Source organism: Pinus tabuliformis, chromosome 2_1 (assembly GCF_031772625.1).
Source record: "Pinus tabuliformis cultivar Carrire ecotype Pingquan chromosome 2_1, CPIR1, whole genome shotgun sequence".
In the NCBI taxonomy this organism is placed as follows: domain Eukaryota; kingdom Viridiplantae; phylum Streptophyta; class Pinopsida; order Pinales; family Pinaceae; genus Pinus; species Pinus tabuliformis.
This window is the reverse complement of record NC_142299.1, coordinates 531,683,242-531,755,330: the sequence shown is the minus strand read 5'-3', so window position 1 is coordinate 531,755,330 and position 72,089 is coordinate 531,683,242.

Sequence of the window (72,089 nt, the reverse complement as noted above, 5' to 3'; positions counted from 1 at the left end):
CACCCTCCATGAATCTTAGATCATGATAAAAATTTATTCATGCATATTTTTTTTGTGAGATTCTAATCTGATTTGTAGTTAGAAATAAGGTTTAGCTACAACAATATTGATTTACAATAGCATGGATGTTGGGATCTTAGATGGAGTGGATGTATTACCCTCTCGAAATGTAAATTTAGGCACTTTATCAAATCGAATAATTACACATAACCAACTGTGCATCCAATCAAAATATTTATGTAGCTTAACATTATGAGATTGTTGAAGCATGCAAGGGGATAATAAGTGTAGACGGGTCATTCAAGGACCTCAAGGGACCACTTTCTTAAAGGATACAAAGAAGTGTGATGTGGTGATTGTTGAAGACTCCCATTATCATGAGACCATTGAGTCAAGGAAGAGTTGCCTTCTTCCCCACCTTCACTTACATCCTTCAATGATAATCTTACTGCTCCAAGCCTTTGATCAAGATCATTGCTTTTAGATTAAGCAAAATACAACTCTCACATTGATCAAATAGCCTACACATGGGGTATTTTTTTCGATCTCGTTAACACGAGTTCTCTTCATTGCATTTTTTGAGTAGATGTTTTCTTGATACCCAAGGATTTTTCATCTCATTGGAGCTTTCATATAGCCTAAACACAGCCATTTTCATGCTAGCAATTCGTTCCTTAACATCACAACCATTTAACTCAACGATAGTTTCCTCATACATTACAACTTTCATCCCCTTTGCCTAACATCATTTCAAAATCAAGAGGAAAGTGAGGATGCTTTTTGCTTAAACTAGGATGAATTATGAGGATCAAAGACATCCCTCGCTAGCACAATACCCAAGGAGGGCTTAGTCAACACATCCAACCGAGAAAGCTAGTCAACAAGCCAACAAGCCTAGATATTAAGGGGCATGGTTCCCTTCAAGATGAAGCCCACTAACCAACTTAATTAAGAAACACAACATTTAAGGAAAACCCAATGTTTGAGTTGTGCTAACCCCTTGGGGGGCAACCTTCTAGGGACACCTACATTATTTTATTATTTAATAGTGTGAGTTACATAGCAATACATCTCTTTCTATCCTAGAGTTCTTGCATGTCCATTTTATATTGTTTTGTAACATTGAGTGACATACATATGCTAGGGTTTTTGAATTAGAGAATTTGTAAGCCTATAAGAAGGCCTCTTAGATTCATTAATAAACTGAGGGAGTTGTTTTTATCTTCTCCATATATTATCTACTTTTTTTTATCAAATTCGTCTTCATCTTGTGATTTTTTTGTCCCTTGGATCAAATATAGTCATATCTTGTGGACTATTTCTCTAGCTCTTGTTTGCAGGTATCTATTTCTAATCAATTGAAGTCATTGATTACTGCCCATGGGAAGGTTTCTTCAATTTTAATGGTCTAGAGACATTAATCTATCCATTCTTTTATATTTTACACATGATCTCTTTAAGGGATTCGCATAAAGTATTGAAGGTTGTTGAATGGTCCTTAGGAAAATGCAATTTAAACTTACCATGGAACCTTAGTAGACAAAGGAATGGAAGGAGCAAGCTAACTCTAAACTTGATGGCATTGTTAAGAAGCAAGAACACATTTACCTGAACATTGTTTTTTTGGTTAAGTTGTCTGTGATCCTCCAAGCTTAACATGTGGCATGAGAAACTGCGACCCAGGGGAATCTACGCTATCAAAATCACTCACGGATCGCACCTAGTCTGGGCCACACTTGCCCTAAGCTCACTTGATCTTAGTGTGTCACCTCCTCCTAGCACATGCACAACAAGCTCCATGAGGTTTGATCTTGGGCCGCCTTGCTAACGAGGCCCATCCTCAATCAATTGTGCTAGTGAGGCTTGACATTTACCTGAACATTGTTAAACATACTTTAGCTCCCAAAATGTTAGGAAAATGAGGTTGAGGACACCCTTTTTTATATTTTTGATACATAAGACCTTCTTGTTTGTCTAGTTAACTTTATATCTCTCTCCTAAGGTGCTTGCAAGAATTTCTTTCAACCATTATTCTATTGAAGGCTCTCAAGGAAAATTAATCATCACCAATGTTGAAGATGTAAAATATAAGTTAATTGAATTTACTATTTGATTAATAAACTATTTAATTTTATTACTTTTTATTTGGTCAATTTATAGAACTATATCTCTACAAATTTGTGAGAAAGATGATTCAATCTATTTTGATAATAGGGAATTACATGTTAGTCAAATTAAACTTTCTACTTTTAGTATGTTGAAGAAATGTATTTTAATTTGATAAATAAAGTTATAAATCAATTTATACATCAATATAAATATATTTTATTGTTAGATAACTAAAAAAAGATAAAAATAGTTATTACACATGATTTATTTATTTAAATGACGTGTCAGATATATTGTGATTTGTGTAAGATAATAAAAGTGAAATACAAAATGAATTATTTATTTAAATGATGTGTGGAATATGTCGTAATTTTTGTAAGATAATAGAAGCCACATAGAACAAAAGTTTCTCCCTAAATTAATGATAATTTACAAGAAAAAATTCATTGTAAAGGTTTATATTTCATTTCCATAATCATAATAATTTTATTTTCAATTCTACATTCAAAGATTCCAAATCTCAAATCATTTTTGTAAGATAATAGAAGCCACATAGAACAAGAGTTTCTCCCTAAATTAATGATAATTTACAAGAAAAAATTCATTGTAAAGGTTTATATTTCATTTCCATAATCATAATAATTTTATTTTCAATTCTACATTCAATGATTCCAAATCTCAAATCACGCATACACTAGAGCAAATAAGTAATATGATAATTCTCTTTTTTTCATGAAAAGCACAAGAACAAACTCCTTTTTTCATGAAAAGCACAAGAACAAATAGGGATATGATCCAACTTTTTGCTCCACTTTTTTTTTTTTTTTTTTAATAAGTTGTTTCAATTCCTTAATTGTTTCCATGTTCATATTTTTTTAATATTGTCACATTTGTCTACATTAGTATTAAAGGTTTATGATTTGGAAAAAAAATAATATTCTCAACTAAAGCCAATTATTTTTTATATTTTTTGAAAATAAATATTATATTAAAGAATTATTTATTTAAATTTTGAAAAAAAAATATAACTAAGAATTAATCATATAAACAAATTGTTTTGATAGATATACTTAAAAATTTCCTTTATTATTATTATTATTATTTTTTAAATTAATAATAGTATCCTAAACATGAGTGGCAAATATCTTAAATCCGACCTACATAAAAAAATCCCACCTACATTTAAAAAAAATCCCCCTACATTAAAAAAATAGTGTTTTGATAGTAGTAGTAAAAATAACTATTTTTATTATATTTTAAAAAATTAATAATAATAAATTAAAAATTATGGTTGGCCAATTTCTAGACCCTATAGAGATGCATAAATAAATTAAAGTATATGATAAACATTAAATTTTATAATATTATGAAATACAAATTTTAATTAGAAGTCATTAAAAAAAATCTACAATTATTAAATAAAATAAAATAAAATCAGCTGAGCCTCGCATGAATATATATAATAAATAATATATATCCACTCCATTTCTAAGCACAAAATATAATATGTTGCATATATGTTCACGAACCAATTTAATATCTTAACTTCAAAATATTTTAATATTTTATATATTTAAATCCATACGATAAAAACGTGGGAAAAGGTGAAAATTCATATATATTTGTCTGGATAATTATGGGGGAGTGGATATTCCATAACGGAAAAAGCAACCACACATTCAAAGTGATTCGTTGGTTACGACCTTTTCCAACCTATTCTATTCTTTTGGTTTGATAATCGGTGACGAGGTGTTTCAAGTGGTTTGTTTATTGATTGGTTAACTGGTATTTATGCAGAGCAAAGGTATATTTTTATAAAATTATTTAAATATTTAGAAATGAAAATTTTATTTATAATTTTGTAATTTATTATTATAATTTTATAAAAAAAAATGTTTTTTAAATAAAAACATGTTTAATTAAATTGTGATTTTAAAATTATATTATTATTATTATAATTATAAGTTTCAGATGTTATATGAATACACTTTGTTGGAAGAGTATAACTTTATTTATGTAGGATTTTTTTGTTTTTCAAATAATGTTAAAATAATAATAATAATAATAATAGTAATTATTATAATAATAATAATAATAATAATAATAATAAGTGATTATAAGTTAATTATTATTATTATTATCATATCTATTTTAAAGTTGACTCAAATCATTTACTCTAATTAATTATCAGGATATATATGGATAGCTAAACCAGAGAACTAATAAATAGTATTGATGCAATGGATTAATCACAACAATGAAAAAATTAAAAAATCATTATAATAAAAATGAACATTAGAAAGAAATAATAAAATCAAAACTAGAAGATAAAAATAATGAAAAAAAAACTAAAAACTAAAAAAGAAAATTCAAAATAAAAATAGGAAATAAAATAATAATAATAATAATAATAATAATAATAATAATAATAATTATTATTATTATTATTATTATTATTATTATTGAGTATAAGTTAATTATTATTATTATCATCATAGTCTAATTTATACATGAAATGACCTTTTTCACTTTTCTCGTTAATTTTAATCAAAATATGACAATTATTTTTAAAAATTTGAATTTAAGTTGTTTAATATATAGAAAAATATTACAGTGATTTTTAAAAACTTGAGTTTAAGTTGTTTAATCTGTAGAATTATATAGTCAGTGGAAAAGATGATTTCATCTATAAGTTAGACTAAGTCATGAAAAAAAAAATTATAATAATTATAAAACTTCTAATATTTAATAAAAATGAGTAGTCTGACTTATGGACAAAATAACTTTTTCATCGTAATTCACCAAAATCCAGCAATACAATTTCAAGATTTTTTGTCGTTTAAAATGCATTTTTGAATGCATAAATGGATTCAACACCATGAAAAGCATGTGGGGCACTCTAATTATGCATATTAAACAATTTAAATGCAAGTTTTTAAAAATCACATTGTTTGAAAAAACAATGTTTGTGTGGACCCCACAAAGGTTGCGCAAATTGTGAATAGGGATCCACCAGCCAATGTGAAGCAGTTGCGATCGACGTTGGGCCACATAGGGTATTATCATCGATTCATCCGCAACTATGCTTCCATAACCGCTCCCATGGAGAAGCTGCTTAGGAACACAAAGACATTCAACTGGATGGAGATGTGTCAAGCGACATTGAACATCCTCAAGGAAAAGTTGGTAAGTGCACCGATCTTAGTATACCCAGACTGGAACAAGAAATTCCACGTAAATATTCATGCATCATACATTGCATTAGGGGCAGTGTTGGCGTAACCAGGGGAAGGGAACTTGGATCATCCAATCTACTTTACAAGTAGGAAGATGTCAATGGCAGAAAAGAAATATACCACGACTGAGAGAGAAGCACTAGCCATGGTATACTCCTTGCAGAAGTTTTGACACTATTTACTTGAGCTCCATTCAAATTATTTACAAATCACTCAACATTAAAATGCTTGGTCCAAAAGCCAGACTTAGAGGGAAGAATCTGCAGGTGGCTACTGTTGTTCCAGGAGTCCACATTCGAGGTTATCATTAAACCAAGCAAGCTGAATGTGAGACTGGATCATCTCTCTAGATTGGAATCAGGGGAAAGTGGGGGCTTCCTAGATGATCAACTACCGGATGCTGATTTATTCCACATACAAGCAATTCCTGACTACTTGGAGGAAATCACAACTTTTCTAGCCACAAGACAATGTCTAGAGGGACATACGGTGACACATAAGAGATATATGGTGGTGCAAGGAGCTGAATATCAACTAATCATAGGAAATTTATATAAGTTGGGCCTATATCAAGTCTTGCAGCGATGTCTCCTCCATCATGAATGACAAAATGTCCTATGGGAGTGCTACTTTGGTGTTTCGGGAGGGCATGTCGGGGAAAAGCAACAATGAGGAAGGTCTTGCAAGCAGAGTTATGGTGGCCTACACTCTATAAGGATTCCAAAGAATATGCGAAAGGTTGTGATGTGTGTCAGAGAGTGGGAAAACCATCACATCAATATGAATAATCACTACAGCCAATACGTACAATGCAAATATTTTTACCCGAGATACAGACCTCAGTAATGAAATTCACATGACTTGCCTTTCTATCTAGCCATGCATTATAGAGCATACTTATGTTCTTGTTCCTCAAAGATTTCAACAGATGGACTTCTGCATAGATCCTCTGTATGGAAACATCATCTAGGTTTTGCAGAGGCACTTTGTTCCAAGCAACCTCAATACCCTCTTCTTGATCAAAAGCTCGGTATACCTTCTTCATAGCACCACGGCCCAGCAAATCTTCATAGCGACCATACCTACCAGTGGGATCCAGTTCCACAAAGGGCTCCCTGTACTTATCATAGGTGTCATATTTTACACTAGGCATTTCTCCACCTCCTCTAAAGGAATGGAAACCCTAACCCTGCAATTCCAAATTAGGTTCCTCTTCTAATTTGAATTTAATAAGCATAAACCCTTGGAAGGCTATAGGAAGACACAAAAATTGAGATTTTCCCTAAATTTGGAAGGCGAACAGACAACAAAGACAAAAGACTTTGCCTCCTTTGGGATTACTATAGACACTAACAACATTTTCGCTCTAGAGATACTGAAAAAAATAGAGCCGCCACATTCAAAAATCCACCCAATAAATTTAACTGTAAAAATTTAAATTTAAATAAAAAAATCACTATTTATTCATTCATTCCAAAACATAATTTAAATAAAAAATCACTGTGAAAAAATAATTTCATCTATTAGTTACACATCGTCTTTATCTAGAAAAAAATGTGTAATTATTTTAAATTATTTAAACTTTTACTAAATTGAAAATATTTATTTACACTTTTATAGATTTTAGTAGTCAAATTGTTGTGTGGAGAGGGGTCCATTCTCCCAGAAATAAAAGAGTTTCATACATCAATTTTGTGCGTGACTTGGTTGTGATTTGAAAAGAATGTTAGAATTTTCTAGACATTATATGAATACGATTTATTGGAAAAAAACAAGAAATATTAGAAGAACAGATAATTGATGTTGATGTGCAACAACTACCTTTTTGAAAAAAAAGCTAGTTATCATATTTTCATAGTTAATTTGTATATTACCCTTATGTAGGTGTACATTTAGATATATAATGTTTTTTAAGATAAGGTGTGATATAACTTGGATATGAATAAGTCATCTAATCTTGTAACAAATTTCTTTTAATTATTGAAATATAATGATATAGAAAGTGAGATTTCACATATATTTATGACCTTGATCAAATTTTTCATGATCTAGGTTGATTTGGAATTGGGTAAAATCCTTAAGGATATATTTCCACCCTCCATGAATCTTAGATCATGATAAAACTCTATTCGTGCATAATAGTTTTTTGAGATTCTTATCTGATTTGTAGTTAGAAAGAAGGTTTGGCTACACCAATATTAGTTTACAATAGCATGGATGTCAGGATCTTGGATGCAATGGATGTATTACCCTCTCCAAATCTAAATTTAGGCACTTTATCAAATCAAATACAAACACATAACCAACTTTGCATCCAATCAAAATATTTATGTAGCTTGACATTATGAGATTGTTGGAGCATGCAAGGGGATAATAAGTGTAGACGGATCATTCAAGGACCTCAAGGAAATTAGAAAATAAAATTCACTTGGGGATTAGGCTATACAAGTAATAATGAGGTTGAAGTTCTAGCAATATATCTAGGGATCACTTTCTTAAAGGATATAGAGCAGTGTGATGTGGTGATTGTTGCAGACTCCCATTATCATAAGACCATTGAGTCAAGGAAGAGCTCCCTTCTTCCTCACCTTCACTTGCATCTTACTCCTCCAAGCCTTTGATCAAGCTCGATGCTTTTAGATTAAGAAAAATACAACTCTCACATTGATCAAATAGCCTACACATAAGGTATTTTTTTCTATCTCGCTAACACAAGTTCTCTTCATTGCATTTTTTGAGTAGATGTTTTCTTGATACCCAAGGATTTTTAATCTCATTGGAGCTTTCATAGCCTAAACGCATCCATTTTCATACTAGCAATTCATTCCTTAACATCACAACCACTCAACTCAACATAGTTTCCTTATACTTTAAGACTTTCATCCACTTTTCCTAACATCATTTCAAAATCAACAGGAAAGTGAGGATGCTTTCCACTTAAACTAGGATGAGTTATGAGGATCAAAGGCATCCCAAATAGCATAGTACCTAAGGAGGGCTTAGTCAACACATCCAACCTAGAAAGTTAGTCAACAAGCCAACAAGCCTAGATATTAAGGGGCATGGTTCCCTTCAAGTTGAAGCCCACTAACCAACTTAACTAGGCAACACAACATTTAAGGGATGCTACCCCTGTACGGGGGCAACCTTCAACTAACCAACCAACTCAACTAGGCAAACCCAATGTTTGAGTTGTGCTAAACCCTTGGGGTGCCAACCTTCTAGGGGCACCTACATTATTTTATTATTTAATAGTGTGACTTACATAGCAATAAATCTCTTTCTATCCTGGAGTTTTTACATATCCATTTTATATCGTTTTGTAACTTTGAGTAACATATATACGCAGATTAGGGTTTTTGAATTAGAGAATTTGTAAGCCTGTAAGAAGGCCTCTTGGATTCATTAATGAATCGAGGAAGTTGTTTTTATCTTCTCCATATATTATCTACTATTTGGATCAACTTCAACTTCATCTTGTGATTTCTTTATCTCTTGGATCAAATATAGTCATGTCTTGTGGACTATTTCTCTAGCTCTTGTTTGCAGGTATCTATTTCTAATCAATTGAAGTTGTTGATTATTGCCCATGTGAAATTTTCTTCCATTTTAATGGCCTAGAGACATTAATCTATCCATTCTTTTATATTTTACATATGATCTCTTTAAGGGATTCACATCATGTATTGAAGGTTGCTTTATGGTCCTTAGGGAAATTCAATTCAAACTTACCATGGAAACTTAGTAGAAAAAGGAATGGAAGGAGCAAGCTAACTTTAAACTTGATGGTGTTGTCAAGAAGCAAGAACACATTTACCTTAACATTGTTTTTCTTTTGTTAAGTTATCTATGATCCTCCAGGCTTGACTTGTGGCTTGAGAAACTACGACCGAGGGGCATCTAAGATATCAAAGTCACTCGGGGATCACACCTGGCCTGGGCCACACTAGTCCTAAGCTCACTAGATTTTAGTGTGTCACCTCCTCCTAGCACGGACACAACAAGCTCCACGAGGTTTGATCCTGGGTTGCTTTGCTAATGAGGCCCATCCTCAATCAACTGTGCTAGTGAGACTTGACATTTACCTGAACATTGTTAAACATACTTTAGCTCCCAAAAGATTAAGAAAATGAGTCTAAGGACACCCATTTTGATATTTTTGATACATAAGACCTTCTTGTTTGTCTAGATGACTCTATATATCTATCTCCTAAGGTGCTTGTTAGAAGTGCTTTCAACCATTATACTGTGGAAGGCCCTCAAGGAAAACTAATCATCACCAATGTTGAAGATGTAAAATATAAGTTAATTTAATTTACTATTTAATTAATAAACTATTAAATTTTATTACTTTTTATTTGGTCAATTTATAGAACTATATCTCTACAAATTTGTGAGAAATATAACTCAATCTATTTTGATAATAGGGAATTACATGTTAGTCAAATTAAACCTTCTACTTTTAGTATGTTTGAGAATGTGTTTTGATTTGATAAATAAAGTTATAAATCAATTTATACGTCAATATAAATATATTATATTGTTAAATAACTATAAAAAAATATAAAAATACTTATTACACATGAATTATTTATTTAAATGATGTGTGAAATATATAGTAATTTTTGTAATATAATAGAGGCCACACACAACAAAAGTTTTTCCCTAGATTAATGATAATTTACAAGAAAAAAATCATTGTAAAAATTTATATTTCATTTCCGTAATCATAATATTTTTATTTTCAATTCTATATCCATGGATTCCAAATCTCAAATCACACATACACAGGAGAAAATAAGTAAGATGATAATTCTCCCTTTTTTCATGAAAAGCACAAGAACAAATAAGGATATGACCCAACTTTTTGCTCCACTTTTTTTTTTTTAATTTTAAGTTGTTTCAATTCCCTAATTGTTTCCATGTTCATATTCTTTTAATATTCGGGTCACATTTTCTTGCATTGGTATTAAAGGTTTATGATTTGGAAAAAAAATTGATATTCTCAACTAAATCTAACTATTTTTATATGTTTTGAAAATAAATATTATATTAAAAAGTTATTTTTATAAATTTTGAAAAAAATAAATAAATATAATTAATAATTAATCATATAAACAAATTGTTTTAATAGTTATACTCAAACTTTTTTTTATTATATTACTTAATTTTTTAAAGAAAAAATTAATCATAATATCCTAAACATGAGTGGCAAATATCTAAACCCCACCTCCATTAAAAATATGGTGTTTTGATAGTGGTAGTAAAAATAACTATTATTATATTTTAAAAAAAAAAATATATTAAGAATTACGAAAGGCGAATTTTTAAATCCTATATAAATGCATATGCATAAATAAATTAAAGTATATGATTAACATTAAATTTTATAATAATTTAATATTATGAAATAGAAATTTTAATTAAAAATCATTAAAAAAATCCGCAATTTATTATATAAAATAAAATAAAATCAACTGAGCATCGTATGAATGTATATAATAAATAATATATATCCACTCCATATCTAAACATAAAATATAATATGTTGCATATATGTTCACGAACCAATTTAATATCTTAACTTCAAAATATTTTAATATTTTATATATTTAAATCCATACTATAAAAACGTGGGAAAAGGTGCAAATTCATATATATCTGTATGGATAATTATGGGGGAATGGATATTCCATAACGGAAAAAGCAACCACACATTCAAAGTGATTCGTTGGTTACGACCTTTTCCAACCTATTCTATTGTTTTGGTTTGATAATCGGTGACGAGGTGTTTCAAGTGGTTTGTTTATTGATTGGTTAATTGGTATTTACGCAGAGGAAAGGTATATTTTTATAAAATTATTTAAATATTTAAAAAATAAATGATTTATTTATATTTTTGTAATTTTTTATTATATTTTTATAAAAAATTATTTTTAAATAAAAATATGTTTAACTGAATCGTGATCTCAAAATTATAATAATATTATTATTATTATTATTATTATTATTATTATTATTATAAGTTTTAAAATGTTATAAGAATATAATTTGTTGGAGGCAAAGGCGGATATTGCAGGGGAAGCGAGCTGAACTAAGGTTTGCAACAGGGTATCAATGCTGGTAACCATGGAGGGGCGAGGAGGGGGGAGTTCCACTCCCTCCTACAGTGATGCAGTTTCGAACCGCTTCAAGAAACCAATGGACGAAGAAACTGAGAGTATCAACATAGAAAAACAAAAAAACATCAGATCACATGAACACGAAGAGAATCATGAGGAAGTTAGAAGAGAGAAAAGAACAAGAGGAGGCAGTCAGAGAGCTTAGCACAAGAATATGACAGGACTCTATAAACCTAGGTCAACCATCACACCCCGGGTTGTATTAAGTGATCCAGCGCTACAGGTGCATAGGTATCACATGGCGACTTATGCGGTAATATGCAAATTTATGGGGATATGGCCAATAGAGAAGGTTTTACATGCATGGATAAAGAACCACTAGAAACCTAAGGGAGAAATAAATCTCACCTTGGGTCCAGGAGTTTTTTCACAGTAGTGTTCACAAACTTAGAGGACAAAGACAAAGTGTTCGAAGGAGGATCATATTTTTATGCTGCTACAAGCCTCTACATGCGACCATGGGAGATGAATTTTGTCTCGGAACGAGAGACATTCACATCAGTGCCGATATGGATAAGACTCTACTCTTTACCTTTAGATTAAATATCAGATGCGACTCTGTGAAGAAAATACACCTCCTTTGTCCAAATATGCGTAGAAATGGACCTATCTGGAGCAATTCCGGACGAAATCATTAAAAAAGTATATGACGAAGAATGGGTGCACGCGTTTGACTATGACCATGTACCATTTATATGTCGCAAATTTCATGAAAACGGGCATCTCTTCAGACACTGCCCATTAAACAAACTGCAGAACAATATTAAAACCAACATAGGCAAAGATACTGAAGGATTTACCAAGGTGGGAGGCAGAGGGAAAGGAGGGAAAGAGAACCAAAAGAAAATCAATGAGGAGAAGCAACCAAGTCATAACAACTTCAAGATTTTTGAAGAAGAAGATGGGAATAATGGGATGAACCAGGTACTGGAGGATAGTCCTGCAGGGAAGGAAAATGATGACAGCATGAAGGATATACCTGAAATCAACAAACTAAAGGAGGATCTGCCAAGCACTATGAAACTTGACAGGGATCATGAGATGACCCCAAGCGAGGTTGGAACAGAGGAACATGATCTGCAGGAAATTGTTGAAAGGGAGAATCTCGATCTAGAAAAGTTCTTGGAGCAGGGAACCACCAAAGGGGTTGATTCTCTACCACAAGAGGAGTTTGACATAGTACAACAACTCTTCCTTTGGATATCTCAAGTAAAGGGTTCTGGATTCAAAAGAAACCATGATAGCTAGGAAACCGGAGGGGTAAAAACGATGGAGGTAACATCGGGACACACGTCCAAGAACCCAGACAAGAAAAGAGGAAGAAAAAGACAGAATGAGCTGCTGACAAAGTGTAGGAAACTCATGATAAACTCAAGTAAGATTAAAGTTCTTACTAGTTACTCATTTACAAACCTTTCTTAATGAAGCTTACAACTTGAAATATTAGGGGTCTAGGAAGTAAAAGGAAACAAAGAAATCTTAGCAATAGAATAAAAGAAGAAAAACCAGATATGGTGTTTATCCAAGAAACAAAATGTTCAATAGATAAAATAAGAGAGATAAATAGAAAATGGCTCATCAAGTATGAATATCTAGAAGTTAAAGCAGACAACACAACAGGAGGGATTCTCACACTTTGGAACCCCTAGAAACTTGGAATTGTAGATGCTGAAGCATCCAGGAACTATCTATCAATGGTGATCCAACCTTTGGGTGATAAGGAAGTCTATTTGATCACAAATGTCTATGGTCATAAAAAACGCGAAGACAAACTTAGGCTTCTTATCTCTCTGGAGGAACTAAGAGAAAGATATCCTGTTATGCCCTAGATTCTGGGATGGGAATTTAATATGACCAGATCTCTTACAGAAAAAAAGGTGGGACCAGAACACTAGGTAGCGACTCCATAGCCTTTCAGAACTTCCTAAACAACATGAGGCTAGTGGATACAGAGACAAAAAATTGTACCTTCACCTAGAATAATAAGCAGGGAGGGGCTTCTCAAGTTGCCTCTAAACTAGATAGATTCATAATCTCTAAGGACCTCATTCTCACAGGCCTTGACTTGCCTGATTTAATCCTCCCTTTTGGAGGCTCGGATCACTGGCCTATCCAACTTGAAGCTTCTTTTATAGGCACTTTGAGAAACAAACCTTTTAGGGTTGAAAATATTTGGCTCACCCACCCTGACTTCATCAGCAATATCGAAAAATGGTGGGCAGAAGATATGCCCGTTCAGGGAACTAATATGTTCCTTCTGCAAACTTAGGCTTAAAGATTAGAAAAAAATGAGTTTGGCAATATCTTCAAAGCCAAAAAAGAAGTTGAACAGAAACTACAGGGAATTAACTAGGTCCTCATCGCAGATGGCTTTATCGAGGAAAGGAAAATACAAGCTGACTCTTTTCAGTAGGACCGGGAAGAAAAAAGCAAGCAAGAGGAGATCTTCTGGAGACAGAAATCGAGAGTGCAATGGATAAAATAAGGAGAAAGAAACACAAAGTTTTTTCACAAGTCAAACATGGATCACAGGTTTCATAACAGGATTTCAAAATTCAGAGATACTCAAGGAAAATAGCTCAACACCCACAAAGAAATAGAATTTGCTCTGGTACAACATTTCCAAAGCATAGGAGAGGAGCCTCTCATAGATAGATCACAATTTATCAATAACTTCACAAAGCACATTCCTAAGCTTGTTACTAAAGAAGACAATTACAATATTAACAGGCCAGTGACTGAAGAGGAGGTCAGCAAAGTCAACAAAGAGATGCAAAATGGGAAAGCTCTAGGCCCAGATGGGTTCAATGTAGACTTCTTCAAAGCATGATGGGAAATAGTCAAACAAGATATCCTTGATGTGGTGGAGGACTCGAGGAAACACAAAAATGTTTTGAGGGCGCTTAATGCTTCTTTCATAACTTTGATTCCAAAGCAGGAAAAACCTATGACACCAGATAGATTTAGATCCATAGCTTTATGCAATGTGGTGTACAAAATTATATCCAAAGTAATTGAAAACAAGCTCAAGCCCCTTCTTCCAACTCTTGTGTCTGAGGAGCAAACTGGATATGTGGAAGGAAGGCAAATTCTAAATAACATCATTCAAGCTCATGACGTGGTACATTCTCTCAAGAGTAATAAGCAAGCAGGGATGAACATACAACTTAACCTAGTGAAAGCTTATGATAAGCTAAGCCGGGCATACATTAGGGAAGTACTAAAAGCGTATGGCTTTGACCACAACTGGATAAGATGGGTAATGGCCCTTGTCACCATAGCTAGGTTTTCAATCCTGCTTAATGACTCACCATCCAGAACCTTTAGGCCTTCGAGAGGCCTCAGACAAGGAGATCTGCTCTCCCCCTTCCTCTTATTATCATGATGGAAGGTTTAGGCAATGCGATCAAATCAACCAATCTAGAAGGAAATATCTAGGGTCTCAAACTCACCCTGAATGGGGATGCTTTGACTCATCAACAATTTGTGGATGACACTATGCTGCAGGGTACACCCACGGTCAAGGAGGCTAGAGCTTTCAAGAAAATCCTGAACGACTTTGCTATGGCTGTTGGTACAGAGGTAAGCCTTACCAAATCAAATATTTTCTTTTTTAATACTGACATTTCTATTCAGAGAAATCTCACTAGAATTCTCAGCTTTCAAAGAGAACAAATACCCTCCAAATATCTGGGAATAACTCTAATGGACAAACCTCTGAGCAAGGAAGTTTGGGAGCTATTAACAGTTAATAAACTCCAGGACAAATTCCAGAAATGGACAAGCAGGTCTTTGAATTTAGTACGATGGATAGTGCTAACAAACGTTGTCCTACAAACTATTCCCATCTTCATGTTTTCAGCCCTTCCTACTCCTAAAGGAGCTATGCAACACATCAAAAATATCCAAAGAGACTTTCATTCGGGCAAAGGGGAAGAGAAAAAGAAATGGGCTTTGGTAGCATGGGATAAGATCTATAAACCTAAGAACCATGGAGGTTTGGGACTTCATGACCCTGAAACCCTAAGCAAAGTTTTGGGGGAAGACTATGGTGGAGATCGCTAAAGGAATTGGTAACGCCTTGGGCCAAGGTCTAGAAACAGAAGTATGCAAATAATTGGCAAGAAAGGGATCATGTTTGAATGTCTGGGCTCATCAAGGGCTCCCACATTTGGAACAAAGCATGGGATAATAGAGCCATTGTTTAGAAACATAGTTTCTGGGAGATTAGAGATGGAAACCTAGCTTGGTTTTTGGAGGACAACTGGCAACAGGAACCTAACCTGTTAAGAGAAGAACTAGCCAATCTCAAGAATGACAATGACAATAAAGGTTTACTTAGGGTAAGTGACTTCTGGGATCAGGCTAGAAACAAGGGAAAATGTAGAATATGGAAGAACCTGGTATATAGTGAAGAGACCCCTTTGAAGGCCCAGACAGAAGCTCTTGCAGTGATCTTGGAACAGAGAAAGATTTTGACATCAACATCGTCAGAGCAACTAAGATGGGGAAGAAACAGTGAAGGCAACTTCAACCTCAAAGAAGCCAAGAGAATGGCCCTAGGGCTTGACTTTCCAAACCCTGATAAGGTATGGAAGGACCTATGGCAGAACCCACACTGGATGAAAATCAAACTATTCATGTGTTTGGGGCAACATAAAAAGGTTATGGCTTGGGAAAACCTTCAGAAAAGAGGTGTAGTCAGTCCATCTAGATGCCAGTTATGTGAATTACAAGAATAAACAATGGAACACCTAATCAACCTCTGCCCATTCACCTCTACCTTGTGGAATTGGGTGGCTTCAATATTCAGACAAACAGATAGGGACAATTTAAGCATCACTAGTACTTTGAAGAATTGGAGAAGAAACTTCTCTGAAAATGAAATAATCAACAAAGCTTGGACTCTGGTTCCAGGCTCTCTAATCTGGGATGTCTGGAAAGAATGCAACAATAGGATTTTCAGGAACAAAATTGACTCATCCCAGAGAGTCATAACTCAGATCATTAGACAACTCAAAGAGACTGTAGGCACCCTTCTAAACAAACCCTTTGAGAACCCACCTCAAGACCAGGATGCACAAATACTATTGCATTTGGGTCTATAGGTGCCTTTCCCCCAAGGCATAAGCAAGATTGTAAGTCATATAACAAAAGATAAGGACTTCTGGCAACCTCCTCGTCGTGGTTTTTTGAAATTTAATATAGATGGAGCCTCTAAAGGAATCCATGGGGTGGCTGGTTATGGTGGAGTGATAAGAGATGAGCAGAGATACATAAAAGTCATCTTTCATAGTCATTTATGGAAGGCCACTAATAATATGGCAGAACTCACGGCCCTAGAGAAATGCCTAGAAATCTTGATTGAATCAGATTTACATAATTCCATCATTAAAGTTGAGTCTGAATTGATAATTAATTCGGTCAAGCAGATATGCAATGGCACAACACCATAAAGAGTGTCGAAACACTGGCGGTTATTGCAGGTCTATCAACGTATACAATCCCACCTGAGAGCCCTAAGAACCATCAATTTTGTTCATGCGCCCAGAACACCTAACGGGTTAGTGGGTCGTTGGTGAATGAAGGAGTACTTTGTTCAAAAAGCAATAGAAGATATGACTAGATGTCAACTCCCCCCAGGGAAATTGCGCGAAGAATATCACAAAGAGGCTACCAAAGACAGGGATTACTTTCAAAGTATGAGAAATAAGCAGAGAGAACACTAATGGAAATAGAAGAAAGTGGACCAATCACAAGGAAGTAGCAAGTGGTAAACAGTGGGCAGTTTGGTAGGCGCCTAACTAAATATTTCCCTGATCTGCATCATCCTATGGATTTTGGGCTGGAAAATGCACGTAGGTTAATTTCAAAAAAGGACCCAAAAAATATAGAATGGTGGCCTATTTACTCTTCGGGTCCATAAGAAAAGATAAAGTGTGGGCAAGTTGCCGAGATCAGTTTGGAACTCCTTCATCCTATGGATTTCAGGTGGAAAACTGCATGATAGTTAATTCTTCAATTGGACTCAAAAAACTATAGTGCGGTGGCTTATTTATTCTTCAGATTTGTAAGGGAAGTTAAAGAGTGCGCAAGTTTCTGAGACCTCTTTTGATCTCCTTCATCCTATGGATTTCGGGTAGAAAAACTGCATGATTGTTATTTCTTCAATCGGATCTGAATTTTTTTAAAGAGGTGGCCTATGCTTCTCTTCGGGTCCGTAAGAAGAGATAAAGTGTGGGCAAGGTGTCGGCCCGAAATCAGCTCATGACCATTGGATCATTGAAGGTTGGATCGCACAGTCATCGGGTTAACAAGATAACCGAAGGTTAAATATGGTCATTTGATGTAGTTTTTTGGGCCTTTGGATGGTCACATGTTGCAGTTTTCTGGGCCTTCGGATTTGTGGGCCCTCATCATCAAAGGCTTTTAGGTTATTTGATGCACGGCAGTTCAGATTCCAAGTTTCATGTTCGCTGGTTGTTCAGAGCGACACCTTGAGGGCAGACTGTTCATGGGTGTTTTTTGGATTCTCTGCACTTTAGGTTGGGCGGATGTTTTGTTAACATCTCTTTTGTAGTCTTGTTTGAGATTTTCACAGTTTTTAGAGTTAGGTTCGGGATTTTGCCAGCCCAGCTGTCTGTTGAATTTCACAGAGCTGCTACTACCAGTTTTGACTCAGTTAAAAAAGTGCACATTATGTATTTTTTCTAGATTAATAGAAGGTTCCACTCTTACTTCATCAAAAAAAAATACAATTTGTTGGAAGAGCACAATTTTATTTATTTAAGTTGTTTTTTGTTTTTCAAATAAATGGTGTTAAAATAATAATAATAATAATGTGTTTATAAGTTAATTATTATTATTAATTATTATTATTATCAATATTATTCATTGGAGAAAATCACATATCTATTTTAAAGTTGACATAAACCATTTACCGTGTTCATCATCAGGGTCAATGAATAATAAATAAAGGCATAGTCTAACTTATACATGAAATGACCTTTTTCACTTTTCTTGGTTAATTTTAATCAAAATATGACAAAGATTTTTAAAAAATTGAGTTTAAGTTGTTTAATCTATGGAAAAATATGACCGTGATTTTTAAAAACTTGAGTTTAAGTTGTTTAATCTATAGATTTGTATAGCTAGATTTCTATGGAAAAGACTATTTCATCTATACGTTAAACTAAGTCATGAAAAAACAAATTATAATAAAAATAAACTTCTAATATTTAATAAAAATAAGTAATCTAATTTATAGACGAAATAATGTTTTCACCCGAATTCACCAAAATCCGACAATACAATTTCAAGATTTTTTGTTGTTTAAAATGCATTTTTGAATGCATAAATGGATTCAACACCATGAAAAACATGTGGCCCAATCTAATTATGCATATTAAACAATTTAAACTCAAGTTTTTAAAAATCACTGTAGGATTTTGATCAAAATTAAAGAGAAAGTGGTTTATAATAATTTCTTCTATAAGTTAGACTACCCTTAATAAAAAATACTAATTCAAAAAAAAAGTCAATAAAAAAAGAAAGTAAATAATAAAAGAGGGAAATTCACATAGGAAAAAAAAAAACTTAGGAGTAAAGAGATGGAATTCAACAACAACCATCATCCCTATTTAGTGTCTTAGACCTTTTCTCAATCTCAATGGTCTTGTTAAATTTACCACGATGGAAGTGATCGATCTTGGCAATTACCTGGAATCCTCAATACTAATGTGGTGCTTAGTCTTCCCAACATGCTCAACAAGAGCAATCATGCTTTATGTGATTAATGGAAGTGATCGATCTTGGCAATTACCTGGAATCCTCAATACTAATGTGGTGCTTAGTCTTCTCAGCATGCTTAATAGGAGCAATCATGCTTTATGTGATTAATGGAATGACCAATTTCTCCAATGTAGGGAGGCCCACAAAAACATAAGATCAAATACACACCTTTCATGTCTTTGGGATTCACTTAGTCTTTTACTTTTTTAATGATTCCTTTATATTTATTTATTATTCATTGAATTTTAGTTCATTTCTTTTATTCCTTCCGTTTTTATTTTATTTTTTAATTAAAATAAATAAATAAATGTAATAATAACAATAAATAATAAATAAAATTTAAAATTTTCCTAATTTTATTTTTAGTCTTTAGTGTGTGTGTGTGTATATATATATATATATATATATATATATATATATATATATATATCTATATATATATATATATATATATATATATATATATATATATATATATATATATATATATATATATATATATATGATGATGATGATGATGATGATGGTTGTTAACGTCCACTGAGACCAAATAATGATTTATCGGACCTAAAAAGACAAATTATTTATTTTGATTTAAGATGTTATTCCGATGCTCAAAAAGCTTGGAGAGAAGCCTCCCGAGCTCACTATAATTTTGGCATTGTAAAAGGCTAGAAAGGTCAGTATTGTAACAAAGGTTGTGAAATTGAGATCTAATGTGGTTGTATGCAGGGCACTCTAAGAGGAAGTGGTTTTCATCCTCGATGCTCTTATTCTCACAAATATGGCAGATCCTTTCCATCCATGGCGTTTTAGGAACTACCCAGCGGCCAGTCTCACTATGGAGCTCATGAGAATTCGTTCTAATCTTTGCTATATTAATTTTCTTTTTTGAGCTATTTAGAATAGAGAGATACTTTTGATCTTCAAGGGTGGGGTTGATGACCTTCTTATAATAACTTAATTTTCTTTTAGACGCTAAATCTTTCTCACACCACAATTTTTCTTTGAACTTAGAAGTAACAATATCTTTAATGTTATTTATGTTTTGCAAAGCATCATTCTCATTGATCTCCCAATAGTTTAACCAGGCCCTTGTGTCCTTATGCCATCCTCGGTTAAGCCTTAGGTGATTTTTATCTACTAGTTTTTACTTTATTATTTCTTTCTAACTTTCATTTTTATTATAATGATATTTTAATTTTTTCTTGGGATTAATCTATTGCATATCTACTATTTATTAGGTTGATGGTTGAGTTATCCATATATAAGTGGTTGGAAACATGTCCACTTTAAAATTGATATTTGATTTCGTTTAGAAAAAAATTGATATAAATCATGAATCACAAAAGCCTTATTATTATTATTATTATTATTATTATTATTTAAATGTTATATGAATACAATTTGTTGGAAGAGTACAACTTTGAATTAGAAAATCCAAGGAATATTGAAAGAAAAGATCATTAATGTTGATGTGAAACAACTTTGCTTATTTTTTATAGATTGATATCAAACTAGTTATCATATTTTTTTTTTTTTTTTGTTTTTTTTTTATAGTTAATTTTTATTTTACAATTATGTTAGTGTAGATTCTAACATACAATGTTTGTTACGATAGGTATGGTATAATTTTGATGTATTGATGGGTATAGATAGGTCATTTAATCTTGCAACATATTTTTTTTTAATTATTGAAATACATTTTTATCAATTTTGACACGATCTAAGTCAATTTGGAATTAGGTGAAACACCGTTCATGAATATTAAATCATGATAGAACTCATGCACTCAATTTTTGTGAGATCTTTATTCGATATCTTGGATGGAGTGGATGTATTACACTCTCCAAATCTAAATCCGAACACTTAATCAAATCGAATACAAACACATAACTAATTTTTCATGTAGTCAAAATATGTGACGTAACTTAACCTTATAAGATTTTGAGGAATGCATGGGGATAATGAGTGTAGAGGGATTGTTGGTGTCCAAGTGTGAATGATGTGATTCAACCCTTTACCACATTAATATGTCAATTCAGGTGCGTACAATTTTCAAGGTAACACGCAAGATATATGCAGGGGCAAGGTTACAATCTTACATTGACCAATGGTTCGTGACTAAGAAATTAAAACATTGTTGTAACAATAATGGAAATTAAATTGCAGAAAGAAAAGCATTCACAACAATATATGGAAATATGTAACAACAATAAAGAAAATACAACCAGTAAAAGAAATATACATAAAAAGGACACATGCACAACACCTGATCAGAAGAGTGGGCCCAACTCCCTGGTCAGGGATGTGCTTAACTCACATATTGAGAAAAAATTCAAAAGGCTAGAAATTTCATTAACAAGGGTTCCACTGTTACAAGGCTCAATTCTTATATTATCTAGCTCCACTTTCTCTCTGAATTGTGTCTTTTAAATATACAAACATCCAAAGGAAACTTACAACAAACTAATCTCAATATTCAAGATGAGATATGAGAGATCTAGCCATCATGATTCAGGTGGAACAAGTCGAATTTGGTTATTACAATTGGGTAATTCTGGAAAATGGTCGCAACAACAAATTTGTCAATATGTCCTTCGATGAACCTTGCTTTTCTCCCAATAAAAACTGAATTTTCTAAAATTTCTCATTGGGAAACTGATTGGGTTTATTGTGAACAAAACTCATGTCTCAGATTTTCCAGATTCGCTTTCATTTGCCCAAAACGTCCAACGCAAAACTGTCACTTCTTATGCCAACAAATTCCTGAGTTGGAATATCTAATTTTCTATTGAAGATCAAATCTGCAATCTAGAAGAGATCTTGGAGGATAAAATCATGAATGAGGTTATAACGAATGAATAAACCAAAATTATGCATAATAATCATTAATTATTAAAAATAAATGAGATCAGATATTATTTATCCACAAGAGCATAAATGATTATGAAATGGAATAATATAATAAATTATGGTAAATAATGTAATAAAAGAATAGTGTAAATATATGAAATGAATGTTAAGAAGTGGTAATAATAATGACAAATTAAGAGCCCGACATTCCCCCAAACTAAATATGTTGCATTCCCACATGCAACGCAATGCATCTGTATAAAGTACAGGAAATAATGGTTTGAAAAAATATGAGCGAATAATGCTTAGTGGTTTTTTTTTTTTAACATTCTCCTAAACTTTTAATAAATCAAACACTCATGTTATTTCACCTCAATTGTTACTTTCAACAAAATAAAGTGGAATGACATCTATGGATTAACATTTTTTGAAGCTAATGTAGGTTGAGCTTGTGTAAGTGATGTGGAAGGTGGAAGCCATGCAAGCTCAAAGAAAGTAATCAAAAAGTGTAGCAGGATTTCCTTCCCCCAAACTCATTAGTTTCCTTGTCATCAAGATTTCTATAACACATCTCATGAGTATCCTCAATCAGTAATTCATCAGGATTCAAAATCAGAATTAAGCCTCTTCATCCTTCCCCAAAATAATAGTAGTGTTGTTAAGCTAGGATTAAATAGAGATTGATTAGGTAAAGCAACTATCTTTGGTTAAAGATACGAAACTTGTAGAATAAAGGAATTATAGATTAGATGATACAAAATGTCAAATATCAAATATCCTAAAAATTTCATCCCTAACATGTAAAGTAAATATTAATAACTCAATAATAGATATAAACCATAACCACCATTATCTAAGAACTGATTAAATATTACCCCATGAACCATGAGTTCTAGCAAACCTTATATATGCAATAGTGGCATTATAAGCAGTTAGTTTCTAGAAAACAAGGTAACCAAGTAGATCATAGTGTTGAATTAACTTCTGTACCATAGGCATCGCCACTACTGCCAGCGGGCGTCCACAGCTTCGAAAGGGATGCCTTTTTAACCCATTGAGATGACAGTGCCCCATCTATTAGAAATAAGTACATAGTTACAGAAGCATTTCAATTTACTTAGATTTCTATTGAAGATCATTGTTCTAGCTTGGTAACCAGTTAATAACAATGCCATTCACGGGAAGAAACAAAAGTGAACAAGTCGGCTCGTGATGAGACCTCTTGTCCTTCAATTTTATGACTGAAATCCATTACCCTGGCTTGGTGACCAATAGTGGTAATGTCACACTATTAGGACCTATGATCATGGTAGGTCGGCTCGTGATGAGACCTCCTATCCTCCAATTGAATATTTATGTTTAAAATTTAACTATGGTTATTGTTAATCAACAAAAGATAACCTAATAGATGGGGTGGCAAGCCAGCTCCTTAAGAGTTAGAGATGGCGTAAAACGTTTTATAGTAACTATTTTCAACTCGGGTAATTTTTCTTCTCAAATACTAATAACCTTCAAATGACTGTTGATAAATATATTTTGCTTTGTTAAGATTGGGGTTTGAGGAATAATTCATTAGATAGTGATGGAAAGATTTAAGTACAATTTTGTGGTCATTATCATAAATTTTACAAGATCAGGGACTTGACAAATTAGGAAAGTTGAAATTTTCCATGATGAAATCATCTTTTCATAATTATTCCTTAAAAAATAAAACTATGTTTGTAGATAAACAAAGACAAATTGACTACCCAATCATTATTTCAAAGACGACCTAGACAATTAAATGTATTTCCCCAGTCACCAAGTTAATGTCATTGTGCATGATTCAAGTTCCAATGTGTGTGGATAAGTGGGGGTTATGGATTGTTATGGATTATGGTGGTAATAATCATGAGATGTATGAGTTGACGTGAAATTTTAATAACAATGATGACATGACATCATTGATATTAAATATAATACATTTTCTATCAAATGCAACACCTCCCCCCAACTAAGATATGACCATCCTCGGTCATAATTGAAACATCAATAAAATACATGGAGTTGATTAGGGATGTACCTGAAGACTTATCTTGACAGAGTATCAACATGTGGAGAGTAACAGCACTCGGTACTTAGAAAAAATTTCACCATGGAGTAGCAACACTAGAGGAGTAACATCACTAAAAGAGTAACAACACCAACAGAGTAACAGCAGTGGCAGAGTAACAACACTGCTTGAGTAACAACACCGGCGGAGTAATAGCGCTAGCTGAGTAATAGCACCGACAGAGTAACAACACTAGATGAGTAACAACAATGACGGAGTAACAGCAGTGACGGAGTAACAGCATCGACGGAGTAACAGCACTGGCAGAGTAACAACACTGGCGGAGTAACAGCACCGGCGGAGTAACAACACAGGCGGAGTAACAACAATGACAGAGTAACACCACCGACGGAGTAATAGCACCAGTGGAGTAATGGCACTAGCGGAGTAACAACATCGGCGGAATAACAACATTGACAGAGTAACAACACCGGTGAAGTAAAAACAATGATGGAGTAACAATATCGACGAAGTAACAGCAGTGATGGAGTAACAACACTGGTGGAGTAACAGCACCAGTGGAGTAACAACACCGGTGGAGTAACAACACTGATGGCGTAACAACACTGACAAAGAAACAACACTGGTGGAGTAATAGCACTAGTGGAGTAATAGCAATGGCAGAGTAACAACACCAGCGGAGTAAGAGTAGTCATGGAGTAACAACACCGACAAAGTAACAGCACTAGCGGAGTAACAGCACCAGCAAAGTAACAATACTGGAGGAGTAACAACACTGGCAGAGTAACAACATCCAAGGAGTAACAGCATCCGACACTTAGAAAAATTTCGGGAGTAATAGCACCCGAGTAATAGCATTGGCAGAGTAACAGCATCCAAGGAGTAACAACATTTGACACTTAGAAAATTTTCGGGAGTAACAATAAAGATGAAGTAACAACACCCAAGGAGTAACATCATTCGAAACTTAGTAAATTTTCGGGAGTAACAGCAGTGGCAGAGTAACAACACCCAATGGATCTGAGAAAACCATATACTGATAAGACTGAAGAACAAATGGATAAATATGGAGCAACATCATGAATCTTGACAACTTCCTTTTATTTTGATGAAGGAACAAAATTTGTGACTTTGAACACATGAAAAAAACATAATATGAATGAGAAAAGAAACAACAATTTTATTGAAAAACAATAAATAAATAAATAACTTAAGTTGCAATGACTATGATTTTGACTGCAGCAATGTTGTTTCCTAAGGGAATATCAATCTGTTTCCAGAAACAACAATCTGTCAATGGTAAATGAATGGAAAATTGTTTTGGCAAAAATGACTTGGATCTTAAATGGAAATCAATTCTCCATTTCTCTTGTTATAAATCCATTAGGTAATGAAAAAGTCTTCATGTTGTTGGTGAGAAATAATAGGAATAAATTGTAAAAAACTCTTATGATCAATTTCCATGGCACCTTGAAAGAATTAAAATTATATGATATTAGATTTCTTAATAGATGTTGGGATAAAAATCTATTATTTCATTATCATTGCCTTCAATAATCACTTGTTCAAAAACAAATTGACCTCCTTTATTCTCCGTGGACTTGCAAAAATGAGTGTCTACTTGCAATAAAACATGTAATCATGGAAGAAGAGAGGTGACTGGGCTCTCTAAATCCAATATATATGAAAAAAATTAACATATAGTTACTCTGTAAAACAAATCCATGGAAAACAAATAACAAAGTACAGTTAATTTATTATCTGCGGGACAACGGTGGTCAACCATACTAACCAACATTATTTTAATCATAAATTCTTTGTTTTTCATTTGATTAGTGTGATTCGAAAGCCAAATGAAAGTAAATTAATAGGGATATCTCCAATTGAAACAGTTTTTAAAAATTCCGTGATATGATATGTCAAATTTACTTAGAACAACCTGCATAACAGAGTCATTTTCAATTTCCGAACTTAGACCAAATGTTGATATTTTAAGCATAACTTTTTCATTTGATGACGGATTTAACCGATTCAAGATAGAGATTAAAATAGATTCATGTAAATATATCCAATAGAAACATTTTTTGAAATAATGAAGATTGATGGGCCAAATGTGCGAAGGAACAGTTGGAAAAACAGAGTTTTAAAGGTGTTGATTTGCGATAGACAGTCAGTATTTTGGTCATAAATTTCTCATACGATATAGAAATTGGGCGATTCAAATTGAATTGTAAACTAGATTAATAGGGTTATATACCCTAGAAATGGGTTTAAAAAATATAGTCATTTAGACCCCCAAAAATGGACTGTCTCAACTCTATTCCTGAGTTTCCTACTCGACATTCTGTCAATGTTTTGGTCATAACTTTTTCATTTCAAATTCAAATTGAGTGATTCAAATTAGATTATAAGTAGTAATAAAGGGATACTTAGGAGAGAAACAGGTTTTTAAAATATGCCTATTTTACTTCTCAAAACATGACTGTACCGACTGTGATTTTAGTGGTTTTATCAAGCCCACATGCCCTAAGATATGATAATTTTTTTTTTTTTTCAAAATGATGATGAGTGTTTGTAGAAATCTATTTTTCAATATAATACATCTACATACACAATTAAATTCAAATATTTACCATTGATATTGATATACTCAGCAAGTTTCAGCAAACACAACTCATTCTACATATAACAAAAAATATTTATATACTTATTTATTCTATTTTCTACACTAACCTATTCTACCTTGAAAAGTAAAGCATACTTACGTATACGAGTACTTCCAATGGATCCATTTTAGAAATAAGGCATCAAGTGTATACACATCCGAATTTGAGAAATGCCTATTAATAAATACTAGGGTATGAGAGAACAACTTCCCTTGAAAATATGGTGTCAAAAATTGCTGAAGTATGGAGTGATGTTGTGAACAATTGATGGAGTGGAACCAATCTTCAATATATCCTTTAGTTTCTTGATTTCCCATAGTTGTCATATCATGAAGTTCTTGAGTTTCTAAAACAACTTGTTGATGTAGACTAGAAGAAACCTAATTTTCTTCCATAACTTTTACAATTTTTGGATTTGGAACATTTCCAATCTCGGTATAAGTTTTCTGCAATTGTGTATGCGAGATAGGTTGGGTGTGAAGGGTAGTTAAATTTTACAATTCAACACTGTAAGCATGATGTACTGGTCTATTATGGTGAGGGTGTGGAATGATTTGAGCATGATATTGTGTAGGGCATGGAGGGTTTTGATGATGTAGTTGATTGGGATGTGTGGATGATTTTGATATGAAAGCAAGGTGTTCTTGAAAAGATGGAAAATAATATGGATGATATTTTTGTGCTACAAGATGAGGGAGAGTAGTCATGTAATCATAGGATGAAGAATTCAAAACTTGTGGATAAGATTGATGGGGGTTATATTGAGATTGGCATGGCTGCCCTAACACATGAGTATTCCATAATAGATCATGCAAGTAAGACAATGGAGAGGAATTGTTCTGAAACATACGTGTAGGCCAAGTTTTCCATGGTTGTGAAATTGTTGTAGATTCTCCATCTCTTGGAAATGTTGTTTTCATCCCAGGTAAGAAAGAGAAACTATCCATGGGATGCTCCTTCTGGCATTGAGGAAAAATCACTTCTTCAAATTCTGCTTGATTTTTCTTAAGGTGCAAAACATGCAATTGTGAATTTAGAGAGCTAATAAAATCAACTTTAAAATGTTCAAATAAATCATTGATTTCATCTCTTATATCTCATGTTCTTGTAGCACATTTGGAAAGGAAAGAAGAAAATTCTCTAGAATTCTTACCAGCCTTGGATATTCCTCTTGAATACCTTATGCATAAATCACATACATCGTCATATGATAGCTAAAAAAAATTACATTTTATTATCAGATTTAAGATTTCTAAAATTTCATCTTTGATTCCTTTAAGAATAAGTGTTTTTAAGGTCTCTTTTTCCAAATGCTTATGCTTTGATTTTTGAAGGTTGTATTTAAGTTGCTACAAATAGTCCTCCAAGCTTTCATCTTCCCCTTGTCTCATACTGAAAATATCTTCATTGGCCTTGCAATAGTCTTGGTACTTCTCCAAGAATACATTCTTCATGTCCTCCCATGTTTTGATGCAGTTTCCACTAAGGCTCATGAACCATCGGAGAGTTGCTCCTTTTAGAGTAATAGGAAACACTTTCAACCTTTGATCATTAGTACAATAATCATATCCTCTACAAAGTACTTCAAACTCAAATAAGAATGTATCTAGGTCCTCATTATCCAAACCATGAAAATTTGGTAAATAAGACAGAGGAATTATGTGCATTTATGTCACTCCTCCTAGATCGCTGATAGGGAATTCAAAAGTAACAATGTGAGCCATTTCTTACCATAATAGAAGATGTTCTTCATATGCTGCTTTGAGGTTCCTCCTTCATATATTCTTGTCAATTTGTTAGTGGAATGGGTGGTGCTTACATCACCACTTGAGTGAAATGATAAGATTTTTCAAATTTCTACCTTTTTCTTCCTAGTCATTCAAAAAAACAATTTGAAAGGAAATCTAATGCTCAAGACTTAGAGCAAGGCATTAAAGGACCATTCCCTCCCCAAGACAAGAGATTAGTTTTTCCAAAATCAAAACAAAAAAGAAATGCAGGAAAAATTCTAAGCTCAAGACTTGGAGCAGGGTGAGAGAACTCTTTCCCTCCCCAGGATGAGAGAGTGGATCATATAAAATAAAAACAAGAAAAAATTCAGGAAAAATAACTACACTTAAGACTTGGAGCAGGGTGTCAAAGGATGATTTCCTCCCCAAGATGAGAGAATGACCCTCTAGTTGATAGAGATTGTGTCTTACACCTTGTTAGCCTTCCTCGACAACGACGCCAAAAGGTTGGTGTCCAAGTGTGAATGTTGTGATTCAACCCTTTACCACATTAATATGTCAATCCGGGTGCGCACACTTTTCAAGGTAACACGTAAGGTATATGCATGAGCAAGGTTACAATCTTACATTTACCAAGGGTTCATGACTAATAAATTAAAACATCGTTGTAACAATAATGGAAATTAAATTGCAGAAAGAAAAGCACTCACAACAATCTATGGAAATCTGTAACAACAAGAAATAAAATGCAAGTAGTAAAAGAAATATACATAAAAAGGACACACACACAACACCTAATCAGAAGAGTGGGCCCAACTCCCTAGTCAGGGCTATGCTTAACTCACATATTGAGAAAAATATTAGAAGGCTGGAAATTTCATTAACAAGAGTTCCACTGTTACAAGGCTCAATTCTTATATCAGCTAGCTCCTCTTTTTCTCTAAATTGTGTCTTTTAAATATACAAACATCCAAATGAAACTTACAACAAACTGATCTCAATATTCAAGATGAGATATGAGAGATCTATCCATCATGATTCAGTTGGGACAAGTCGAATTTGGTTATTACAATTGGGTAATTCTGGAAAACGGTCGCAACAACAAATCTGCAAATATTTCCTTCGAAGAACCTTGCTTTTCTTCCAACACAAACCGAATTTTTGAAAACTTCTCAATTGGAAACTGATTTGGTCCGTTATAAACAAAACCCATGTCTTGGATTTTCTAGATTCGCTTTCATTTGCCCAAAACTTCCAATGCAAAGCTGCCACTTCTTATGATAGCAAATTCCTGAGTTGGAATATCTAATTTTCTGTTGAAGACCAAATCTACAATATGGAAGAGATCTTGGAGGATAGAATCATCAATGAGGTTATAACGAATGAATAAACCAAAATTATGCATAATAATCATTAATTATTAAAAATAAATGAGATCAGATATTATTTATCCACAAGGGCATAAATGATTATGAAATGGAATTATATAATAAATTATGGTAAATAATGTGATAAAAGAATACTGGAAATAGATTAAATGAATGTTAAGAAGTGTTAATAATAATGAAAAACTAAGAGCCCAATAGGGATCATTCAAGGACTCAAGGAAATCATAAAATAAAAATTTCTTGAGGATTAAGCCATGAGATTAATAATGAGTTCGAACTTTTAGGAATTTATCTAGAGATCACTTTCCTTCAGGATATAGAGCAATGTGATGTGGTGATTGTTGGAGACTACCAAAATCATAAGACCATTGAACCAAGGAAGAGCTCCCTTCTTCCCGCCTTCACTCAGAACTTTCAAAGATGATCTTACTCCTCTAATCCTTTGATCAAGCTCATTTCTTTCAGATTATACATAGTTATGACATTTGGACTTACAAATGCACTTGAAACATTTCAAAGCTTGATGAATTCTATTTTTAAACCCTTGGAAATTTTGTGTGTGTATTTTTTGATGACATACTAATATATATCAAATCTTGGGGAAAGCATATACACCATGTTGACAATGTCTTAACACTATGGGAAGAGAAAAAATTGTATGCAAATCCTTCCAAGTGAACCTTTGGGGTTCAAGAAGTGGAATATATCAGTGATATCATATCTCATGAAGGTGTTAAAGGGGACCCTAACAAAATCAAATCCATGTGGATATTTGTGGCCACCTGCCTATTTCACTTGGACACGCAACATTGTCTCTTTCAATTTTTTAGTTTCCTTAATTGTACCACAGTTTACTATTTTTGGCAGTTTTTTGGGTCCTAAACTTTCGGGTTTGTTTTGAGGCCCTAAACAACGTTTTTATGGAAAACAGAGAGATTGAAATCGTTTCAAATTAGTTGGCCAATTTGTTTTTGGCCTTCTCTTCAAGTTCTTCGAAATGAGGTATTATGATAGCCAAACGAAGATCGTATGATAAAGTTATGACCCCACGAAGTTGATGTGCCAATTTAACCAAACGGGGCCCACAGTTTTGGCGCTTCATCTCCTAGGGTTAGGGTTTTTGATGTTTAGGGTTTTCCATTGTTTCTCAAAAATAAATAGGCCTTTGAGCCTCATTATAACATAGTTCTGAGGCATGTAGCCGTCACATCTCTTCTCAGAGATAAGCTACCATCGCCCAAGCTAGTCTTATTTCCATTCTGTTTGTAAGCACATTTCAGTATTTGATATTAATGAAATGAAGTGTTACTCCATCTTTGTATTTATGGTTATATTTGTAAATTTTTGCGTTCCTATTTAAATCCGGATCAGTGGTATCAGAGCGGTCTGTTTTTCTTTGTATGTCCTCAACGAGGTCAGGGTATAAGGAGTTAGGGCTTGAACTGGTCAAACCTTTGCACGACCAACCTTGCAAATCCTAACGACCTCCCATGGCAGATGAAAATAAAGATGAGGGGGCATGAGATCCTATCAAAATCTTTCTCGAGGAAGCCATTGGGTGACAAAGGAACGCAATGATGGAAAACTTTGTCTAGATCCTTCAGCAGCTACCCAAGGGTGACGCATCTACTTCCGGCAGCTACTCTGAAAGTGCCACACCCTTTAAGGTAACTTTGGCATTTCCAAATTTGAGTGTCAAATATATGCAGACGCAGTAGATAAATGGTTAAATCTTCTAGAAGGATATTTTTTCGTTTGTGATTTTTCTAGTCGGGAAAAGACCACTTTTGCACTTCTCAAAGAAGCCCCCCATGTCAAGGACTGGTGGGAAACCTACTGTGAGCAGAAGGATGAAAGTATGAACTCATTGTTTTCAGCCGCACCCACTTGGAACTTGTTCCAAGATGCCATCAAGGAGCAGTACTACCCTATCGGGAGCTATGAGGATAAATACATAAAGTGGACAATGCTGCAATAGGGAAGGGACCAAGATGTACCGGAGTTTACCAATGTTTTTCATACCCTTTGCACGAAGTTGGGTATCAAGGATTCTGAGAACCATTTGGTTCTCAAGTACCGCGACTGCCTACATAGGTACATCCAGGACGAGATGGAGTTTTGAACATCTCCTCGCTCGGCACGACATACCAATATGCCATCAAGATCGAGAAAAAGTTTAAAAAGAAGAAGTGAGACTTTGGATTTACGAATCTAAAGCAAGGGAAAGGTACCCCCAAGCCGCAGAACAAAGGAAAAAGCCAAGGCGGGGCAACCCAGGAGAACTCGCCAAAGCCACAAGCAAAGAACAACACTGTGAAGCCGAAGAAGGACATAGGAAAGTGGTGTGAGCTCTATAAGAGCTCCACTCACAGTACAAGTGAGTGTGAGGCCAAGCAGTCACTAGTGGCCGAGCTAAAGGCTTCAAAATCAGATGCATGTTCCGACTCTGAGTCAGAACCCTATAAGGGGAATGACAAAGGGAAGAAGATTATCGATGCATAGCCCAATGCCACTGTTACCACCACGAAGATCTAGAAGGAGGAACTCGAAGATCCAGAGGAGGAGGAGCGCCTCTTCCACTCCCAGATGTGGGCAAATGGTTCCCCACTACAGTTCATTGTAGACAGTGGGAGCCAAAAGAATCTCATTTCAGCAGAGGTCATGAAGTGGCTGGGCTTACTGACCACAACACATCCACAACCGTACACTATCAGGTGGCTTCACCAAGGACGGGATCTTCGCGTGAGCTAGAAGTGCTGCCTTCCATACAGCATCAAGCCCTTCACGGATGAGGTATTATGTGACATTGCTCCACTTGATGTTTTTGATGTATTATTAGGCCAACCATACTTATGGAAGCAGCATGTTTTGTATGAGTCAAGACCTCGTGCTGTTATTTTTACTTTGGGAAATAAGTTGTACAGGATACCGGAGGTAGCATCGCCTACCACCATCTCTTTGGTTACTACAAAGCAATGCAGTAAGCTCATTTCCAAAACTGGGAAATTTGTTTTTGTGATGATACACCCTCAAGGAAAGAAGAAGATAGTGGCCATGACCTCCATATAGGGCCCCCTCCGCATGATAACTACAGATGGACAATGTTGTGGAGGAGTTTGAGGACATATTCACCTCCCCCATAGGGGCTCCTCTACACTGTCAGGTCAAGCACTCCATCGATCTGACCCCAGGTGCGCCACTACTCAATGGACCAATATATCGGCACTCTGTTTTGAGAATGACGAAATCAAGAGGCAGATTCAGGAGCTGTTGTAGAAAGATCACATCCGGCTGAGTTCATTGCCATGTGGGAACCTGATCATGCTGGTACAGAAGAAGGATGGGACTTGGAGTCTCTATATTGACTATCAGGCACTGAACAAGATCAATGTCTAGAATAGTTACCCGATCCCATGGATTGATGATCTTCTAGACCAACTGAAGGGGGAAAAATATTTCAACATGATCGACTTGAAGTTAGGATATCACCAAGTACCAATCGAACCCTCCAATGTGTGGAAGACTACCTTCAAAGCCAAGGAGGGCCTTTTCGAATGGTTATTTATGCCTTTCGGGTTGACGAATGCTCCTAAAAAATTCATGAGGTTGATGGATGACATCTTGTAGCCCTTCACCAACTCATTTGTAGTGGTATACTTGGATGACATCCTGATCTTTAGCCAGAGTTGGGAAGATCACCTCCACCACATCCGATAGGTTCTCCAAACACTACGACAACACAAGCTATGTGCCAATTTGGAGAAATGCACTTTTGGCATGACCCAGGTTCAGTATCTGGGATACATTATTGATGAACGGGAGTGCATGTGGATCTAACCAAGATCCAAGTCATCCAGGATTCACCAGCTCCAACCACTATGACAGAGCTCCTCAGCTTTCTGGGTCTTGACAATTTCTACTATAGGTTCGTGTTGGGATTATCTCATATCACCTGGCCCTTCATTCAAGTCACCAATGGAGGAGCGAAATCAAAATTCTTTTGGTCTGAATCTCAATAGAAGGCATTCATAGAGTTGAAACATCGCCTCTGCTCTACACTAGTGCTCACATTACCAGACTTGCAACAACCATTTGAGATCGAGACATATTCCTATAACTATGCTATTTGGGTAGTCCTTACTCAACAGGGGCATCTAGTGGCATCAGTGAGACACTTTCAGACACAATCCAGAAGTATCCCACTTATGACAAAGATATGTATTCCATTATGCGGGCCTGCCGACAATGGAAGCATTACATTTTGGGGAAGGAAACGGTCATCCACATTGACCACCGGTCCTTGCAATTCATATAGATGCAAGGGAAGTTGTAGAATGATCGCCATCAGAAGTGGTCCACATACTTGCAACAATTCCATTTGAATATCAAGTATAGGAAGGGCAGCACCAATAATGTTGCATATTGCCTCAGTCAAACACTGATCATGGCGTTAACCACTGTGCTCAACTCTTATGGGCACGAGGCTTCTGATTGGCCACTTCTCTACAAAAGCGACCCAGAATTCGACCACACATACTAGACACTCTTGGGGTGTCAGCAAGTTCCAGATTTTCACCTCCAAGATGCCCTAGTATGTCACCGGGGAAATGTTTGTGTTCCTTCAAGAGAGAATGCAAAGATGATTTTGGAATCACACTACAATCGGGCCATTGGGCATTTCGTGGTCAAGAAAACAATGGCAGTACTGCAGAAGCATTTCTATTGGTCAAATCTTTGACAGGATGTTGGGAAGTACATCAGATCATACACTTCCTACACCATTGCCAAACTAATCATCAAGAAGCAAGGCATCTATACTTTGTTGCCTACCCCTAGTCGACCTTGGGAATCCATCTCCATGGATTACATGTCAGACCTTCCTTCTACTAAGCATGGCAACGACTGTGTTTTTGTAGTCGTCGACAGATTCTCGAAGATGGCCATTATGGAAGCCTGCAAGAAGAATATCACAGTGGGAGCCACTACTAAACTCTTGTTTGAACGAGTGTGGGTACACTTTGGGATCCCACAATCTATCATCTCAGATTGGGACAACAGGTTCCTTAGTACATTTTGGTCCAGTCTTTGGTCGATGCTAGACACCAAGCTCACTATATTCAGAACTTTCCATCCCCAAACTGACGGGCAGATAGAGGTCATCAACAGGATTATCATAGAAATTCTACACATGTACAACTCAAAGCATCCACACACATGGGATGAGAGCTTCCCCTATGTCTAGCACAACTATAACCAGGTTCTCCATAGCTCGACTGGCCATAAACCTTTTTAGGTGGCCTTGGGATTCCAGCCACTATGTCCCAATGATGTGGGCATGCCATTTGCAACTACTCATGTAGATTCGACTCATGTCTAGTCCGAAACCGATAAGGCAAACAACTTCATTAAGCACATCCAACATATCACCAGTAGGTCCATGACATTCTAGAGAAATCAAATGCCAAGTACAAGTAGTGACATGATCAACATCGAGTGCCACACAAGCTTCAGGTGGGCAATAAAGTCTAGTTTCATTTGCAAAAGGAATGCCTTACCAGAGCCTATCGAAAACTTAAACCACTCTGATATGGTCCTTACACCATTACCAAGGCGGTGGGAGACAATGCATTTAAGCTCAGCATTCCCCTATTCCTTGGCTTGCACCCAATGTTCAATGTGGACCACCTTCGACCATACTTCCTACCATTGCTAGACACATCAGCCATTGTAGAACACCTCACACCTATAGAGTTAAATCTAGATTGCATGGAACAAGTCACAACTGATTAGATCATGGACACGCAAATCAATAACACCTGAAAGTAAAGGAACCAACTACATCGAGTTGTCAAAGTAGGCCAACTCCTTCACCAGGGCAAGTGGCTCACTAGGGACCAAGTTCGGCAGAAGTTTCCTCATCTCATGGAGGAACTCAACGCAATGGGGACCATTGCTTCCTAAGGAGGGAGGAATGATCCAGGTGGATATTGGTGGCCACCTGCCTATTCCACTTGGACCCCCAACACTGTCTCTTTTAGTTTTTCGATTTCCTTAATTGTAGCACAATTTACTATTTTTGGCAGTTTTTCGGGTCCTGAACTTCTGGAGCCGTTTTGAGGCCCTAAACGGCGTTTTTAGGGAAAACGGAGAGACTAACAGCATCCCAAATTGCCTTGCCTACTTTATTATTGGCCTCCTCTTCGAGATCTTCCAAACAAGGTATTATGATAGCCAAATGGAGATTGTATGGCAAAGTTACGAACCCGGGAAGTTGATGTACCAATTTACCCAAATGGGGCCCACAGTTTTGCCACTTCATCTCCTAGGATTAGGTTTTTGGATGTTTATGGTTTTCCATTGTTTCTCAATAATAAATAGGACTTTGCACCTCATTGTAACATAGTTCTGAGGCATGTAGCCACCACATCTCTTCTTAGAGATAGGCTACCATCGCCCGAGCTATTATTTCCATTTTGTTTGAAAACATATTTAAGTATTTAATATTAATGAAATGAAGTGTTATTTATACTCCATATTTGTATTTATGGTTATATCTGTAATTTGTTGCATTCCTATTTAAATTTGGATCAAAATCAAAGCCATGAGAATTCCCAATTTCGAAGACCTTAAAGAAACTCAAAGGATTCATAGGATTGATATGGTATTACTACAAGCTTGTTAAGAATTATGGTCGAATAGTAGCATCTCAATCTTATGGTATATCTTCAGAAGAGCAACAAAAATGGGTTACAAAGATGATGGGTTATGAATCTGAAATTATCTACAAAGAGGAAAAACATAGTATTGTGGCAAATACATTCTCAAGGAAAGAGGAAGAAACAAAGGGTTTAGTGTGTTGTTTCCATTCCACAATCTAGTTGGGTGGAAGAAGAAATGATAAAATGGAAGCACTATAAAAAGGTATGCAAGATCATTCAACAACTACATGAGAAGCCTATTATAGTAGAAAACGTAATGCGGGAGAATGATTTATTGATGTATCAATATCACTTATAATAATTCTCAACTCAAGTAGAAGCTCCTTTCAGAATTACACACTTCTCCTATATGAGAATATTCAAGGTTCTTAAAAACATACCATATGATTAATAAATATTATTTTGGGAAAGTTCATAAAGCAAATGTGCAGAAGGTTGTGGCTGAATGTACAATATGTAAATAGAATAAGGGAGAGGAAATTAAGACCCTAGGGCTTCCACAACTATTATTCATACCTAACTAGCATTGGGAACAAGTTTCAATGAATTTAATTATAGGTTTACCCAAATATAAAGGAAAGAATGTCATTATGGTAGTGGTAGATCCAATGACAACATACACCCCTTTTCTATTTCTTTATCACCATTTTAAAGGAACTATAGTGGTAAAATCCTTCATTAAAAAAATCCGAAAGCTACATGTAATCCCAAAGATTATTGTAAGTATTGGAGATCCATTTTTCACTGAATTTTTTTGGATTGAATTATTTTCTTGTTTGGGTACTTGATTGGCTTATAACTCATCTCATCGTCCTTAATTTGATGGTAAAATTGAGATTGTGAATAAATTTTTAGAAGGATCTCTATGTTGTTACATCTGATAAACAAGCACAATAGGTCAAGTACTTTCCCTTGGCAGAATGGTGGTACAACGCATCCCTCCATACTCCATAAAAAATGTCCCCATTTATGTCACTTTATGGATATCATCCTCCATCCATGACATCACCCTTGAAAGGGAATCTGAAGGATTAAGCAGTGGAGGACCACATAGTGTACCAACAACAAGTTCTCAAATTATTGAAGGAAAGCTTTGTTATATAACAAAATAGGATGAAACAACAAACATATAAACATCATAGTGAAAGAGAATTTGAAGTGGGGGATTGGGTATATATATGACACTACAACCATATAAATAGATATCCCTCAAGAAACAAAAGAAGGACAATAAATTAGCACTGAGATGTTATGGCCCCTATAAAGTGTTACATAGGATTGGAATTATGGCTTACAAATTGTAGTTGCCTCCACCTTCATGTGGACATCCAATCTTCCATGTTTCTTGCTTAAAGAAGGTAATTGATGATAAGACCCTAGTCCAAAGTATTTTATTGGAGATTATTAAAGAAGGTAAAATCATTCTAGAACCATAAACAATCTTGGAAACATGAATTCAACAACTAATAAATCAAGAAATCATATGAGTGCCTCATAAAATGGAAGAACCTACCAGTGGAATAGTTGACATGGGAAGATTATTTTTTCATACAAAAACACTTGCAATTAGTCAAGTGTTGAGGAAAACACTTGTTTGAAGGGGGGAGGAATATTGAGCTTTATACAAGCTACATGTTAAGCATCAGGCTCATTATTAAGCCCTACATATTGAGTTATTACATTTACATTGTTATATTGTTATGTCTACCAAAATCTTCCATTGTACCATTTTATTATAATTGTACACTTTTTCTCATATATATATATATATATATATATATATATATATATATATATATACCAATGAGACCTAGTTTTAGGATCATCAAATATTTATTATATATTTTACTCATTATAAAAGGAGGTTTCCCCATTGAAATGGACTGTAACTATTGGCTTCTTATCATTTTTAAGGTGTATGGTTCATAACATGTTTGTTATTGAAATGAGGGGTTTGTGGAATTGTTTGGGGTTTCAAATGGTTACAAACATTAGGTCCCATCACCATGGATTTATGTGAGTTATACATAAATTTCAAATAGGAGAGGCATCACTACACGTTCAAATAAATCACAATCGATTTTCCAAAGATCATCAGCTCACACTATATGGGAAAACTCCTAGAAAAGGAGCATTCAAAAAATGTGTCCCAATTATATGGGTCATTCAAGCCTTTGATACATCTTCTCAAACCATCCATCATGACCTTGTCCAAACATCAATTCATATTTGAAACCCCTAAGGCTTACAACCCTATCAAGGTGACCATTATCATTCTATTCTACTCATACTAGGTATCCTTCCACCTAATGTATTCCATTATCACCATCCATTTTCCCAAAAGAATGGAATAAAATGATGGTTCAAGATTTGTTATTAGTTGGTGTTATTCATCCTAGTATTGGCCCTTATAGTTGTCATGGTCCTCTAGAAAGAAGGTATTGGCATATTTGTCCTAAATTTTGAGCTCTCAATAAAATCACTTTCAAGTATTAGTTGCCCATCCCCATCATTGACAATGGCTTATATGATATCAAAGGTTCTCAATTATTCACCAAGTTGATCTCTATTTACTCTATCATCAAATATGTATGAAGGAGATTGATATTACCAAAACTATCTTCCATAATCATGAACACCATTATGATTCCTTGGTGATGCCCTTTGGCCTTTGCAATTGACCTTCCACCTTCCAAAGTCTCATGACCATATTTCAACCATTTTTACATAATTTTGTCCTATCTTTTTTAATGACATCTTGATTTGCAGTAAAACTTGGCATGCACATGTCACCCATGTGGATTAAGTCTTTCAACTATTTGTTAATTATAAATTTTTTCTTAAAAGGTTCAAATGTAACAAAGTTACCAACTTAATGATAATTGTAACCTCAAAGAGAGGAATCTAACAAAAAAAAACCCTATTTTTGCACAAAACACATGAAAAAATAACTTGAAAACGAAAAGTGTTGGTGCTACATAAATTAAATTATTTCTCAAAGTTATTATTGCATTGTGGATATTTGAAACAAATGAATTAATAATTAAAACATATAATCCAACAAATGGATAAATGACTTATAAATTCATGTAAGATCATATGCAAGTTAAAATATTTATTTCAAGTTACCATGCAAACATCATTAACCTTAAATGTCTTACATAATTATTCAAATTCACTCATAGGTTTTGGCACAACATAAGAATATGTAACATCTTTAGATGAATAATTGATGTAGATGAAGATGACCCATATTCTTCTCTATTGTCAACTAGTGCCCCATTCGATTCGGCATGTATTCCCACCATTTCATATCTCAAAAGTATTTTAGATCTATAACTGGATTCAGTGGACCCCCATCTTAACATTATTTCTTATGGTAGCAACCTATTGATATCCTCTATGGTCATGAAGTGAAGATTTCATCTCTTTGTTAAATTGAATTCATAAACAAGCATGTCAACATCCTCCAATTTTAAGAGGTCGGTGCAACAAGGATTTATATTTCAACCGTTTATTTTTCTCTTTCTGTTGACTTGTTTACCAACTACCATCTCTATCCTATACACACCATTACATGAGTGTGTATATGTGGCCTACCAATGTAATTCAATTGTTATAACTTCTTCATTTTCGTTAATGACCTTTATAACCTTGGCAACCTGTTATAGGCCATTTTGTCACATCCGATCAATAGGCCAGGGTAACGGGATCAAACAACATCCTATTCCCCCTTGCCATCATCTTGCACAAAGACCTAAGCATTTCTCTTTCATTTCATAGAGTTTCTGCCTAAAATTACATCATCTGAGCCAGTTTTAGGACAAGTGTTCCCTAGCCTCTTATTAAATAGTGTTCACCTACATGTTTCTCCATTGTGGCCTGCATTGATCACCTATAGGTTGCTTCCCTTTGCACTTGTGTTGGTTCTAGAAATTTGGGAAAAAGAGAGAATTTCTAGAAGCTTCCTCTTCCAGAAGCTTCCAGAATTTGTTATAATGATTTACCTCAGATAAAACATTTGGATCCTATCCTAACCTAATTTGGAGTTTCCATCCCTTATCCTTTGATCCCATCCTCCCATCAAAGGTGGATCTAAAACCTTATATTGGTAATTGGATGAGAACTTCCAACTTACCCCACTCTATATATTTACAATCTTCCATATGCAAGGGGTTGGATTTTGGATATTGATTCTACCCTTATCTTGTTGTTGTGAGAAGTTTCATTTCATACATTTAGGGTGATCAGAGGTGCACATTGTGACAAGGAAAGTACAGGTCAACCTGAAGGAGCTCTTCTACAAGATTAACACCTATTTATGGTTGTAATTCCTTCCATTTATATTATTGCAAACAATTCTTTGTTTTCCTATATGTGATGTTGTTATTTCATATATTTCAATACCATGTTGATCTATTGAATATTGTATATAGATGATACTGCATAAATCTCATATTTTCTTGGATTGTGTTATCTGAATGTGTAGGTCCTAATTTTGGCAATTAGAGCTGGAATTGGAGCATTCAAGCTAAAGAAGGATCAAATCCCGTGATGGATTATAGGTAGGCTTCATTCCATCATCTGTTTACTTTAAGGAAATCATTGGGTTCCTTGTCTCTCTGTTGTTCTAGGTTAGCCACCAAACCTAGGGGAGCTACTTTTGTCAGCAATCATAAATCCTATATAACAAATTGGTCACTCAACTAGGGAACAATGTATTCCCTTGGTGGTTGTTTTTTCCATTGTGTTTTGATTTCATTGAGTCTCTTTTGCAATTTTTGTGTCGGAATCCTCTATCCCTGGACTAACACTCCCTCGGTGCCTCTGACAGAGTGTTGCACCTAACCTGGGCCCACTTTGTACCAACATTGTAAAGCACTGGTACCTCTTATGCACCAACATTGGCCTCTATTTTTTCACAAAAATTCCTCTTGTTTTGAGTGTCTCTTTGATCAACCTACTTCCAATTGACCTTCCCTGAGTCTTAAGTGTCTTGTGGTCTCTCTAAAGCATTCATTTGGCTTGCATTTGTGTTTGATTTCCTTTCATAATAATTGTTTTTTATTTTTATCTTTTCTTATAACAATGTAACTTTGAAAAGGGAACTATAAACTCAAAACGTAAACTTTGGCCAAAAAAACCTCGAAAAAACATAAAAAACAATGCTAAAAACGAAAAGTGTGTATACTAGAACGATGATTTTTTTTTTAGGGTCAATTTTGAACATGTTTTAAAAATGGCAGTGAAAACAAAATTTTCGTGCAAAAAACACCTTGAAAATGAAAAAGTGTTGATATTGGAATGATGATTTTTTTTAGGGTCAATTTTCAACATTTTTAAAAAATGCTTGTAAAACTAAATTTTTATGTGCAAAAAAACAATTGTTTATGAGGAAAAAAATACACTAATGTTTTTGGTAGAATAACATTTTCCTTTCCTAAGTATAAATTCAACATGTTTTCAACCATAACATATTAGATACAAAAAAAAAATGGAATCTTTTCAACCATAAAATTAAAAAACCATGACATTATGAACAAATTACATGACTAAATGAATCAAAATGTCATTATTTGTATATCGAATGAAACATACATTATATATTTAATTTAACGTTGCATTGTAGATATTCTAAACAATAAAAATTATCATAATTAAGACATATAATCCAACAACATAGAAATGACTTATAACTTCTGATTTAACACCATATGCAAATCAAAAATTTTATTTTAAGATACAATGAAAACATCAGTTATATAAACTGTCTTAGACAATTATTCAAAATCACTCATATTTTCTTGCACAATCACAATTCATATTTTCAGATGAATGATTGGATGATGACGAAGATGTTCCATATTCTTTTCTTTCATCAACTAGTGCCCCAGCTGAGTCCACATGCATGCCCACCATTTCAAGTTTCAAAATTCTTCTAGATCTACGACTGGTTTCAGCAGACTCCTATCTCAACACGGTTCCCTTTGGTAACAACCTTTTCAGAATCCCTATCGTCTTGAAGCAAAGAATTCCTCTCTTTGTTAAATTGAATTCATAAACAAATATGTCAACATCCTCCAATTTTAAGATGTCTGTGTGGCGGCAATTTATATTTGTACCCTTTCTTTTTCTCTTCCCGCCATTTCTTTTGTCAATTACCATCTCTGACTTATACACACCATTGAATGGGTGTGTATTTGTGGCATACCAATGTACTTCAACACCTGTAACATCCTCATTTTCTATAAATACCTTTATAACCTTAGCAACCCATAATGGATAGCCATTGGGATCTACATCTGCTAGCACTGCGATCATACAACCCTCCTTAATATTCTATACCGAACCCCTGTAAAGGTCTTCCATGGATTCACATTGTGCACGAGATCTTCTGGAACCAATATACATCTCTCTTTCCTCTGCCTGTGAAGAATTAATAATACCTTGAGATTATTGTTGTTCAATAATGTTTATTTCATCATGTTCATTTGACACAATTTGTGGCCAAATAAATGGATTTTTCAAAGGTATATCTTCATTTATTGTTGTTGAAATGATATCACTTTTATTATTGAAAAATGACTCCCACCAAACTGAATCAGCGATGTCAAAGTACTCATATGCATATCTAATACATTTTTTAATTTCTTCTAGGCAATCAGAATAATTTATATCTCTATTCTATGTGCGTGCATTATGAACTTCACCAACTGATTGTAATAACAATACTTTTGATGCAAATATTGGATGATCTGGAATGAACCTCAAGAATTCCAAAACCTAATGATGGTGCCCATTCTACAGTAGTTAAATACTTCTTGCCCCATATTAGTGTTTTCCCATCAATTTTTTGATACGAAATTGATGTTGGAAGATAATGTCATTAAGTTGTTCAATGCATTTCTCCTGACCATGCAATCCTAGAATAAACCTTCACATGTCAATAGTTTCTTCCAACACATCAAAAGTAGGCTCTAACACGTATGATTTCTTAATACATTCAATTAATGACGGCAAGCTCCCAACTTCCTTCCTCCTCAATGTGACAGAAAAACGACTAAACATCTGATCAATATGGTCATGAGTGTGCCCAACAAAAAGGAAACCAACCTTTACTTTCCGAAAAATTCTCAATTCAACAAGCATGTTTAGATATCCAAAAACAACCTGATTTTTGTTTTCACGACAAGCGTTATCCAATTGTAGTTACAAAACTCCAGGAAGATTACCAGACCAATGAGAAAGCACATCATGAATTATGGTTATTGTCGGATTTGCATCATTATGAATATTTGGAGCTGTGAAGTACACCCTTGGCAAAATTTTCCCATTGAAGACCATACAACCAACCAAGTGATACTGAAGAAATTTTCCTCCTGTAAATTTTTGGGTGTGCGAACAAAATGTGGTAAAAATGTTTTCTTCTGGTCCATACCATCAATTATCAAACCCAAATATTTATTCGAATTATCGTAACACTTCTTTCGATTCTTGTACAACTTTTTCCATTCACTTGTTTGTTGTTCATGATGCTCTTGAAGTTCTTTGACATTTGAATCTACACAACATAAAAGAAGCCATTAAGAAATATGTTTTTAAAGTTGATGACTATACAATTTTAAAAGTTAAAGTTATGAATTCTTACCTCTTTCTCACCCTTCACATTAGTCCCTTTTTAATTTAAGAGAAGCACATGTGCTGCAAATCCCCATCCTTGTCTTCTTAGGAATATGAACATTGTTGAATTCTTTCTTCCATACCTTCACAAAATATTGATATGTAATAAACCGGCCATGTCCCTCAACACCTTCTGCATATTCTTTGTATAAGTTGTAGATTTCTCGTCTTGAAAAATTATCTGGAATATGTATTGTCTCTCTATTTGGCGTACACTCTCCATGCTTTGAAAAGAAATATTTCATCCATGACATTGCAGTATTTGATAATGGCCCAAACGGTCGTTTGTGACATACTTCTGAATAAAATGTGGGATCCTTTTCCAAATTTTCTTGAATTCTTGAGAGACGAAAATTCCCCATTGAATGAAACATTTTTAAAGCCTTTCTACAGATAAATAAAGACCCAATATGATAATCATAACCTAAAAATGTAGATTGCATGAACCCAACTAAATATTAATTTTGCATGCTTTTATTCATTAAGAAATATCTCTTCCTTTTCTCTAATGCAAATTTGAAATCCATATGTTTCAAGCAATGTTTTTGACAACATTCACTTGAAATGAGAGTGCTGATAGAACTTCTTCTTGTCAGATATTCTTCTCTACCCCTTGTATAACTAGAACATCTTACATTGATGCGAAAAGGTTTGCTCCTACTCGATACAATATTTCGTGGCAACATCTCCATCATTGGATCATCATTAAGAGAAATTTTATCCACACTATGATTAGTTGTGCTTTTCAAATACTGACTTGGAGGATATTCTTCATCTTCCCCTTCTTTAGTGTTACTATCATAGTCCTTAGAATTGGACTAAATGGAAAATTTAACTCAATGTTTATTGGATATTCTTCCTCATGTGAATTGCCAGTACTACTCTCATAGTCCATAGAATTAGGACTACGTCGAAAATGTGACTGTTTACTTACTAAAACTGTTACATCCTGTCCTTTGTCATTGCTACCTTTATAGCCATTAGGATTAGGACTAAGTGCTTCATCTTCCCTTCATCACTACTGCTCTCATAGTCCATAGGATTAGGACTAAGACGACACCATGACACTCCATTCTTTTGAATTTTTTCATCATGCTCTTCATCACTACTACTCTCATAATCGACAAGATTAGGACTAAGTGGACATCGGGACACTCCATTCTTTTGAAATTTGTCATCATCCTCTTTATCACTTCTGCCCTCATAGTCCATTGGATTAGGACTATGAGGACACCATGAAACTCCATTCTTTTGAAATTTTTTATCACGCTCTTCATCACTACTGCTCTCATAGTCCATAGGATTAGGACTAAGTGGACACCATGACACTCCATTCTTTTGAAATTATTCATCATCTTCTTCATCATTGCTGCTTTCATAGTCCATAGGATTAGGACTAAGTGGACATTGTGACACTCTATTCAGTTTAAATTCTTCATCACTACTGCTCTCATTGTCCATAGGATTAGGACTAAGAGGACACCGTGACACTCCATTCTTTTGAAATTCATCATCATGCTCTTTATTACTGCTGCTCTCATAGTCCATAGGATTAGGACTAAGAGGACATCATGACACTCCATTCTTTTGAAATTCGTCATCATGCTCTTCATCGGTGCTACTCTCATAGTCCATAGGATTAGGACTAAGAGGACACCGTGACACTCCATTCTTTTGAAATTCGTCATCATGCTATTCATCAATGATTCTCTCATAGTCCTTACGATTAGGACTAAGTGGACACCGTGACACTCCATTCTTTTGAAATTCGTCATCATGCTCTTCATCACTGCTGCTCTCATAGTCCATAGGATTAGGACTAAGTGGACAACGTAACACTCCATTCTTTTAAAATTAGTCATCATGCTCTTCATCACTACTACTCTCATAGTCCATAGGATTAGGAATAAGAGGACATCGTGACACTCCATTCTTTTGAAATTTGGAATCATTCGTGTGTGTGTCCCTGTCTATCTCACACTGTCCCAATAAAAGAAAATAGGAAAATGAGGAAAATCATTAGGGAGGATCGTAGCGCAAGGTAAAGAGGTGTACATCCCATGTGTGTCCAATGTGTAAGCTCAGGTGGATTAGGGGAGGTAGGATCAAGAATGTTGGTGAGGTGAGCACAAGTATTCCATGTGGTTGTGGCCATAAGGGGAGCTCGATACGCCCGCACTCTCTATCATCTTAACATGTCCCGTCTTTTCTTTATGAATTTCCCATGCTTACAACACACTTTACTAATCATCCTCTTCATCACTGCTGCTCTCATAGTCCATAGGATTAGGACTAAAAGGACATCGTGACACTCCATTCTTTTGAAAATTTTCATCATGCTCTTCATCACTGTTGCTCTCATAGTCCTTAGGATTAGGACTAAGTGGACACCATCACACTCCATTCTTTTGAAATTCATCATCATGCTCTTCATCACTACTGCTCTCATAGTCCATAAGATTAGGAATAAGAGGACACTGTGACACTCCATTTTTTTGAAATTTTTCATCGTGGTCTTCATCACCGTTGTTGTCATTGTCCCTAGGATTAGGACTAAGTGAACACTGTAGCACTCCATTGTTTTGAAATTCGTCATCATGCTCTTCATCATTACTGCTCTCATAGTCCATAGTAGACACCGTGACACTCGATTCTTTTGAAATTCATCATCATGCTCTTCATCACCACTGCTCTCATAGTCCATAGGATTAGGACTAATTGGACATCATGACAGTCCATTCTTTTGAAATTCTTCATCATGCTCCTCATCATTGTTGCTCTCATAATCCTTAGGATTAGGACTAAGTGGAATCCATGACTCTTTATTTATTTGAAATTCTTCATCCTCTCTTTCATCAGTGTTGCTCTCATAGTCCTTAGGATTAGGACTAAGTTGAAGAATTGACGTTCTATTCATAGTGGACGAATTTCTGATATATTCATCAACATGATTAGAGTTGTTACGTGATGAATATGTTGATAATTTACAAAGAGAAACTTCAGTATCAGAAGAATCCATCCCTTACAAATAGAAGACATTGAATGATACAAATGTAGACTCTCCTAAAGATATTATATAGCTTAGAGAATGAAATTTTCCCTCCAAAAAGTTTCACCAAAATATTTACCTCCAAAAATTTCGTTCCATGTATTTCCCTTCATTATTTTATTCTACAATTTATTGAAAAAATTTAACTAAATATTTTTATGAAATAAATCTTTAAATTTAAAATTGTAAAATAAATCTTTTACCTAAATTATTTTAATAGTTAAACTTTATAATATTTACTAAACAATTGAATGTTTTTTATAATCTTTATAATACCTTCTAAAACAAACTAATCCCACATTCACCACGCTATAAAACAATTCTATAATATTCGCTTTATCATAGTTTCCTATATCACCATAAAAAAATTAACATGTTAATTTTTTTTAAAACAAATTAATCCCACATTAACTGTATGGTAAAACATCTCTGTAATTTCACCTATATAATAAATTTCATTATCACTATTACTCACATCACATCAAGGTTTCCCGAGGTTCGTTAAAAGACTTGGAGCGAATTTGTGGAGCAACTACATTGTTATCAACAACATATTCAACGGAGGATTCTTGCATTTGAAAGGTTAGTTAATTTGTTTTCTTTGCAAATTTTAAAATTAAATAATTTTAATGAAGTTTAATTTGTTTTTTTTTTTAAATTAAAACTTTTTATAGACCAAATTTACCCACTACATCTGCAATGGGCATGGTGGGCCTAGTAATATTCACAGCGGCCAAACGGGCCCAGTAATTCTCACGATGACCGAACAGGCCCCTAGGTTAGGGGCGATGGAGATGTCTACCCGGCCCTCTGCCTCACCCCGCCAGCCCGTAGGGTGGCAGGTCGCCAGGGTTGAGAAGGGGGAGCTACGGCAGCTCCCCCCACGCTACCTCGGAGGCCCACCCGCCACGGGGCAGAGCTGCGAAGCCCGCCCTGTGCCACCCCACGGGCGTGTGGGTTGCCTGGGTGGCGCGAGGGAGCTGGCCACCCCGACGGCCTGCGGGTAGCACATCCACCCCACCTTGGCGTCCCGACGGTCCGCGGGGTGGCGGGGCCACTAGGGTTGGGTGGGGGGCAGTGGTTGGGCTGCCATGGTGGGCTAGGAGGCCGGACCCAACGGCCAGCTCGGTTGGCTGACCGATTTTCAGGGTGCAACGATAGGGTGATGTATTTTTTAATTTTTCTTTTGAAATTGTTATGGTTTATAAAATTAATTAACATTTATCATTTTCGTTGTTAATTTAAGTTACTATGTTTTTTGTCATTTACTAATTTATGTGTGTCTTTTTTTTTTTTGAGGAAAATGACATCAAAGAAGATTTCTTTGAATCTTTCTAGACCAAAGACTCTTAAAGGTGGATCTTCAAAAAACATTGGTGAATGAACCCCACCTAAGCTGATGGCTACAAATCTTTCAAGTGCCTCAAATGATAAGAAGATGATTTCATACTGGAAGAAATCAAAAGAAGTGAAACTTCCATTGAAAATTTAGTATGTGAAAGAAAGAGAAAGCCAAAATGTGCAGACATATTTATATGTTTATATACCTAATGATAATGGAATTTATGACTTAATGGGAAGAGTCATAGACATGTGTTCGGTACCAGATAGTGAAGTTGTTTACATACTTATAAAATCGCCCAAGTCACATGAAAGGATTAAATACTAGTTATCATATTCATTGTATGACACGAGAAAGGTATATACGAAGTTGTGTAAACAAATCGTAAATGAGATGAAACAAAATATCGTAAATATTGTTATTTATATTTGTGTTTTGCATTCTTGTAATTGTCTCACTATATTTTTTTAACTTTGTTTTTATTGACATGTGATTTTTTTTGGCAGAATTTTGTTGAAAGTTGTTCAATTAGGTTGGGAGGCATTCATTTCATAGAGCATGATATTATGAAAATTGTCAGTAGTTTCTACTCAGTGTCAGAAGAAGATATGGAAAACAAGAAAAATGTAGTAATTCATGATGCTACAAAACTACATCCAAGGGATCAGAAAAAAAAAAAAAAAAGCCTCTAGTGGATAAATATAGCAAGGGTATACAAGTTACTTTTGAAGACAAGGAAATTGAAACTGACAGTGAAGAATATGTTGTCGTTACTGAGGATGACATTGGAACTGAGAAGAGTCGTAAAAGACCAAAAATAACAATTCCCAAGAATAAATCTGTTACAGTTAATGATGAGAATGTTATGAAGAAGAAAAGTAAAGTTGAACATTTTGAAGTAGTCATTACCAACAGTCAAGAACCTAGTGAAACTTCAAAAGAAAGCAGAGAAATCATTACACTAGGAGCTGATTTAGAGGATGGCATTATCAAAACAAAACAAAATGCCATTCGACAGAACTTGACAAAGAGAAACTTAATTGAGGGTGGTCGCAAATTTCAGCTTTATGTCAGACAAATCTATAAGGCAAGTGAAGGACAATGTCAATATCAAATCAGAAAGCCACACCATCTGCATGTTCACAACTTGAATACATTGATGAGGTATAATCCATATGCTCATGTGGTTAATTATGTGTTTCTTGTTGATCTAGTTCAAGTTATAAACAAATAAGCATTTGATAAGTCAAAATGTTTTGAATACAATTATTATGTGCTTGGGGGGAACCATTCTATAGAAGCTTAAAGACAATTGGTGGAGGAATATCCCAATAAGCCATGTTTTGAAAAAATGAAATGTATCATTTATGCTGGTTTATCAGATATAGAAGCAAAGTTAGTGGCATGGGATCATAATTCAAATATTGAATATAGGATGTCTATGACTTTCATCCAAAGGGTTAGATTTATTCATAATGAATTTGAAGAAAAATGTGGTGGGGATAGGATAAATGTTACTCTGAATTTCCAAAAGGAATGTTGTATGGAAATAGGCTATCAAATTGAAGAGAAAATCAATTCAAAAGGCAGAAAAGGCGACAAATTTAGTGATTTATTCAGAGGTGTTGATAACATTTTCTAGTTGGCATTTAGAATTGGAAAGATATGGGAGTTGATTAATGAGTTTTTTAGAATGTGGGAGAACATTGGCATTAAAAACCAAAAGGTCAAAAAGTCTAAGCCATTGATATGTAGGAACAGTACACCAGGTCCTGAAATGAAGCAGCTTCCAGAAGATATGACTATCACACCTTGGAGAGCATTGAAAGGAGTGAAGGATGAAAAACTTGTCAAAGCAATATTATCTCGTGTGAGGTCAGGGGAATTATCATTGGAGGAAATGTCTAAGGAATTTCAAAAGTAAGTTTGTTGAATTATTTTTATTTATTTCTAGATTATAATTTTCTTTCAAATATAACTTGTTTTGTTATACATATCATTATATTAACTTTTTTTTACTTTATCTATGCAGTCACAAAGTTTACGTGAAAATTCAAGAACAAATGGTTAAATTGTTGAATGAAGATAGTTAGGATGATGTTTTACACAACTAACCAGATTTAAGTTCTACATCAACATTAAAAAAAATAATCTTGCATTTAAAAATGTATGTTGATTTATACATTCATTTTTATTTATCTATACACTATTTTTAATTTATAACTTACACATATATTTGTTTATTTTATAAAAGATGAAGAAGGATGATAATGGAGCACCAGATAGTTTCAGAATTTTTACTGAAAAAATAAAGATCGAAAGATTGAAGAAGCAACGTCTTAAGAATGTTGAACTTCATCCAACTCTTACTCATTTAATTTGGAATGGGCTAGACACTATTCAATATCAAGTAATACAAGGTGGCTGCGAAGAAATTGTTAAACTCATACCTAAAAGGGATTATGCCCTAGTTATTGTAGATATTCCCCATGGTTTCAATATTCCAAACATTCACTATGATAGTGATCCTTATACTTATCAAACTCCTAATAAAGTGGTTGCGGGATTTCTAGAAGTCACATCATTACCATTATGGAGATTTGTTACATTTCATTCAGCCACACAATTGGCAATGTTATTGTCAAGCTTCAAGGGGAAAACAAATTCAAGGATGCAGCTTACATCGTAAGACGTTTAAAATGTATATTTGATTAATGTTAAAAAATTCATTTATGTACAAGTTAATTGAACTTTTACTATTTCATGTTACAGACAAAAGTCAAATCTTCTTAACCGTGAAGATCAACCATTTATAAATGATTGTGAGTTCATCCATATTGATAGTTGGGCAAAAGATGATAGTTATATGTCTATGATTTTTAATTGGGTAGATGGAAAGAGTCATAGCCAAATATTGACTTATGATGATGTTGTGAGAAAACCAACATATGAAGACAAAGAAGCAAAAGAAGATATAGTTAACATTTATAAAAAAAAGGTTATTGATTAACGATCTTATAGAGATATGTTCAAATGAAGGAGATTGGGTTTTGGATTTATTTTCTGGCTCAAGTAAGTTTTATTATATGAATTGAATTTCAATATGTTATTATTAATTTATATTTCATTGTACTAATTTACTTCATTATTTCTTTTGTGCTTGATAATTATGTACAACACTAGCATGTTGCCTTCAAAAAGAAAGAAATTGCATTGCCATTGAAAAAGATCCAATATAGTGCAATTTTATTCAGCAAAGAATTAATGATCTTCAATTTATTCTAGATGCAATACAAGAAATTGGGTTGAAAAAAGGGGACTTTAGTGAATCACGTGTGGCAAAAAAGGCAAAGGAACCCCAACCACCATTGTACGAAATGATTGGAAAGGCATACATTGGGAGATTAGAGGAGGAAAACGAGCAAAATGAAGTAGAAAATATTGTGGAAGAAGACAATGATGAAACTCCAGAGGACGAAGAGTTTGGATTACGTGACATTGTTGATTAAATTTAAGTTATGCTTGGAAATCAAGCTCATTTTTTGTAACTATTAATTAGTTATACTTGTAATGTTTTGAATTTGACATTTTATGAAAAGAATAAGCACTCAATTAAGGTTGTTATGCATTCAATATTTGTATTATGTGATTTTCACATTAATTTTTATGTTAATCATTATTTTTTGAAAAACAATAGTGATTATTATTATTTTTTGACATGAAATTCGTAAAAAGAAAAATATTATTTAACCATTTTTAATTAAAATTTTCCTATAAAAGTTGTGATTTTGACATGTCATCTCTAGAAAAAAATTACAAAAAATTATAAAAACGTGTATTTTTTAGTTATATTTATGTTAAAAATGGTTATTTTTTTGTCAATTGTTAAAAATTATTGTTTTTTTGAGGCATTATTTCATGTGAATTGGAATATTAATTAATGATGTATAAATATTTAGGATATCAAAAATTCAAAATATCGACCTTCTTTTTTAAATATGCAAAACAATAAAAACCTCACTACAAAAAAAAAAAAAAAATATGAAGAAGAAGACCACTTCAAAAATTATTAAATTTAGAAAATAATTATTTACATTTCATACATTAGAAAATTTAAAGTAAAAAAAATATGTCTTTTAAAAAAAGGGCATGATGCAGAATTACCACTTTTTAAAATTAGCATGAAAATTACTACCATTCTAAAACGTAATGTACATAAAAAAATTTAAAAAGTGCCAAAAACCATGCTCTAAAAAAAACGTGTGTTCTGCATCACCCCTTTTCAAAATCGGGTCACTTTTTTTCTATCTTTATGAAACGGGTAACAGTATCAGTTCCCGTTTCAAAGTTTACATTATTTTATCATTTGGTCGCTTGCAAAATAATTTTGTTTGATCATTGAATGCTTAGAAGAATTGGTGTTCTAGTCATCATTCTAAAAAGCTTGTTTGAATCAGTGATTACACTTTGTATCTTAGTTTTCTTCATTTTAAAAAATTAAGTGATTTGAAAAGAAAAATATTTTCATTTGCATCTAAGGTGTGAAATTGGAATTGCCTAGTGTGAAGTTACGCGTTTTTTCTTTGAAAAAAATATTCCCTCTCAATTGTCGGGGCGGGGGAGGGGGCTACATAATCCATAAGTGTTAATCTCCTTTGAGTGAAATCACGTTTTTTATAGGATTTTGTTTTGTTCTTTCTTTCTTCTTCTCAAATTCAGGGTGTATGCATAGATTGATTATTGAATTTGAAAATGAACTTTTACATTACAGTTAAAGTATATGTGGTTTATGTTACCGCTTAAACTAGCAGGGGACTTAAGGGGGATCCCTAAAGGGAAACTGCTAGGCCAAGGGCAATAAATGGAGACTTAGCCCACTGTCACCTTAGCTAAGGTTCCCTTTTATTTACCGAATTTCACCGATGGGAGGAGACACAATATGTATCAAGTCACTAACGAATGATAAGTTAATGGCCATGAGTGACCCAAACAAACCATTTCCTAGAAAATATTGAAGGATAGAGCTAGTTTGGTTTCTGAACAAGGTACTAGGTAATCTACAGAAAGGGAGAGAGGATTTTAGGGTTAGGTTTATGGGATATGACTTGTGAAGGAGTTTCCAAATCCCTAAAATCCTTGTTAGAATTTTTTTCCCATATGGTTCTTGGAGAATGGTGTTTTAGTGGGACCATACAGGGCCAAGTGGACCAAGACTAGGGTATGAGGGATGAATATAGAAACCAATGATATTCTCACCAAATACAAGGTGGGGAGAGCATCAAAGAAAATATATTTACTCAAAGATGTTGGTTTGACCTTGGGAAGTGCTAGCCTTGGGGATTGCAGGGCAAGTTTTGGTCTTGGATTTTCTCCCAACTCCATCATCAAAAATGTCTTCAAATTTGGAGGAGGGATAGAGGAAAGGCCAACGCAGGAAACCCTAGGAGATCAGTTTTTTTTTAGTGGCTAGCTCATTGGGAAATTGATGTCATAGGCACCCCAATGTGGATTGACTTGGGAGAAGGTGAAAGAATAGGAGTTTTGGTGACCGCCCTTGGTATATAAGTGCCTTAATCATTGGGAGAATGGAGTCTATGTTTATTACGTGTAATATTTCTTGGTTCCCAATCAAGGAGGCCTCAAAATTACTTCACAAACCCTCTAAGTCAAGTGAAATCAATATTACAGCCTTTATACTTCAAATGTACAAGAGGAATGGCTTATCAAGGTAAAATTTTACCCCTAGGAGATTTCTCTCACACTACATGGCCCAGACATGGAAATAAAGTTATAATAGAGACAATCCCACAATATTAAGTAATAATTTGCGTGCAACAATTAGCCCTAAAACAATGAAAATCCTAATCCAACATATATGACAAAAGTAACAAGAATAACATCAAAATTTTGTAGTTACATGAAGTAGAGTATATCCAACCATTCACAAATTACAATAGAGAATATCCAAGAGAAGATAGGCCAATAACTATACATCAAAATTCATCCATAAATGCTCCAATTCATCCTTCAGAAAAAAGTGTGAAGTTCTCTAAATAAGAGAGAGATCCAATCCAAAGAAATGATGAGAAATGAAATCATCTCGCTTGTATTTATACACAAATTAGGAGTTCGAATTAGCCTCCTTGGCTTACATAAGTCCCCAAAATAAAATAATGTTCTAATAATACAACTTTTGATAACAAGCCCACCAAACTAACTCATAAATGAAAAAGTAAGCCTCTCAAGTGGTCAAATAATATTCTATGCATGTTGTAGGGCCCTCTAAGAGGCCTAATTAGGTCCATTGGTGCCACAATGAAAAATAGGACCTTCAAAAGCAGTGGACAAAGGGTTGGCCCCTTATAATAACCTGTGGTGCTCCAAATGACATGTGGGGGCACACAAGTGTCCTCATGGGTCTCCAAACAAATCAAAGATTCTTGTATATCTCTTGTAAGGGCTAGGATGATGTTTTAGATGATGCCAAATCATCATGTAAGTCCGGATCTTCTACCAAGTGTATGGTGTAGATCTAAGGCCACCTAGACATGATGGATCAGGTGCGTCCTCCTTGTCCAATAAGTGAACCACAAGCAATCTCTAAATGACTATGGGGATCCATGGAGTCAAATCTCATGTTGTGGTGGTCCATGGCTCTCAACAATCACCTTACATGTGCCAATGTATCCCTTTCGAGGATTAGGACCCCGTATAGGGAGACCAAACTCCAAATGGAAACCATATGCAATCATGTATAAGATCCAATGCATCCCCTACCCTTCTAGTACAACAAGTCATTAGAGAAATCAAGTAAATGAGCTTACCTAATCACGGACCATAGGTGGGGACTTCATAATGGCTCGCCCTTCCATAATGGGCTTCATGATGTTCCAATGTCTCCTAAACACCAAATAGGGTCAACCAAGTACCCTATTAGGTGGTTTCTACTTCTAAATGTTAGATAATTATATATTACGGAGCAATGGAACACATAAAATATTGCAGAAATATAAACACAGAAAACGCACAAAACAAGAGAGACACAGATATACGTGGTTCACCCAGTTTGGGCTACGTCCACCCCGAACAACCAGTCCTTCCTTTCTATTATCCAGCAAAATGAAGAGATACAACCTACAGCAAAACCGCTGTAATATCCTCTATTTTCTCTCATAGTCTCACCTCTATGTTTCTCGCTCACCGAATACACATCAATCACAGCCTCAAATACAATGCCCTCATATAAAGAGAGGGGTTTCCTTCTAGGGCAAAAAACCCTAAACCAAACATAAGTTCTACCGTCAGATCATCCGCCTAATGAACGGCCCAGATTGACTAGAAATTACTATACTTTTACAAGGCAATTTTACAGCTGTTTTTAGCTTCGGGGGCGCTGCCCCCGAAACCCCCCGCCAGGGGGGGGCTCCATAAAGTCGCTGTCGCCCCCCCCTAGACCCCCCACGGCAGCGATCATTTTATGGGCGGCGTTGCTGCCCCATTTTGAACTGGGGTCCAAAATGCCGGTACTATAGAAGATAATCAGGCTCCACACCCAACAATCTCCCACTTGGAGACTGATTGTAGCAACTCCACCGTTGCTCCATTTGCTGGACAATGACTCCTCTTTGGACCTGGCTGTTTCTCATCTTCATCGTCATCCTTGAAGACCAACTGAAACTGAGCATATTCTCAGTTTCTCCCTGGTTACAACTTTTGTTAGCATATCTGCAGGATTCTGGCTAGTGTGTATCTTTTCCAGCTTCAACTCTCCATCTTCCAACACTGATCGTATGAAATGGTACTTGAGCTGTATGTGTTTTGTCCTGGAATGAAATGCTGAGTTCTTTGCAAGATGAATGGCACTTTGACTATCACTGTATAACGTGCCCATATCATGCTCCTTACCCAATTCACCCATAAACCTTTGTAACCAAATCATTTCTTTACTAGCCTCTGTAGCAGCAACATACTCTGCTTCTGTTGTTGAGAGTGCAACAACACTTTGGATTTTTGAAACCCAACTGATAGTTGTTCCTCCGACAGTAAATACATATCCTGTAGTGCTCCTCCTATTATCTCTATCACCTGCCATATCTGCATCAACATATCCTTGTAGGGATATGTTTGAACCACCAAAGCATAATGCCTGATTTGTGGTACCTCTCAAATATCTGAGAATCCATTTCACTGCCATCCAATGTTCCTTTCCTGGATTGTTCATGTACCTGCTTACAACTCCCACTGCATGTGCAATATCAGGCCTTGTGCAGACCATTGCATACATTAAACTTCCAACTGCTGATGCATATGGAACTTTAGACATATAATCCATGTCTTCTTGGGTCTTTGGGCACATTTCTTTGCTAAGTTTGAAATGGCTAGCAAAAGGTGTACTAACTGGTTTTGCATTTTGCATGTTAAATCTTTTCAACACCTTTTGTATGTACTCATTCTGAGACAATGTTAATTTTCTATTTTTCTTGTCTCTAGTTATTCTCATACCAAGGATTTGTTTTGCAGCACCAAAATCCTTCATTGCAAATGAATTTGCCAATTTTCTTTTAAGCACATTTATTTCCTGCATGTTAGATCCTGCAACAAGCATGTCATCTACATACAATAACAATATAATATAGCTGCCATCATTTTTCTTTTTCAGATAAACACAATGATCAGAGTGACATCTAGTATAACCTTGTTCAGACATAAACTTGTCAAATTTTAGATACCACTGCCTTGGAGCCTGTTTTAAACCATACAAGCTCTTCTTCAACCTGCACACAAGTTTCTCCTTCCCTTTCACCTCATATCCTTGTGGCTGCTGCATATATATCTCTTCCTCCAAATCCCCATGGAGAAAGGTTGTCTTTACATCTAACTGCTCAAGATGCAAATCTTCAGCTGCTTCAAGACTTAAAATAGTTCTGATTGAAGTCATTTTAACAACAGGAGAAAATATTTCATCAAAATCAATACCTTTCTTCTATGCAAACCCCTTCACCACAAGTCTAGCTTTGTACCTTTGCTTTCCTCCATCTTCTTCCTTCAGCCTGTAAACCCATTTATTCTTCAATGTAGTTTTTCCTGCAGGCAACCTGACTAAATCCCAAGTCTGGTTATGCATTAAGGAGTCCATCTCTTCTTCCATGGCTACCTCCCACTTCTTCTTGTTTTCAACCTGCATTGCTTCTTCATAACATTCAGGTTCACCGGAATCAGTCAACAATAAATAATATAATGAAGGAAAGTATCGTTCAGGAGGTCTACCTATCCTGGTAGATCTTCTAACACCACTTTCAGGTGTTTGGGGTGCCTGTTGCTGTTGTGGTGGTTGCTGTTGTTGTGGTTGTTGATTATTATTATTTTCAGGCACCTTTACTTTTTCGGTGATTTCATCAAGGACTGCGTATTCCTTGTTTTCCTTTTCTTGTTTCTTTTCCTGCAACTGATTCTTATACAAGACCTTTTCATTGAATATTACATCTCTGCTCCTAATGATTTTGTGATTTTCGTAATCATATAAGTGATAACCAAAATCATTAACACCATATCCAATAAAGGTACATTTCTTTGACTTTGCCTCAAGCTTTGTTCTATTTTCTTTATCAATATGGACAAAGGCCTCACAACCAAAAGGCTTTAAAATAGAGTAGTTTACCTTTTTACCTGTCCATGCTTCCTCTGGAACACCACCATCCAAGGAACTTGAAGGCCCTCTGTTTATTAGATAAACAACAGTATCTACAGCATTTGCCCAAAACTGTAAAGGCAATCCTGCATGCAATCTCATGCACCTTGCACGCTCCATGATTGTTCTGTTCATCCTTTCTGACACACCATTTTCTTGTGGTGTTCTTGGAACTGTCTTCTCTCTGCGAATTCCATGCTCTGAACAGTACCTATCAAACTCTTTGCTGCAATATTCACCTCCATTGTCTGATCTAAGACACTTCAATTTCTTTCCTGTCTCAATCTCAACCAAATCTTTCCATTTCTTGAAAGTATCAAATACATCAGATTTATTCTTAATACAATAAATCCAAGTTTTTCTAGTTGCATCATCAATAAAAGTAACATAATAACGAGAGCCAGCAAGAGATGATACCTGAGCAGGTCCCCATACGTCTGTATGCACAAGCTCTAATTTTTCGTTCTTCTTTTCTTTCCCAACTCTGAGAAATCGGACTCTCTTCTGTTTTCCATAAATGCAGTTCTCACAGAAGTCCAAATCAACATTCTTCAAACCTAGCAACAAATTCCTTGAGTGAAGAATCTTCATCCCTTTTTCACTCATGTGTCCGAGCCTTTGATGCCATAATGCTGCATCTGCTCCTTTGGAAGTCAAAGCATTAACAGAGTTAGAAATACCATTGCATAAATACAATGTACCAACCTTTTCACCTTTTGCTATTACCAGGGCTCCTTTTGTGACCTTCCAAGCTTTATCTGTGAAAGTTGTCACACAACCTTCACTGCCTAACTGCCCTGTTGAAATCAGATTTTTCTTTAGATCTGGAACATGCCTTACCTCCTTTAGTAGCCATTGGTTTCCATTCTGCTGTTTTACAAGAACCTTACCCATTCCAACAATTTTACAGGGTTTGTCATCACCCAGACGAACTTGTCCAAAATCTCCTTTAACATAGTCATAAAATTATTTCTTTTCAGGTGTGGCATGGAATGAGGCCCTTGAATCTACCACCCAGGAATCAGTAATATTTTCGAAAGAAAGAATCAAAGCATCTTGTAACACCTCACCTGTCACATTTGCTTCATGATTGTTTTCTTGTTGTGCATCTCCTTCTTTTCCCTTCCGAGATCTACAGTCTTTCTTTAGGTGTCCTTTCTTTCCACATTTCCAGCACACTATCCCTGATCTGGACTTGGATCTACCTTTCCTTGATTTACTGCGATATCCTGAGCTCTTTCCTCTTTCCATTTTTCTTCCTCTAGACTCTGCACTCAAAGCATTTCCCGATGTCTCACCGGAGCTTTTCCGTCGCATTTCATCGCTAAGGATAGCACCGACAACATCATCAAACTTTAAAGTACTAGATCCAGAAACGGAGTTACTAATGGCCATTACCAAACCATTCCAACTTTCTGGTAATGAGCACAAGAATAACAGAGCTCTAACTTCATCATCAAAGTTTACCCCTACAGAACTTAACTGGCTTGTAACTGTATTAAAATCATTTAAATGGTTTGCAACAGATCCACCTTCCGACATATTCATATTAAATAACCGTTTCATAAGAAATACCTTGTTTGAGGCCGAGAGTTTTTCATATAGTTTCGACAACGTCTGCATCAAACCCTCTGTTGTGGTTTCCTTCGAAATGTTGAAGGCGACTGACGCAGCAAGACACAACCGTATTGTTCCGAGTGCCTTTCTATCGAGAAGGTTCCATTCTTCGTCTTTCATACCCGTCGGCATCTTTGTTTTTCCGCCCAATGATAGGTATAGATCTTTCTGATACAGATAATCTTCCATCTGCATCTTCCACAGCGAGAAGTTTTGGCCGTTAAATTTCTCGACCCTAAACTTACCATCTTCTGCCATTGCTCCCACTCGAACCAGGAACCCTTCTTTCCTGCGAGATTATCAGCCAAATAGACCTTCGGCTCTGATACCAGTTGTTACATAATTATATATTACGGAGCAATGGAACACATAAAATATTGCGGAAATATAAACACAGAAAACGCACAAAACAAGAGAGAAACAGATATACGTGGTTCACCCAGTTTGGGCTACGTCCACCCCGAACAACCAGTCCTTCCTTTCTATTATCCAACAAAATGAAGAGATACAACCTACAACAAAACCGCTGTAATATCCTCTGTTTTCTCTCACAGTCTCACCTCTATGTTTCTCACTCACCGAATACACATCAATCACAGCCTCAAATACAATGCCCTCATATAAAGAGAGGGGTTGCCTACTAGGGCAAAAAACCCTAAACCAAACATAAGTTCTACCGTCAGATCATCCGCCTAATGAACGGCCCAGATTGACTAGAAATTACTATACTTTTACAAGGCAATTTTACAGCTGTTTTTAGCTTCGAGGGCGCTGCCCCCCCCCCGAAACCCCCCACGGTAGCGATCATTTTATGGGCGGCGTTGCTGCCCCATTTTGAACTGGGGTCCAAAATGACGGTACTATAGAAGATAATCAGGCTCCACACCCAACACTAAAGGGGATAATATTCAAGGTACATCCTTCAAAAGGTGGTGGCATGTGACAAATAGGTGGATGAAGTAGGGGATGGGAAGGGCCAGTCATGGTTCACATGCTGGGTTACAAGGGTATTTAATAAGAGGGAATCCCACACTTGGGTTTATATTGTGTCGGAGGGAGAAATCATGGTGCATGAGGTGCCCCGACCTTGATTTTTCCACCCTTATTTATATGCCTTTTTACCTTTTATGATTTTCTTTGATTAACTTCTCGAGGCTTAAGGGGTTAGAGCATGATGTGTAAGATATAATAGTGGCATACCCTTTTTAAGGTGGGAGTGTTCATCGCCCACCAGGGATTTGAAAAATATTGGGTTCCTATATGACGAAGAAGGCTCATAGAACCTATAGGAACTAGGGTGATGGCCATGATGATGGGGTAGAGCTCATGTATTGGATTTTTCCCACGTGTTAAAGTTTTTTGTCCTGACCATATTTTGCATTTTGTGGTACTTTTCATGTTGAATGTGGCCATATACGCTTTTAAATTTATTTTCAACTGCATCAACCTTCGGGCTTCATTCTAGGCCATGACCCAAGGTGTGGGCAAGGGGAAGGGGAAAGCTAACCCGATGCGGATCCAATGGAGGGATGTCGAACTAGGTGGGAAAATTAATGGATGGGGTGATAATGAATGGAAAGGGGGTAATAGAAGTGGATAAAGGAGCGGGACCATGCAACCAAAATCAGGGTTTTCATGAAATACCAAACCTGGAACCAAATGATTAGTAAAAGAGATCCCATGGGACTAGAATCCAAGGTTAATTTTTAAAATGAGTCTAAGGAACAAAAGCACAAACCTATCCCATTATTTCTGCCGAATCCCCCCATTAATCCATGCCCATAAGTGTCCATGATAAGAAAACTACAATACTCAATTTCAAAATGACAAGGCATACCTTTAGATTCAGGAGGCCCATCTTCAAACATGTGATCATGTCAGATGGGTAAGGGATGACATGGCTAGCTCAAGTGGTGGAGAAGATGGAATAATGAGCTAGTTGGTGGCTACAAGGGGCTACTAGTTATTGGCTGAGTACCATCTTGGAGAAACAAATTCCCCTAGGGACATCACCCACAAAGTTGTGGGTAAAATCTGGCTCCAATTGGGATGTGATCTCTCTCGAAGTGGATGAAGCTACTCAAATGGAAGGTCACGAGAAAAATCCAACAATTTGTTGGTTATTGTAGGCCTCTCACCTACACATACAATAGATGGAACAACATGGGAAACATGCTTTTGTGGTGTCTTATGATCTCACATGCTAATATATTAGGCCATAAAACCAACAGAAAAATAAAAATGAAACAGGTTCTAATTTTGGCATTCAGAGCAGATTTCCTTGTCTTATGTCAAGCTCATTAAAAAATGAAACAAGGTCCTCTAAGCAGAGCTCCTTATCTTGTGTCAAGCTCATTAAAAAATGAAACAAGGTGCCATAAACATAATTCTTTTCTTGTGTCAATATCATTAAAAAATGAAACAAATCCCCTTCCAAATTGAGTCTTTGATTAGATCTGTTAAGTTCCTAGTCGAGTCTTTCACTTGATGTCATAAATGAACCTTCATTCCATCCACCTGTTAGAACCCACTAGTATACTTAGGTGCATTAAATGAAGCATGGGGAACATGTACCTTGAATTGACTCATTATGTCGGGGGCATGCAAACCAATCTTAAGCATAGTTTCCCATGTTTCAAGCTTGCGTAAAAATGAAACCAATTTCAAGGATAGTTTCCCATGTTTTAAGCTTCTGTAAAAATGAAACCATTTCCCATTTTATCTCTTGTGATTACCGTTTTTTATTAGCCTATTTTATAGGTGAGCCTTTGTTTCTCATTCCATTGTCGCTATCTGTTTGGCTGATCATACACTTTCATTTGGTTGTTTTACCCTTCCCTGAGGAACCATTGTGATGAGTAGTCTTATTAGCCAGCCTCTTGACCTTTGTGTTTTTTGAGTAGTTCCATCATGATCGGAGCCAGTTTCTACCCTTTATATCACTCATTCTTCTAGGAGGAGTCCTCTTCCATCTCTTTTTAGACTCCCAAAATATGAAAAGATTGTTGATCACTTGTCTTTTTAAACTGGTGAATGTAAATGAAAAGATGTCTACTCAATATAAGTTTAACCCTTTCCAAACTGAGATAGACTAACTATGAAAAATGAATACCTTAGTCGAACATGGCTAAGAGGTTCTCTTGGGTATTTTTTTATACCTTTTTGGACCTAAGGGACTACCTACAAAAAGGGACATTTGGATTTTTATTTTTCGCCTCTTTTTCAATCTTTCTAAAGATGCAAAGGTCAAGAGTCTGGACCCATTAAAACATCAAACATTGATGAAATTGTCGAACATGACAAGATTGAATCACTCCATCTTAGGGTTTGTTAAATATACTTAGAGGGAATCATCCGAAGGATGAACCTCCTCAACCTTGTTAAAAAATAAAGAGGTACTAACTAGTATGGATGGGGAAATTGAGAAAACAAAGGATTCCATTTTGCTAATGGTGATGAGTCACTCTTGAACACGCTATTACTCCATTTCATATCCATGGTTGTTGGGTTGGGTAATCTACTTGTCTTTTGGTTATCATACTGTTTTCAGAGCCTCCATTTTAGTTTTGGGTCAATGCTACCAACTCCATTCAGTGTCGCCAGTGTGTTCAAGAGAAGTCATTCAGTTGATCTTTGCTAAAATACTCTTAAGCCTTCATTTCATGTCTGCCTTTCCTGATTCAGTTCCATATTAGCATCATTTTGATCATTCAGACTAAATCATGATGCATGTTTCATGTCGTTGATGGGGGATACATCAAGGCCCTCTTGCGATGGGTTGCTTCCTGTCGCCATCAGTACATCATCCAAGAAGTTGACTTAGAAAAACACCTTTGGTACCTTGGTGCTTGCATACATCAATGGTAAGTTTCCTCGCTATCGGCAACAGGTTTGCATCAATGGCCTTCGACTAAAAGATTCTGTGTGTTTTTCGACATCAACTCATTTATTCACACCATACATATTGTACTATAATACCTTGAGGGATATTAACATCATCGGTGGTTTCTCTCACCTCTATTAATGACTTACATTATTGGCTGGTAATTAGATGGTTTCTACCATGTTTGACTCCAACTCATTGGTTCACATTGTTAGACTCATACATTGGTTGGTCATGTGAACAAGATAGAAGAACTCGAATCTAGTTTCATCCATCTGAGCTGCGATTTCAGGAGTTATACAAATATCACAATGTATGATGGCCATGATCATATAGACAATCATCTAGTCATGGGTCCACCAATTGCATATGTGGATGCATATTTTGATCATTATAAATGTTATATTGGCTTATGATCTGAGTATGGGTATGCCTCCCTCAGCAAACAAATATTTCATGTTCTAAATGTATTGTAACTGATGAAGCTCATTGGTTGACCTTGATCCCAACTTGTCACAAGGTAAAGAACTTAAGTCATCAGTCATCATCTCTGACTTTTTTTCTTTTTTTTTGTGGAAAAACCTATGAATAGTTTTGAAACCGACATTTCGGACTAGCTTAGTGAGTCCACCATCAAGGCAATGAGATTTGTATTTGAGAAGAGAGAGCGTTAAATAACAGAGCTTATTAATAGTTATTGAAAAATATTTTTGATGTCTTCTTTTGTAGTCGGCTTACAAATGATTAATTAATTAAAATTTATTTTATTTATTTATTTAAATAAGTATTTATTTTATTTATTATTTATTATCTCTGACTTTGTTCTTTAGAGGGAATTTTTTTTATAGGCCATTTTTTCACATCTGATCAGTGAGCCTCCTAATGGGATCAATCAACATCCTATTCCCCCTTGTCACCATCTTGCACAAATTCCTAAGCACCTTCCCTTCGTCCCCAGAATTTCAGCCCTAAACTGCATCATTTGAGCCAATTTTAGGACCAAATCTTCCTGTATTCCTACTAGGGTGTGATCACCTATAATTTTCTCCACTGTGATATGCGTTGGTCACCAGTAGGTTACTCCCCTTTTCCCCTGCATTGGTTTTGGAAATCTGGGAGAACGATAGGGATTCTAGAAGCTTCCCCTTTTAGGAGTTTCCAAAAGTTTTTTTAACTACTTAACTTGGATAAAACATCCATATCCTATCCTATCCTACTTTATATTTCTCACAACTTATCCTTTGATCCCCTCCCTCCATCAAATGTGGATCTCAAACCTTATATTGGTAATTAGATAAGAACTCCCAATGTACCCTACTTCCCTATATATTCCCAGCCTTCTATGTAGTTGGGGGTTGGATTTTGGAGAGTGATTATGCCCTTATGCTGCTGTAATGAGTGGTTATCATCTCATGCATTTAGGGTGATTGGAGGTGCATACTGTGACAAGGAAATGAAAATTCAACAACTTGGAGGAGTTATTCTACAAGATCAACTGCTACTTATGGTTGTAATCACCTTTCATTTATATTAATGAAAAGAATTCATTTTTTTCTTATATGTGATGTTGTTATTTCATATATTTCAATACCATGTTGATCTATTGAATGAACTACTTATATGATACTACATAGATCTCGTATTTTTTTCGCTTGTGTTATCTGACTATGCAAGTTCTAATTTTGGCATTTGGAGCTAGAATTGGAGCTTCCAAGCTAAATAAGGAGCGAAGTGTGAAAAGGATCCTAGGTAGCCCTCACTCCATCATATATTTAATTTAAATAAAAGCATTGGGTTCCTTGTCTCGTTGTTGTTCTACGTTAGCCACTGACCTAAGGGAGATACTTTTGTCCGCAATTGTAAATCCCATATAACTGGTAGCATACAAGCCTTATTCCCTGCATCAAGGCCACTCCCATAACATACCAACTCACATATGTCTCCACTTCGAAGGGTTATTGCAAGTTTCGTAATGCTAAAGTTGGTGCTTGACTAATAATATTCTTTAGTGTCTCAAAGACCTTCTGTTGACCCTTTCCCCATTGGAAACTCTTACCAATTGTTGTTATGGTGTGGAATGGAATTTCTACCCCTGAAAATGAGGCTACAAAATTCCTTAGGTACTTTGTTTCCCCAAAGAAATTCCTAAACTCAAAAAAATTAGTAGGCATTGAGAATTTCAAGATGGCCCGCATCTTGGCAGAATCTATCTTCAACTCTCCTCCACCTATCACATACCCCATATACACCAAAGACTATTGAACAAACCCATACTTCTTGAGATTTGTTAGAATTTGGTGCTTCTTTAATGTCTCCAACACCAACACCAAATGTGAGATGTGCTTCTCATAGGTAGCACTGTATACTAGTATATCATCCAAATAGACAATAACACACGAATCTATAAAAGGGCACAACATATAATTCATTAAATTCATAAATGTAGTTGGTGCATTACATAGGCTGAATGCCATGACTAACCACTCATACACACCTTGCCTAGTTTTGAAGATAAATGTTTAGGTGTCTTCTTCTTTGAGTAAAACATGGTAATATCCAAACTTTAATTCCACCTTGGTGAAGTAATTTTCTTGTTGTAATTGATCCAACAAATCATCTATCCTCGATATGAGATACCCTTTCTTGCGCATGATTTTGTTTAATGCCCTGTAATCAATACCCATCTACCAAGTCCAATCCTTCTTTGGCACAATGATGATGGGTGACCCACATGGTGATGTACTTGGTCGAATGACACCGTATTCATGTAGCTTCTACAATTGTTTCTTCACCTCACTTACTTCTATAACAAACTACCTATACAACCCAATATTTGGCAATGGGGAGTCTGGTAATAATTGGATGTCATGTTCCACTTCCCTCTTGTGTGGTAACCTTTAGGATCTAGAACAAATACCTATATTCTTGTAGCAACTCTTCTACTTGTTGTTTCTTTTTCATAGTAAACTCATCCAAGGATGCCTTGCCTCTTACAGACTCTTCTATAGACTTATTTTCTCTTAAAAATAGTAAACCATATTTCTTGTTGGAACTGATCAATTTCTTGGATTGGTGGCACTTACCAGTGAAATTTTTTTGTCTTGCCTTTGTGCATGTTGATGGTAAACAATTTTCCATCCTTGACAAGCCGAATTTGTTGGCTCTCCATTTGAATATTGCATCTCTCATGTACATGTAGGAACTTCCAAGCACCTCTTTACATACATCAGGGGAAGCACATCTAATTCTACTTCAATCAATCAAATCAACACTAATAACAAATCTCATTTTGAAATATATTTTTACCTTTAACTCTGCATCCTTATTTACCCATCCCAATGGATATGGGCTTGGATGATCATGAACTTCCAATCCCAAGTTGTTGACCAGATCTACTGCAATGAAATTTTACTATGATCTTGAGTCAATTAGAGGATCAAACTTTGTCTTCTTGACCTATATATTTATGTGAAAGAGTTTGGTCATTTCTTTCTCTAAAGGCTACTTAGATTCACCTCCTTCTACATTGATGTATATACAATATTCTCATCCATGTTCAAGGTGCTTGCAACATGGTTTCTCGAGTCGGTGGACATGAGGTTATTCTTATTGTCTTTCTTTTCCTTCTTTGAGTTAAGCTCTCGATGCAACTTCCAACACTTATCCTCTATATTGTCCTTAATGTTGTAATGGTTGTTATGATATTTAAACTGGTGTTTTGTCACTGTCGTCTTTTTGTCTTTCCCCCTTTCGAATTTTTCTTCCCCTTCTCAAACGTGTCCTATTTCTCATTATACTTGGATCCACTTGATTTTCCTCTCTTTAGGCCTATGTTCTTCAGGTTCTATGCCTATACACAAGCCTTATCCACTAATCTAGGCTCTAACAACATCACTTATGTTCATAAATGGTTGTTTAGAACCCCATGATACTCCAGGAGTACATATGGGTTCTTTATGGAGATACCCAACATTATGACCATATTTCTAAACTCTTTGGTGTGCTCTTATATGCTAACTCATTTATTTTTTCCTAAATAATTACCATTGAATCCACTAGTCCCATACATGCAAAATAGGCTACATTTGTGGCTTTATGAGGGTTTTGAAGTCCTCCCACTTAGTCACTAGATGTTCTCCCTCTAATATTAGGGTCTCAGTGTGGCTTTCCCAGTAAGTGAAGACATGGCCCTCTAATTTTAGTTACGTAAATGAAATATTATTTTTCATCCTCAACATGATGGACATTGAAATAAAATTATAATTGCTGCAACCAGTGATTTAGCTTCAAGCATAAATATCACCTCCGTATGGCTCAATATCAACCTTTTCTTTCATTTTGAATAAGGATTGTCAATCATTCACGACACTTGAACTGGGTTGATCATTTTCAATTCCTTTCTTTGGTTGGTTCTTTGTTTCTTCCCGATCTCATGATCTCCCCTTTGACATGTCCTATGCTTTAGAACCCTTATTTTCTCCAAATATCTTAAGATTATTACTCAAGTCTAACATGAGGATATAATATTATGGTTTATATCCACGACTTGTGCTTCCACCAATGAAAACCTTTCCTCTACAGGATCATGAGGGTCATTCATAGATTTATCGACGATGATTAAGGTTTTACGACTTTTGTCCTATATGATATAGATTCCTTGAAAATATCCACAATATACCCAAATAAGCCTACTCTAATACCAATGTGATCTGTAAACTATTAGATATTCGAGTAGAAAGTTCGTCATAGCAGATCTGATAAAAATATATTTAAAGGTTTGAGATTTACACTATAAAGGTTTTGTTTCTCTTTAGATTTATGCATTATTAGAATATTATTAATTGTATATACATAAAAATTAAAATTATGCAGAAGATAGAGAGTAGTGAAACAAAAACTCACAAACCATTATTTGACGCAAGATATGACCAGGGCAACCTTTCCGAGAGAAACCTCGACTAGAAGGTGACGTCGCTTTGCTCTCATTCTCTAAATAGAAAATGGTTATGGGTGCAAGGAAGTATGACTTGTGGCCCGTGGGCTACTATAGTGTAAAAATCCTCTCCGCATGCTCTATCTCCTATCCCTCTCAGCTACTTTCTTTCATCTAAGGAACAAATGCACTCAAAATAATGGAATCCATTTTCCCCCTAGTAGCCCAATTATAACACATCTTGATAGCCTACTAGTGGTTAGGTTTGATTACCTAAAATCTTAACTAGAATTACAAAATGGACTCTTTTAGAGTATTATTCATTGTAATCACATGGCTATCCCCTTTTCCATGAATAATGGGTATTGATGTGGCATCCTATTGAATTATGGTGGTGGAAATAGGAAGGTCAACTTTTGAATACAAAGTCTGATTGACGTGATTCTCGTATCGTTAGAATGGTCTCTATGTGTGTAATATGAAAATAGGGTAAGGTGAAAGAGTGACATAGTTTTACACACAGAAAAACATCATTTGTTGCCTCAAAATGGTCCCATAAGGTTTCAAACCCCAATTTGCCAAACTGGGTCTTACTAGTAAAAGTGGTCCTATGAACTAATTTATCCACCTTTTCCACTTACAAAGCATCAAGATGGATTAAAAACAACATAATGATTCAATATAGATCATCACCACTTTGGATATTTGTGAAATTTTATTTAGACACAATTTGGATTGATATTATCAAGCTTCAAGGGCAAAGAAAACTTAAGGATGCAACTTACATGGCAAGACATTGAAATTATATGTTTATTGATTAATATTAAAAAAGATTATTTATCTGCAAGTTAACTTAAATTTTATTATTTCATGTTATAGGAAAAAGCCAAATCTTATGAGCCCCAGAGATCAGCCAATTATAAGGATTGTGAGTTCATACATGTTTCACCTTGGGAAAAAAATGATAGTTATAAGCTTATTATTTTGAATCTAGTAGATGAAAACTTTCATAGCCAAATATTGGTTCATGATGCCATGGTGAGAAAACTAACATATGTGGATAAGGATGCAAAAGGAGATAATTAACATTTATCAAAATCCCCAAGAATTAGCTAATTATCTTTTAGATTTATCTTCAAATGAAAGAGATTGGGTTTTGGATTTGTTCTGAGGTTCAAGTAACTTTTATGATATAAAATTCAACTTCAATATTCTTCCTTTTTTTTAATGTTTTTGTACTAAATTTCTTAATATTTATTTTGTACTTGATGATTAGGTATAACACTAGCATGATTCCTACAAAAAATAAGAAATTTCATAATCACTGAAAAAGGCCCACTACAATGCAATTTTATTCAGCAAATAATTAATGTTATTAGAGTTTTTATAGATGCAATGCAAGAAATTGGTTTGAGGAAAGGGGATTTTAATGAATTGTGTGTGTTAAAAAAGGAAAAGGAACCCAAGTGAGCATTAGATGGGATGATTGGAAAGGGATACTTCAAGATATTTGCAGACATCAAAGATCCAACATGAGATTAAAATGACCAAACGAATGCACAAAATACTATGGAAGAAGACACTAATGGAGCTATTTAAGATAATGAGCATGGGCTATATGATATTGCTGATTAAATTTAATTTATGGTTGAAAATCAAGCTCAAATTTGAGAACTATACATAAGTTATACTTGTAATGTTTTGACTTTAAGATTTTATGATAAGAATAAGTAATCAATTATTGTTGTTATATTCTTAGTATTTTTATTATATGATTTTATCTTTAATTTTTATGTGAATCATTTTTTTGAAAAAAAATTTGAATATTGTTATTTTTTGACATAAAATTCATAAAAAATGTTGTTTTAATTTTTTTCTGTTCAAATTTTCCCATAAAAATCATTTATTTGACATGAAATGTTTAGTGAAAATGTCCCAAATGTGTATTTTTTTACTATCCCTATATTCAAAATGTGTATTTTTTGTCAAATATTTAAAATTATTGTATTTTTAGTGACAATTATTTGATATATATTGAAATATTGATGAATGATACATAAACATATATAAAATCCTAAATTTACAATATTTACCTTTTTTCTAAACTTTGCAAAAAAATTAGGGATGGCAATAGGGGGAGGGATTCTCATAAATCTCAATGGAGAAATGGAAATAAATTTTGGTTTGGGCTTGGGTTAGAGAACAAAAAATCTAGTTGAGATGTATGGACTCCTTCTTGGCCTTCAACTAGCGAAAGAGCAAGACATATCTTCCATCGTCATTTAGGGGGATTATCTAATCAACATTTAACACCTCCATTGGGGATCTCTCCCTAATAACAATATGCTCTCTCTCATCCTCCACAAAATCTATCGCATGCTTAACTCATTCTCTTATAAATCGTATCATCTTATCCTCCACATTCAGAACAAAGAAGATAATGAAAAATCCAATATAGCTTGTCAGTTAGAAGAAGGGAAATATAAGGTCAACGAACCTCTCAATTGGATGGTTATCCCATGAACAAGGTAAAAAATATTTATTTCTTCCCCTCAACTAATATAAATTTGAAATGGGAGAAGTCTCAGACTAAAACATTAGGCAAAATAATTTTTTATACTCTTAGAACAAGGATTGGTCCACTACATTTGGTTAGAAATGAAGGCATCCCTTCACCTCTAATGCATGCTCATTGTAATTACATGAATCCATATAGATGGCATCCCTTGCTTTCTCTGTCACTCAAGGTGGAAGTCTCCTCGTCTAGAGGCATGACAAATATTTATATAATATTTGTGAATCAATTCAACTCATGCCCTCTGTATTATCTCGAATCAGACTTGTACTCTATAGAATGGATAATTCGTGGCATCATCTCCCTATTTTGGCATTAATGGATGCCTAAGAAGTTTGGGAACCTTTGAAGCCTTTGTGGTCATTCAAAACTGTAAAGATCATGTTGAGGTTGTGGAATTGGAAAAGAAAATACATATAGGCTAGTCATTTGCGTGGCCAAGGAAAAATTGGGAGACCTTCGCAAGTTGGGTCTGTCATTCCTTCATTCAAGAGGAATTCTCTTCTAGAGAATCATTCCTTTAGTCCAAGCTTGAAGCTTCTCCTCTCTTCTCACACACATAATTCTTTGTTTCAAGCATAATTTGTGATCT